Source organism: Electrophorus electricus, chromosome 2 (assembly GCF_013358815.1).
Source record: "Electrophorus electricus isolate fEleEle1 chromosome 2, fEleEle1.pri, whole genome shotgun sequence".
Classification (NCBI taxonomy): Eukaryota; Metazoa; Chordata; class Actinopteri; order Gymnotiformes; family Gymnotidae; genus Electrophorus; species Electrophorus electricus.
This window is the reverse complement of record NC_049536.1, coordinates 886,353-958,441: the sequence shown is the minus strand read 5'-3', so window position 1 is coordinate 958,441 and position 72,089 is coordinate 886,353. Positions and strand designations below refer to the sequence as shown.

The 72,089-nt window shown below is 40.2% G+C and overlaps 4 long non-coding RNA genes and 3 gene segments (V, D, J or C); 4 read left to right on the top strand and 3 right to left on the bottom strand.

The window, feature by feature from the left end:
* The window catches only part of LOC118240971, a 2,155-nt gene extending 226 nt beyond the window's left edge, over positions 1–1,929 (top strand). Inside the window, exons 2-3 of the long non-coding RNA XR_004775737.1 lie at positions 710–770; positions 1,431–1,929. This is a non-coding gene — a long non-coding RNA (uncharacterized LOC118240971). The remainder of the gene's footprint in view (positions 1–709; positions 771–1,430) is intronic.
* A 33,286-nt stretch (positions 1,930–35,215) lies between these two features.
* On the bottom strand, positions 35,216–62,816 carry LOC118240975. Its single transcript, XR_004775746.1, has 3 exons — positions 62,785–62,816; positions 61,176–61,180; positions 35,216–35,284 (listed from the first exon to the last, which is right to left on the bottom strand). It is a non-coding gene; the product is annotated as an uncharacterized LOC118240975 (long non-coding RNA).
* Positions 38,900–44,792, bottom strand: LOC118240970. The gene is made up of 2 exons (XR_004775736.1): positions 44,354–44,792; positions 38,900–39,066 (listed from the first exon to the last, which is right to left on the bottom strand). It is a non-coding gene; the product is annotated as an uncharacterized LOC118240970 (long non-coding RNA).
* Positions 42,201–44,345, bottom strand: LOC118240961. The segment is given in 2 exon segments: positions 42,201–42,520; positions 43,979–44,345. Coding segments are annotated over 2 exon segments (456 nt in total).
* LOC118240963 lies at positions 57,461–58,025 on the top strand. The segment is given in 2 exon segments: positions 57,461–57,551; positions 57,718–58,025. Coding segments are annotated over 2 exon segments (360 nt in total).
* On the top strand, positions 61,898–65,473 carry LOC118240967. The segment is given in 3 exon segments: positions 61,898–61,952; positions 62,082–62,441; positions 65,307–65,473. Coding segments are annotated over 3 exon segments (423 nt in total).
* Positions 65,474–67,258: 1,785 nt separating this feature from the next.
* LOC113583854 lies at positions 67,259–68,605 on the top strand. The gene is made up of 2 exons (XR_003411350.2): positions 67,259–68,159; positions 68,268–68,605. It is a non-coding gene; the product is annotated as an uncharacterized LOC113583854 (long non-coding RNA).
* Positions 68,606–72,089: the final 3,484 nt, after the last annotated feature.

Here is a 72,089-nt window from a genome sequence, read left to right as displayed (position 1 = left end):
TTATTATGTATGTGATCATTTTTTTAGAATCATTTGGGGAAATAATCCTGACTCAGACTCCAGGATCTCAGTCTCTTACAGCAGGACAGACTGTTACTATCAGCTGCAGGGCCAGTGAGAGTGTTAGCAATTATCTCCACTGGTACCTACAGAAACCTGGAGAAGCTCCTATACTCCTGATCTATTATGCATCAAACCGTCAGACTGGAGTTCCAGATCGATTCAGTGGTAGTGGATCTGGTACAGAATTTACTCTAAAAATCACTGGAGTCCAGGCTGAAGATGCAGGAGATTACTACTGTCAGCAGGGTTACACTCCATTCACACAGTGTTAGAATGCTGTACAAAAACCTCCCTCAGCTGTAGAGGAACTGCTCTGACTCAAACACAGACTGATCTGAGATCAGCTGAATAGCTGCTAAATCTGCACTCAACTCAAATCATCAACTCCAAAACACTACAGTACTGAACCGTTTGCTCTTTTAAATTGTCATCATTGTGTAATAGATACTTACATCACTACATATGTAGCAGATTAACATCTTTCCTTTAAACCAACCCCTGATAACGTCCTGCTTCCACACTCAGGTTCTGGACAAAGGCAGTAATATATGAACATCACTGTGGTGTATAAGGACAGGTGATCACTACCTAGTGAACTGGTCTGAGTTACTCTTGATTCTTTTAATCATTTTACTGCTGTTTTTAGCCTGGAGATCCTGGAAAAGCTGCTGAGGAAATACTGTGTTAAACTGTCCAGACAGCAACTGGTATGTGAAGTTAATTCTTCCCTCTTTTTAGAATAAAAGAGTTATTTTAAAGTCCTGCTATGTTAATTTCTGGATAATTTCAGGTGATGATGGGACAAAGGGTGACAATCTAGAATTACTGTGTAGTGTAGCTGAGTCCATCATCCTGGGAATTTCTCTCCAGGGAAAAAGTCACAATATTTACCATTTACACAAACTAAAGTTTTGCTATGCTAAGAAGGAAGGAACATAATTTCAACACAAATAATGTATTATTAGTTTCATATGATTAATATTTTACTGACGTTGAAATAAATAAATAAATTTTAGCCCAGGAGGACCAAAACACCAGCAGACAGGAAATCCTTCCTCCTAAAGAGTCCCCACATCTACCAGACAACTGGAGTGCTGTCTGTTCATGTGCTTCCACACATCCACTGATCTAAATCACCATTACAGAACAGAGAGTGAAGGGCTGCTTCTGAACTGTACTGGATACACCTGCACCTCCACACTGAGGGACACAAGATTATCACAAAATTTACATTTAACTCATTAAGATGTAAAAGTGGGGACAGTCACATTAATGCTCATGACCTGCAGGTGAAGAGCATGAGACAGTAGTTACGTCCTGTGTCCCCCTGTGTCATATGTATGTGTGTGAAGCTCTGTTCTCTCCAGTTCCAGTTACCCAAGACCCAGTCCAGAGTTCCTCTACAGATCTTCATACTCACTGTCCAGCCCTGAAACAAGGCCCTGCCTGGAGGAGGGATATAAGGAAGTGTTTTGGAGGAAGAAGAAAGAGAAAGATGATATTTTGGACATCTGGTTGTTCGAGTGATAGTTTTGATGTTTGATTCAGTGCTTGGCTTCTTTTCCCACTTGCTCTGATTCTGAGCTTGTTTGATCCCTCTAACTTGGCCACTGTTGTAAATTTGTATATAGTGTGTATGTATTTGTGTGTGCTCTGGAAAGCAGGGAAGGTCTGCCGTTGTGTTTGGGCCCTGGGTTATTTTCTCTGTGTTATCACTTAGGGAGTTAATGTAGTTTTATTTTAGTATAGGATATTGTCAGAGGATGGTTGTGATCCATCAACCTCTGGGTTATGGTCCCAGCACACTTCCACTGCACCACTCTGCTCTCCTGCTAATAGAGAAATAATAAAATACCTACAAACTCACTGAAATGGACAGAAGTGTTCTAGTATGTGACTGTTCATTCATTCATTCATTCATGTATTTGCTATCATGGCGTTGAGCAGGACGCACAGACTCCCTTGAAACATTTAATGACATGAAACATAAAGGACACGCGTGGCACTCACACATAATAACACTAATAGACAGGAACACACAAACAACAAAGACAACATAAAATGGTACAAACGTTGGGTTATACTAACAGCGGCTACACACTCATTGACACTAACATTACACTAACACTAACAATGACCAACCATGAGGCCCACACTGACAGGGCTTTAAATAAACAGACATACACTCAGCGTGAACCCCGTACAGGTGCGTGCCATCATGTAGGGGGCGTGACAACAAACGTAATTCCCCTGCATGAGGTGGGCCAAACCACGTGACTCATGGGGGGAGAAGCATTCCATTACATTTTTCAATACATTTTATATTCATTATCTAAACTTACTTACTAGAGAACATAATTTTTATTCAATCTTGATACTGTGTTATTGGTAATTATTTCCTTTTCCTGTGTATGTAATGTTCAGATATAAAATGAAGAACTGAAACTAGTCTCTAGTAATGTCAATACCAGTCAGAGTGAAAGAGAGCGAGAGCAGTGGGGTGAAACAGATTAATGTTTACAGCCCTGAGAAACCTGCTCCTTCCCAGAATAGAACAACACTTTTTGCAGATGTTCAGCTTTCATTAGCCCAACTTACTCAAGCGCAACACACTCCAGTGCAAAGAATCTTACAGTGCAGATAGTGAATAATAAAATAATACAAGAACAGACCAAGTTCAAAATGAAGCTTTATTGAAGTGAAAACAAAACTCAATAATTAAACCCACCCGAGTGGTGAATTAAGAAAAAAGAGCATTCTTCAGACTATAAGCTCCATTGTTCAGGGCTGTGTAAGTGTGTTACATCACATTACAGCTGACTGAGGTCATCATGGAAGATGGTAGAGCTCCTCCTCCTCTTCCCTAAATGCAGCACTAACAGTCAGTGAGCTGCTGTGGCTGTAACTGCAGTTCTGTTCTTCTACTCTGGTCAACACACTCTCTTAGACATCCACTGTGCAACTCACCAGCGCCCCTTGTGGAAAGTATGTAGACTGCAGGCACAACGGAGATCCTGTACAGAGGAGCGATTGAGAGCACTACACCACACACACTTTTAGAAATACTTACCTAAAATGTACTAGATACTTCTTATTTATCATTCTCTCTAAATCTGTTCATCAGCTCCAGTTATCCAATAATCAGCACACTGTAGCATAGTTTTATGACATTGTTCATACTGAATAGAAATATTATTTCTATTCATCTATATATTACATTGTATTATAAGGTTTATAGTTCTCTAGTATGGTTGGTTCTGTTAAATATGGTTATGTAAGAGGTATTCAGTGGAGGCATTACTTCAGAGAGAGACCACAGAGTATTTGGTAGACATGTATTAATACAGAGAGACCGCAGAGAGTATTTGGTAGACGTGTATTAATACAGAGAGACCGCAGAGAGTATTTGGTAGACGTGTATAAATACAGAGAGACCGCAGAGAGTATTTGGTAGAAGTGTATTAATGCAGAGAGACCGCAGAGAGTATTTGGTAGACGTGTATTAATACAGAGAGACCGCAGAGAGTATTTGGTAGACATGTATTAATACAGAGAGACGGCAGAGAGTATTTGGTAGACATGTATTAATACAGAGAGACCGCAGAGAGTATTTGGTAGACGTGTATTAATACAGAGAGGCCACAGAGAGTATTTGGTAGACGTGTATTAATACAGAGAGACCGCAGAGAGTATTTGGTAGACGTGTATTAATACAGAGAGACCGCAGAGAGTATTTGGTAGACGTGTATTAATACAGAGAGGCCACAGAGAGTATTTGGTAGACATGTATTAATACAGAGAGGTCACTTTGCATGTGCAGCACCTGCTTCAGTGCTCTGGGAGTGTTTATAGTCCTGTGAGTTTAACACTTCATGACTGAGAGCTGCCTGCCCCAGCAACTTCACCCACAGCAACCATGACTTTGATCCCCATCTTCATCTACACACTGGTCCTCTGGACTCAAGGTAAAAGATCAATTTATGCTTTGCTTTTGAGGTGAATAACCTAAAAAAAACAGATGTCTTGTTTAATAAAATATTCTAAACCTTCTATTAACAGATATAAGCAACATAAGAAATGGAAAATAACATATGACTTAAATTGGATTTGCTTTGTTTTTTTTTGTTTTATCCCCCAGAATCCATGTGTCAGGTGACTGTGACTCAGACTCCTGCAGTGAAATCTGCTCTTCCAGGAGACACAGTCACAATCAGCTGTAGAACAAACCCTGCAGTGTATTATGACAGTAGCTATGGTCATCGTTTAGCCTGGTACCTGCAGAAACCTGGAGAAGCTCCTAAACTCCTGATCTACTGGGCTACTAACTTACAGTCAGGAACTCCAGCTCGTTTCAGTGGCAGTGGATCTGGATCTGACTTCACTCTGACCATCAGAGGAGTCCAGACTGAAGATGCAGGAGATTATTACTGTCAGAGTGAACACAACATTGGTGGAAACTGGCTGTTCACACAGTGTTAGAGAGTCGTACAAAAACCTCCTTCAGTCAGACTGCACAGAGACTGCACTGCTGCAGCTGGGACCTACTGCAGGTGTTGAAGGGGAGGATGTGATACAGAACATTGACACACTCTGTGCAGGAGAGATGCCCCATCACACTCACTCACTACTGAACAACACACATCTATAGAAAATCATTCTTCTAGGAACCACAACACACTCACTCAAGTCAACAAAAAAATCTATAATGAATCACAAAGACACAATACAGACAACACTGTTGCACTTCTGTTAGAGGAGAGTTTTGTAGATCTATATGTCATTCTACTCCTGCTGTCTATGTGTTAGAAATGGAAGAAATGGAAGGTGTGAACATTAGTATGATCCATCAAGAAGAAACCCACCATTAAACACAATGCTAATGTTGCTGTTGACACTGACAGTGATAACAGCTCAGACTGAGCTGCATCACCAGAAACCTGGAGAAGGTCTTAAACTTCTCCTGTCTCTCTTTTCTTTGAGCAGATGATCTCTCTGTTTCTGCTGGAGCGGATGAAGACAAAACACTACAGTTATAACAATAATAACAACGCATGGAATTTATCTAGTGCTTACCCCACAGAGGCACATTTATACACTTCCAGTGCATGGAGCATCAGAAACCAGTCACAGCACTGCAGTACTGAGTCCTTTGGTCTCTTGGGACAGTTGTTCTTATAATAGAGCAGGTAGTTATTAATGGAGAGAAATCTCTACTAGTAGTATGACTGATAAATCAGTATCAGTCATCTTCAGGAGATTCTGTCCTGTTTAGAGGTGATGTAAGCACACACTAAAGCACTAATCACCATGTCTGTGCCTTCCTCTGATTATTCTCAGCTACTGTGAAACACTTCTACCAACACATACTTTTCATGTCCATTCTAAATCTTTATTAACAAGTAAAGGTGAAATATTTAAGATCTTTAGGGGGTAAAGTTAAATAACCTCACTATACTTGCTTAAATAAACTTACTACACAACAAGATGAAATAATGCCACCAACTGAAACAATTACTTTTTACTAAACTGTCTGAAAACTTAAAATAAAATTTAACTTTCAGTAAAATTCTCACACACACACACACACACACACACACACACACACACACACACACACACACACACACACACACACACACACACACAGAGTCAGGGTGGATATCATGTAAGTTGGGGTTTATGTATGTTAAACCTGTACAGGTAGGGCAGATTTCTTTTTCATGAAACATTTGTAAATGTTTAGTCTTTTTTGGATAGAACAACTTTCTGCCTTCATAAGTGACCCATGAGAGTGTTGTATTGAAACAGCTCATCTTGTGCTACAAAGTTATATAAAGCATGATGGGATTATTTTCTGGCAGAAATAAACTAAAAATGATGATATTGTGATATACTGAAAGGGCCAAAGATGGTTTGTCCTCCAGCCCCTGATGCTCCAAAAATACACCGACTTACTCATGTTACAGTTTCTACTGAATGAAACGTGGAAATATCTTATTTTTTATGATTAATGAAATGGCAGCTTTATCAAAGTTTAATCCTATACCTCATCACACATTAGCATTTCTGCTGTACAGAATTGTAGAACTTTAAAGGTATTTATAGTTATGAGTATTGTTGTGGGAAATTAAGAGACTACAATGTTTATTCAAAATTTTTATTCCATTTTGATCAAATAACCGAGGAACATTTGAGTAATAAACACAGACTATCTAAAAGGCAGCACATTAATCAGTGAGAGGAGAACACTTCAGTACACATGTGGGAGTTTCACGCCTCAGCACACTGCTCTCTACTCAGTGTCTGTGTGACAGGAGACTGGGAGTCCTTGGTGGCCTCACAGGTCACTGTCTTCTTCAGCCACTCCTCCTTCTGGAGGGTCAGGGTGCTGCTCCAGCTGTAGAGGCCGTCCTTTTGCAGAAGCCCGGAGCTCTGGCTCACCCCCGAGGTCCAGCTGATATCAGCCACCTTCCAGCTCAGCTTCCAGTCTGAGGGGAAGCCCTTGTTGGCCAGACACACGAGTGTGACCTTCTCCTGCTGCAGCTGTACACTGGAGGGGGGCAGGACCGTGAGGGTGGGCGGGCCGTCACCTAGGAGACACAACACGGTCTACAGCTCAGACAGGCAGGAACCGTTAGCAGGAAAATCAGTTGTGTTTCACTTCCTCTTCAGTGAGGAACAGAAGTCAGAAACATATTAGATCAACTTTTTTTTTATTTTCCCTGGACATTAGAACCCCAATATATTTAATTAATGAAACATTTAAGTAAATATAATGTATAGTCATACATAGATCAAAATGGAAGTATATTTAACAGACGGTGGTTCATCAGTATGCGAGTATTACGGTTAAAGTGCTTTGCATCAACAACCTCCAGTCAGGGACAAACACTTATACTAATGAAAATTAACCCAGTAGGCAGAATAAAGGTTTGCTGGCGGATATTGCTGAAACATTTATGCTTTTACCAAAAAAACGCTAATAATGTGGGCTGCAATAACACTGCAACGGTTAGGATAAATGCGCTAATAAAATCACCTTTAATGCGCTTTAATAAAGAGACCTTTATTACAAACAATACCTACTTAAAACTGTGATTTACTGGGAATAAAAAGTGAAGTTCTTCTTACGTCCAGTGTCCTCCACACTAACTTCGTTTAAGGTCCGTACATAAACCTGCTCTAAACACACTGCCGTCTCCTCTCTTTACAGCGCCGTAGTTTAGCTTCAGAATTAGTGAACGATACAACCCCAAAAATGCTAGTTTTTCTTTTCTTTTTGTGTAATGAAAGAAGTTATCAAAGATACTATATACATACAATATACAATTAGAAATAAAGATAAATAAAGATAGAAAAATAAAGACAGTAACTAAATTAATTTTGAATAAAGAGTGCAAGTTACTTAAATCCAAATGAGAGTTTTGTGCCGCTAAAAGTGTGCGTGTGTGTATGAACCTGTGTTTCGCAGAACTGAATTCGGTGATCCCTTTAAACTATTTCAGACTTATATCGTTAATGTTTATGCGTTAGATACATGTAGACTTTGTAGAATCATAGCAACTGATTATAAGAATTGTGTTTTTAGATATATTTATGTACACTAAAAACAATGTTTAATGCAATATCCAAATCAAGATAATTTATCTAATGACATAAATAAAGGTGTTCTAGATGTATAATTTAGGAATTTGAGTATTTGTAACAACGTTTTGATCCTGCAGTATGCGAATATTACAGTAAAAGTGAATTGCACCGATAAAGCTGCAGTCAGGTACCGATATTTCTGACTTTTAAAATAAACCTTGTTGAGAGATATTCCTGATACATGTATGTTTTTACTACTTAACGACACTTAAGAAACTCTCCATCGGTATAAATTAAAAGGTCTATAAGGACATATCAATGGTTATGATATAGGAAGATACTTAACAAAGTCACAATTAGTCTATAAAAGAGTACGGGTAGTTAACAAAAGCACCGTGCGTTCTGATGCAACGTTACCTAATGTGGATTAATAGTGTCACCTAATGTGGATTAAAAGTTAAAGTCTACTTATGTCTAACTGACATGTTTTGTTCCGCCACCGAAAGTCAACCACAGTGCTACAATCTCATTTCCAGGTATAAAAGGGTCCTGAAGACACTATTAGGAAGCTTTATGCTCAACCTTGTGTTTTCATTTGTGTGTTTGTTCTTTGCTGTTCTGAGTGTTCTGTGCTCTGATCCTGTTAGTCTACTTCCACAGTGAGATTCGCTTTGGCCTTCTGCTTGTTCTGTTGCCCTTATATCTAGTGTATATAGTGTATACAGTGTCTATATTCTAGTGCATATAGTTTGTGTTCACTTGTGTCACTTCACACCAGGTGTAGGGTGGGGTGCTGTTTGTTTTGCAGTTTTGGGTTTGTCTCTGTTTTGTGTCTGGTGAGGGAGATAAGAAAGTGTGTATGTGTTTTGGTTTTCTCATTTTGTTTTGTTAGGTTTTGTAGCCCCACTTATGGTCAGTGTCACAAAGGTCCACCCTCCTCACGTCCCTGATGTCATGGTTTACCTGTCTTCCTGCACTCCCTGGTTCCAAGCCTTAGTTTCATTTTATCCACACCCGTCTGTTCCTCTATTCCACTCCTTGTTTTAGTTTCCACTCTTCCCATGTTCACCTGTATCTGTTTAGTGTCTGCTTGTCTTGCTTATCTAAGCCCTGTGGTTTTGTCTTCTGGTTGTTTGTTATGGTGGTAAGTTATTTCTCTCTGTCAGGTTTGCCTTATGCCTGTTTTAATGTTGTCGTCATTGCTTTTCTGTGTATTCCAACCATGTGTTATTACCCTCAGCAGCCCTTAGCCTGTTTGTTTTACCCTTCGTGTCATGTTTCCTACATTTAATAAACCACCTCCTGCAATTGCATTCTACCTCTGCCTGTTCCTGTCGGAAACGTTAGTCAGTTTCTTTATTCTTGTTTGGTGATTTACCATTTTCAGTGTTGACCCATCTGAAATCTTTCTGGTGTGATTTGTGCATATTGTATTACACTATTATATAATTGATCATAATACAACAGTCACTGTTTCATCTCTGATTTGTTCCATTTTGTTTACTCACATATCCATCATTCATACTCACTTTCACTTGCCAATTAACCCCAATTCATCATTTACTAATTTCTGTCACAGACCCTACCTGGACTGGGTGATAACAGAAATTAGGGGCTCATCCATTTTTGGTTGTGTGCATTTGTTGGGCTTTTTTTTTTCCCTTTGGTGGGGAGTGTGAGATTGTTGCTGGCTGTTGGGTTAGGATGGTTCCTTTCAGAATACTGGATTTCTCACTCTGCCCTACTTTGGAGGTATTTGATAGGTGTTGTAAAGACGGTCTTCATGCTACAGCAGATTTCTTTGACATAATGATACATTGGCCTCAAGGTGGAGATGAAGGCCATTTTGTAGGAAGTCTTGGTATTGGAGAATATCCTCCCATGAAGAAACAAGGTCCCTGGGGTTCCGCCTCAACCTCTTGGGTTAATCCCAGAGGCCTACCAGCAGAACTTCAGGCAACTAGACAAACACCCCTCTAAACTTATGTAGAATTTGTACAGGAAATCTGTGTAATTTGATAAATGGTGTGCTGCCAGTCAGTCAGAGCTTTCATGAGCTAAAGGAACTCATGTTAGAAGAATTCAAAATCTACTCTCCCACACAGGTAGTGATGTGTTTAAATAAGCAGAAGTATCGACTCTCTCAGACAGCTATTGCTGCCAATGAATTCATGTTAATACGCAAAACTGTCTTTGCTTCTCTGCCTGTGCCAAAAAGAGAAACCCATCCTTCCAAGACTGTCCCATTACCTCACAGAAAAAGTTAAGTCCCTGCGAAACGGGTGTGTTTTTACTGTCACAAAAGAGGGCACTTGATAGCCGCTTGTCCAGCTTTGATGCATACAAAGACATGAAAGGTAAATGCGGTCGGTCAGTTTTGTCGGTCCATTTTTGTTTATTGTTTGTGTTAAATTCATTTAATAATTTCGGTCACTGCTCCTATCTAGACTGGGTCGTAACATCTGTTTCAGCAACATGGAACTCAATGTGTGTCAGAACCCTGGACAGCTCCCAGAACAGAGCTAATGAGACCCAGGTGAAGCTCATCAGAGAGACACTCCTGAACTCACCCAATCCACTGATCTCCAATCAGCCCAGAGCCAGATGAAGAGCCAGCTGTGCTGAGGGAGGAACTGCTGTTGTCTCACACATTGCTCATCTTCTTCTCAGAGGCAAAGAGCCAGTGATCCCCAAAAGTCGAGAGAACTGAATGAACATGCAGATTTACAAAACACATCAGATTCTTACCCACACCTGGCCAAATATAAAGAATTTTCCTGATATATTCTTCTGTGTTTCCTGTTTGTCCTACAATGTATTGAACAGAAATAGCACAGGTCACATTGCACAACAGAAACCAACAGAAATAAACAATAAATACCTTATTACAACAGCCTGCTGATCATGTAATTAAAACAAAGGTAAGCTTCTCTCCTTGCACTGTCTGGCTTATCATTCATGTTGCGTTCATTTTGTAATAAACTGCGGTTGGATTCTCACAGTGACTCTGGGTCAGTGTTGTTATAGAGATGTAACCTGCTATGGGTAGAGAAGATCTCACCATGGAAGAGCAGGTGAGTAACAGCCTGTGTAGAGTAGAGAGGCTCACTGTCTACTATGGACAGTCTTATAAAAAGAAAAAATGGCATTTTCCTTCACAAAGTTGAATAAGGAGAGTTTGATACGTGGAACTGACATACTGTGAACCTCAAACACTATTTACTCCTCTTTCAAATACAAATACCACATAAGCCAAACAAGGCAGTAAAATGAGCCAGTTCCAAAATCTTAGAATATTACACAGCAGTCTTGACTCATTAATATTTATGCTCCTAAAATTTGCATACACCAGCCCACATTCTAGCCCAGGTGACATTACCATCGACCTGCACAGTTAAAGCTTCAGCAGTTCTGCAGGTGTTGTGAAGAACAAAACAATGACAACAGACCAACAATGAAAATGGCAGATTACATACAAAAATGTACCATTCCAGGCTGTGAAGATGATGTCACACCCTTCTCAAGGAACCACACTGTTAATGGGCTTTCTTTGTATTAATATTTACAAGATTCCAGACAACTTTAATTCATATAAGATAGTTTACTCTGCAGATTTGACTCCAAAGAATTTTTCAAACACTTACATTTTACATTTAAATTTTTGGCATTTAGCAGGAGCTCTTATCTAGAGTGATTTACAAAAGTATTTTTGTCATCTTGTAATGTTCTGAGCACGTACAGAGATGGAGTCACTCACAGTAAGCCAGTTTCAGCTTTATTAGAGAACACATTTAGTTCACAAACAGAATCCAAAGTACATAAGCCAAGTTCATAATTCAGAAAAGCAATGCACAATGTAAACCAAAACAAATAGGGATCAGGCAAAGAGAGTAATCCAAAACACAGGCAGAGATTCAACAAACCAGAAGCAACACACAAAACAACAAACGTAACACGGTTTGACAAGACTTCACAAACACAAACACAAACAGCTTCACTCAGTGTTTGACACTTGTCATTTAAATCACTATGTAATAGATACTTACATCACTGGACTGCCACCTGTTTGGGCCTGGGTCTTTTTTCTATTGGGTATAATGGAGGTCAAATTTGAACATATCCAGTAAGATCAAATTTGGAGAATTGTATAAATGCATTTAGGTGTTGCTTTAAAATAAACATTATACTAGAAGAGTTGAATATTTAACTGGTCCTCATACTGTTTCAGCCTAACTTGTGCTTTCTCTGCATGATTATTGTTTTGTTTGTTCACCCTATTTTATTTTCTTCATCATGTCTGTCATTTCTTGCCGATCTGCCCGTCTCCATGTTTCATCCTGGAATGTTCTATCTGCCTTCCAAAAAGGCCATACAGTTCACTGACCTGCTGCCAGGGTAATGAGTACAGTTAAGAATCAGTTACAGGAGTTTTACAATAAGCTGGTTGAGGCACATATCAATCATCCTTACGCTACTGACATCAGTAGAGCGGCTGTAGTGGTAAAATCATTATAACTATTAGAGAGAGCACACAGACTGATACTCTGTAGTACTGAAGTACTGTAGTGCATCTGGAAAATCTGGCTCTTGTCTGCTTTAAAGCAGAGTGTCACCAAATCAGACCTGTGTTCTCTATGTAAAGTAAATAAAGATTTACATCATTGTGTTATATATTCAGTATATTCTCAGTTTGTGCTGCAATTAGTAATCTAGAGACACTTGCTGAAGTTATGGAGATATGTGGGTTTGGACCAACCCAGCCCTGATATGGTATAGGTAAAAGAAACCATGGAAAAATAAACCAGTCAGACCAGATAGAAACTTCTGTTTTAAGCACAATAATTTTGTTCTCATCAAAATTTCCTACTAAACATGAAATGGCTTAATATGCAAACCTGTATTCCTGCTTGGTTTATTGTAGAACAAAAACATGAAAGGCTTTATTGCCAGCGTGCACTATATAAAGGCTTGTGTGACTCAGCAGTTACCGCCAGTAGAGGTCACTTTTGAAATCTGATCATTTAATCCAACTAAATTCACGTCTATCAGTGGATAAGAATTTATTTCATGTTCTATTGTGTGAAACAACTGTTGATTAATAAAAGTATGGAACTATACTAGCTAAATGCTACAGTCTATACACAACTGCAAAAATACACTGCCTGGCTGCACTAGTATCAGGGAGACGTGCGGCATGGGGCACTATTTTCAGGGAGATGTGTGTAGTGTGGGGCACTAGTATCAGGGCAGCTTTTCTGATGCTGAGCAGCATGTGAGCTTCTGTGGGTGGAGCAGTGAGAGTGGGTGGGGACTGCTAGCGGGTCCTATTTCTCTGGCTGGGTCCTTTTGCTCCTGTAGCTGGATGGAGGTCAAGCCCCGGGTCGCGCACACCTCTAAACTGCTTCCAGTCTCCTGTGGCTGCCTTGTGGGCCTTCCTATGTTCTGTGCCTGGTCTTGTCCCAGTTCCTGTTGTGTCTTTTCCACTATCCTCATGTGGTCTTCTCAGAATGGCTTAAAGAAGGACTTTGTTGTCTCTTTGGAATTTTTCCTTATGTTATGGATCTAGAAGATTCTCTGGCATTCAACAGTCAGAGACTTAATGCTTGATGAGACCCATGGTTTATGGGTTGGATAGTCCTCTACTATTTGAGAAGAAGTTCTTCTTGCAGGAGTGTTACGACCCTATGACCTGCACCTTTGTGAGACAACAAGAAACAACTCAGAAAGTACCAAGGACATAACACCCCCTCCCATATCGAAAAGGAAAAGAGTCAAAGATCAGTGCGTTTGAGATAAAGCATCAGCCAAGGCATTCTCGGATCCTCTCTTGTGCTGTACATCCAAATCCAAATCATATTCCTGTAAGAACAGTGCCCTTCTCATAAGCCATTGATTTGTGTTGTACATATGGTTCAACATATGGATCATAGTCGTTTTATGATCTATAAAGACTATGGTTGTAAACTAGAACCAACATACACCTTGAAATGTTTCAACAAACAACAGAGGTTTCTTTTTAAATCGTGGAGTAATTTAACTGTCATCTAGAGATGTTTCTCGAGAAGTAACAGACCGGATGGTCTATTTCTGAAACATCCTCTTGTACCAACACAGCACCTGCGCCGATGTTACTAGCATCCACCTCTAATTTAAAAGGGCACTCAAAATTTGGAGCAGCAAACACAGGAGAGCAACAAAGCAATGCCTTTACAGACTCAAATGCATGTTGACATTTTGGAGACTAAACAAATTCAGAGAATTTCTGTAACAAATTTGTAAGGGGAGACACCAATGAAGCAAAATTGTGACAAAAACCTTGATAGTACCCAATCATACCTATAAATCAATGTCATTCTTGTCTAGTAGTGGGGACTGGAAACTTCACTATGACGACAATTTTGGCGTCAACAGGGCGTCCACATCCTAGTCCTACCTCCTTACCCAGATACACATCCATGGCTTTTCCAAACTGACACTTGGCTAAATTAAGTGTAAGAGAAGCAGTCTGCAAGTGAACAAAAAGAGTCTCAAATGTTCAGACCGGGTTGCCGAATGTACAATGACATCAACCAAATAAGCATCACACTTAGATATCCAGCTCAACACACGATTCATTAATTGCTGAAATGTAGCAGGTGCATTTTTCATGCCGAAAACCATAACATTGTGTTGGAGACAATAATCCGGTGTAACAAAAGCAGAAAAATCAGAAGCATGTGATGGCAAAGGGACCTGCCACTAACCCTTCAACATGTCTAATTTACTCACATACTGAGCTGAGCCTATATTGTCTATATAATCTTCTACTAGTGGCAAACGAAAAGCATCCGATCAAGTAACAGCATTTACTTTGCGGTAGTCCATGCAAAAACGTGATGTGCCATCAGGCATAAGTATAAGGATGCACTCCAAAGACTGGAGCTCGGAACAGCAAATCCATTGTCTACCAAGTATCGCTCTTCGGCCTGCATACATGCGCAGTTAACTGGATTAACTCGATATGCATGTTGCTTAATTGGGGGATGATCTCCCACATCCATATCATGAACGATCTCGGAGGTCTGAGTTGGTAGATCAGAAGACAAACCATGATATCGGGTAATTAAAGTCTTAACATCAGAACACTCTTTTGGCTCTAGATTTGATAAATAACCATCCAAGTCCTGTAGTATAGTGGAGTTGGGCAAACGCGCAGCCATCACTGGTGCAGAAGGAACTAACCCATCATCCTCATCCTTTATAGGTACCAACATAGCAACAGCAGAAGGAACAACATTAGGTTTTGAACGTGACAGTAGAATATACTGCTTTAATTTACTGATGTGGCAAACATGAGTTTTATGTTTTCGGTCCAGAGTTTGTATCACATAATCCGTCTCACTGATTTTATCCATGATAACATATGGTCCTGAAAATCTTGTTTAGAATGACATGAGGCAACAAAACCAACACCTCATCACCTGGCTAAAACGAACAGACTGTAGCAATTTTATCGTATCTCCTCTTCATTTTTGATTGCACTGCAGCTAACTCCTTTTAACAAGTTAACAAGCAGATTCTAACGATTCTTTAAAATGACTCACATAATTTAGCAATCCTAAATGCGGCTCATCGCTTTTTAGCCATCAATCCTTCAAAAGTTTCACAGGTTCTCTAACCGTATGTCCAAACACTAATTGAGCAGGACTGAAACCAAGAGACTCCTGAACAGTCTGTCCAAGCGCAAATAAAACTAAAGGAATTCCAAAGCTCCTTGGGTCTCAGAGTGGTAAGTACTCGATACCCTATAGACAACTGTTCATAGACAACTGTTGTAAAACTTGGGCAAATATTTTGGATAGAAAATTGGATCCTTGGTCGGTCTGAATGTACTGTGGTAAACCAAAAATAGAACAAAAGTTAAATTATGGACTTAACTTTTATGTTGCGTAATGGAATAGCCTCTGGAAACCTTGTAATGGCACACATTCCTGAAAGAAGCCGATGTCCCGTTTTTGTTTTGAGCAGTGGGCCTACGCAGTCTAAAAGAAGTGTATCAAAAGGAACACCCACCACAGGTATAGGCCGAAACAGGGCAGGCGGCATCTTTTGCTTTGGTTTGCCAGTTAGCTGACAGGTGTGACAAGACCGACAATAGTCCCTCACGTCAGACTAACACTGGCCAAAAGAAATGCTGTAAGATGCTGTAAGGACGAAGAAGGGCACAACATAAAAAGAAACACGGAGACACACTCTGTACGGGGTTTTCAGTCAGTGATGTTTGTTTTTTTTATTTTATATGAAAACAAAAACACATTCTCTCTCTCTCTCTCTCTCTCTCGCTCGCTCTCTCTCTCTCTCTCTCTCTCTCTCTCTCTCTCTCTCTCTCTCTCTCTCTCTCTCTATATATATATATATATATATATATATATATATATATATATATATATATATATATATATATATATATATATATAGTGTTTCTTCAGGGTGGGCTTTACAACAAAACAACAAACAAAAAATCTACTAAAGTGAATTCAATCACTAACCCCCCTAAAACAAAAGAAAATAAAATACAAATCACTCTTACCTCAACTCCTTAATCACAAAAACAGAAATACAACAACAAAGCAAAAAGAGCACAGCATCCATCCCTACAACTCCAAACAATAAGAAAAGAACAACACTTAATGTTTCTGAAAATCAAATATCTGTATATGACTGTATATGACAGATAGAAGGTTAATTATCCCTTTAACCAATCAGGTTGTCCGTTGTTTTGACCGTGTTATTTCTACAGCTCACTGGTTATTAGTGTGCCCTCATGCGGGTAACCTGAAAAACAAATTTTAACACCACAGCACGAGGAAACAACTCAGAAAATCACAAGGACATAACAAGGAGTTACAGAAAAAAAGATATTAGCCTTGGAAGTTTTTGAATATTTCAGCATGAGATTGTGAGGTCATCCACATGTTAAACACTAAAGGTCTGACCATGTGGTGTGGAGGTGGGGGTCAAACACAACCTGTGTTAGTTCATGTCTATGATGAGATAAGATAAGAAAAGACTTTATTATCATTGTACTTGTACAACAAAACTTAGCTCACAGAGGGACCAGCAGCAATAACAATAATAAATAATATAAGAGATATAGAATGGAAATAGAAATATTAGCAGTGCTACATATGTATACATCAGACTTAGATGTGCAAACAATGAAGTGTAAACAGGAAGTGTGAACAGTGAAGTGAGTGTAGGAAAATGGACTGTGTTGTTATGGGGCATAAACATGTTCTCTTTCCTAAGAATGAGGCCTTTTGTTTTTCTTATTTAGTTCATTTAATCAGGGTAATGATACACTCACCACCACAAGAGGAATGAATGTTAGGTGGTGTTGGTGTAGCTGCAGGAAGAGTGAGCCACCAACCTGGACAGCAGGGGGCGACATAGTCCACCTCAGCAGGACTTTCACCAGATGTTCTGCTCTGTTCAGATAAGCTCACTCAGGCACAAGAAACTGTCTGATAACATTAATAAAGATGTTTATCTCTTATAAAAGAGCAGACAATGTCCAAAATGAAGCTTTATTTCAGTGGAAGTAACAGAAATGCCAGGACACAGAACAGAATACAGACAGAGCTGCTGCATTCTGCTCTCCTGCACTGGTCAGAACTCCCTCCTTCACCTCTGAGCCGCCCAGTCCATCTGACCACTCACACTGAGTTTAGTGCCTCATCTACAAGTCAACCATAGTGATACATTCTGATGAAGCTGTCATCCAAAAACCTCTTTCACATTATAGTGACCACACACACACACACATGCACACACACACACACACACACACACACACACACACACACACACACACACACACACACACACATGCACAACCCTAAGATTCATATTTCAGAAATGGATCAGTTTTTAAATCTTCAATTACTTTTCCCATCTTTACCCAAAATAAAATTTACATTGTATGGAATTTAGCTGACACTTTTATCTAAAGCAGCTTACAATTTTGAATGAATACAATTTGAGCAACTGAGGATTAAGGGCCTTGTGTAGTCTGTCTAACGTGAGTGTGGACTGTGATGATGGTGTGTAGTCTGTCTAACATGAGTGTATGGACTGTGGTGATGGTGTGTAGTCTGTTTAACGTAAGTGTGGACTGTGATGGTGGTGTGTAGTCTGTCTAACATGAGTGTGTGAACTGTGTTCTTGTAAGGACCCAGGTTGCCATGGCAATGAAGGACTCCATTCTGTGTGATTACAGCCACATTGTGATGTTACCACCACGTTGGCCCTGGACATTCAAAATATCTCTGTGGCCAGTGATGCCTCTCCCTCTTCTTACTTTTGTCAGGTCCATACAACATTGTGCAGAACTACTACAAACGTACATGTAAAAAAGTTGTGTGCAGCAAACGATACTGAAGTGCAGACATCACATGAACACATTACATACCTCCATATATTTATGTCACATAAAGACAGATAAACTCACCTGTTGCATTTTATAGTGCTTATGCCTCAAGGGTGAGTTCACAATTAATCATCCACGTGATCATCCCAATTAATCATCCCAAGTACATTTGACACCTGTGTTTGATCAGTTGGATCACAGGTGAGAGGTTTTGAAAGGCAAAGAAATGACATCATGTTAGGTTTCTCTGTCTAATGTAGAGAAGTGTGTTTAGTAGGAGTGACGTCATGTTAGATTTCTGTATCTAATGTAGAGACTGTGTTTAGTAGAAGTGATGTCATGTTATATTCTGTGTCTAATGAAGAGAAGTGTGTTGAGTAGACATGTCATGTTAAATTTCTGTGTATAATATAGAGAAGTGTGTTGAGTAGAAGTGGTGTACGTGTGTAGTGATTTGAGGCTGAAAATGTGCTTATAGATGTTCAGATCTGGACTGAGGTTTTGCTTCTTGAGTGTCAGATCTCACTAAATTTGAGTTATTTTTAATTATAGTGTGTAATGAATCATGAAAAACTAATATAGAGACACCACAGAGAGTATTTGGTAGACATGAATTAATACAGAGAGGTCACACACAGTATTTGGTAGATGTGTATTAATACAGAGAGGCCACAGAGAGTATTTGGTAGAAGTGTATTAATACAGAGAGGCCACAGAGAGTATTTGGTAGACGTGTATTAATACAGGGAGGTCACTTTGCATGTGCAGCACCTGCTTCAGTGCTCTGGGAGTGTTTATAGTCTTGTGAGTTTAACACTTCATGACTGAGAGCTGCCTGTCCCAGCAACTTCTGCCACAACAATGATGACTTTGATCCCCATCTTCATCTGCACACTGCTCCTCTGGACTCAAGGTAACTCACTGCTTTACCTCTTTGGTGAACTATCCATGTGACACAGGTCTACTACTCTTATTTAAAATTCAATATTCACAATGTTAATACTACTAAATAAAAGCATATGTACAGTTAATTGTTAACTTTTTTGTGTTTTGTATTCATTCTTTAGGATCCAGAGGTCAGGTAACAGTGACTCAGGATTCAGTGAAATCTGCTCTTCCAGGAGACACAGTCACCATCAACTGTAGAACAAACCCTGCGGTGTATACTAATAATAATCTCGCCTGGTACCTGCAGAAACCTGGAGAAGCTCCTAAACTCCTGATCTACTATGCTACTAGCTTACAGTCAGGAATTCCAGCTCGTTTCAGTGGTAGTGGATCTGGATCTGACTTCACTCTGACCATCAGAGGAGTCCAGACTGAAGATGCAGGAGATTATTACTGTCAGAGTAGACACAACATTGGTGGTAACTGGCCGTTCACACAGTGTTAGAGAGTCGTACAAAAACCTCCCTCAGTCAGACTGCACATAGACTGCACTGCTGCAGCTGGGACCTACTGCAGGTGTTGAGGGGGAGGATGTGATACAGCGCAAGACAAGTTTATTTATGTAGCACTTTATACACAATGATAATTTAAAATGCTTCACAAAAGATTATTACATAACAACTTTATTACATCCTTAGATCTATCGTGTTAGGAAGGCTTATGTAAAAAAAAAAAAAACTACACAGATAAATAAAATTACTGATGTAAGGGGAAAATATAATACAATGATAAAGTGGTTATTAATTACAACAAACTTCAAATGGAAGGTGCCAAGAAGAAAGCTCTAAATACACTAGGATTTACCAAATGTAGGTAAAAAATTAAAAAACAGAAAACTGACCACTTTAAAAGACATAAAAGTGAATTCCAGTGCTAAAATTAAAAGTGAAAAGTTAAATGTGAAGGATGTTAAAAATCTCTCTAGGCGTGACTAGTTCACTGCTTGCTGATGATCTCAGAGGCTTGTTGGCTTTATACTGCACAAATAGATCACAGATGTATTTCTTTAATGCACCAATCAGTACAATGACACACTCTGTGGAGGACAGGAACCATACCACACTCACTCACTACTGAATACACACATCTGTAAATAACTATAAAGCCAAAATGCACACAGCACTGCAGGTCCACTTCTGTGTTCCTGCCAGGACATGCCCATGGCACCAGAGCACCCCTTGTGGTGATAAATAAAAATGTCAGATATCAAATCAAAAAGGCAATAAAGGTCTGACCCAACCAGTGTCCTTCCTGTTACATCCCAGCCATTTCACACTAAGAGAGAACTTTCCTACTCCCATTAACAAAATATTCTGGCAAAATAAATGGACATGAGGCCGTTATCAGTGAAGTCACAGAACCTCTCCTTTAGTGACGTCACAGAGTATAACTGTGGGAACTGTGGGTCATCCCATCAGAATGAAGAAGATTCCAGAATACCAGATGATCTTCCAGACTGAATTATCTTCTGTTTATTTTGAAGGTACATAGATGTGTGCGTGATGTGTATCAGTTTGGTTGAATATTTATTTTGTGTTCTACATGTAGTCATAAGAATACAAATTGCATAATCAGATCATACACAGAAAACAGGCATATTGGCTCCCTGCATTTTATTCAGTTTTTGACAGGCTAAGAAATCTTTACTCACACTATCCCTGAGCTCCTGTCTGTTAAATAGTGTAATACATCTGAAGATATCTTCTGGGATAATAATACAAAATAATAATCAAACATCACTACCACTACAACAGACAACATTCAACTCCCTCAAAACAAGAAGGCTATGTCTCATGGTTTTACTGAGTCTTAAGGCAAGATTTTTGTGCTTAAAGTGCATTTTCAGATAAGATTTGAATATTCCATATATAATATGGGGTCCGTGTGCTGGATTAAGGCTGGTCTGCAGCGTTTTCAGTATGGGGTTATGTGCTGGATTAAAATTGGCCCAAGGATGTATGGGCCATCTTACTACAGTGTAAGTTAGTAGGGAGATGTGTGTTCCTCCCTAATGCTTGAGCAGAGCCTACATTACCACCTTGTGAAAGCAGCTGTTCTCTGAGCATATGAACCAGTGCAGGAAGCAAACAGACAGAATTTTAGATGCTAAAAGAATAACCCCAGCCAGACAATTGTGGAATTTTTCAGAGAAATGTTTTATTAGAGAAGTGGTGTGCTGCTTAACTACCACATCTGACCAAATTAAAGAGCTCATACTGGTTGAAGAATTCAAGAATTGTCTTCCTGATAACATTGTAATGTATTTAAATTTTTTTTAAAAAGTGTAATCTATCTGCTGCTTCGATGCTTGCAGATGAATTAGTGCTGACTCACAGAAATGTTTTCAATGCACCTGTTTCCCATAGTGAAGCTCCCAGTCTTTCAACTCGCTCAAGGACTCCTGTGAGCTTCCCGAAATCGGATGCCCCCTTTTGTCTGTTTCTGTGGAAACACGAAAGTGCTTCTACTGCCATGGGCGTGGACACATTATAGCTAATTGTCCTGCGCTTAAGCGCAAGAATGCATTAACAGAAATGGTAAGTGCAGTAAGCACTGTATCTACAGATAAGCCTACACTTCTTCCCATAGATGCTGGGTTTCAGCCTTTTCTTTCTGAGGGATCTGGTTCTCTTTTCAAAGCAGATGAAGACAAACAGCCCATCAGAGGTTTACGTGATTCGGCTGCTGCTGTGTCTCTTATCTTGGATACTGTGTTGTCTTTTTCAAATCAGTATTATTGTGGTAGTGACAGGTTAGTGGAGTACTCAAGTTTCAAGTTTCAAGTTTGGTTTATTTGTCACATACATAGTCATACACAGTATAACTTGCAGTGAAATGGTTGAGAGTGCTCTGTCCAAACTGAGGAAAAAAAGAAAAATAGGGAAAAACAGGGAAAAACGGGTGCATACTCCGGCTCCCACTGCAAGACATTTTCCTAAGAACTGACAGAATCACAGGCATGGTTAGAGTAGCTTTTCCAGTGAATTGGGTGTCCTTTATATTAGGAAATGACATTGCTAATGGAATTGTATTCCCCTAACCTGAAGTAGTTCGAAACTACTTCAGGTTAGGGGAATCCAACTCCACTAGCAATGCCCTGTTGAAGATGGTCTTGTTGCCATTAAACAGGCAGTATTTCCTGCTTGTGTATTAAAGTGTGCTCAAGAACACAAATTGTGGAATACTCTGTCGTTGGCTGACACATTTATGAGTGATCCCTCTGTCCTTAAGTCTGCTCTTTCAACATCCGACAATGTGTGTGCTGCTATTGATAAGCCTGTTCTCTCTAGCTCCATTTCAACAGAGCCTATAGATTGAGCTGTGTTGATGTCTGCATAAAGGACAGACCAATCCCTTACAAACTGCTTTGAGTTGGCTGAAGGAAAAACAGGTACCCTCACTCAGCAACAGCGCTACTCCATTCAAGATGGTGTGTTAATGAAGACCTGGTCTCTGTCTACTGTAAGTGAAGGGTGGGAGGCTGTCCACCAAATAGTCCTCCTGACACCATTTAGGTCTCATGTTTTGTATTTGGATTATGAACATCCACTTTCTGGACATGTAGGAGTTAGGAAAACTGTTCAGTGCATTTTGTCACATTTCTTTTGGCCCTCTGTAAATGGCAACATAGCCCATTACTGTCGTTCTTGTCACACTTGTCAAATGGTTGGAAAACTTAACCAAGTGATCCCTTCTGTTCTGCTTTGCCCCATACTAGTTGTTGGTGAGCCTTTTCGAGTGATTGTTAGTAGATTATGTTGGGCCCTTGCCCAAGACCTGCTCTGGAAATAGTGATCTTCTTACACTTAATTGTGCTGCTTCTTCTCAATAAAAACCATGTTACAGATGTGTAATAAGGTCTGTTAAATTACATTTGGGGATAAGTTTTATTTTGTGTGTGTGTGTGTGTGTGTGTGTGTGTGTGTGTGTGTGTGTGTGTGTGTGTGTGTGTGTGTGTGTGTGAGTGGATGAATTTGTGTAGAGAGATGTCACTTTGCATGTGCAGCACCTGCTTCAGTGCTGTGGGAGTGTTTATAGTCCTGTAAGTTTAACACTTCATGACTGAGAGCTGCCTGTCCCAGCAACTTCACCCACAGCAACCATGACTTTGATCCCCATCTTCATCTGCACACTGGTCCTCTGGACTCGAGATAACTCACTGCTTTACCTCTGTGGTGAACTATCCATGTGACACAGGTCTACTACTCTTATTTAAAATGCACTATTCACTGATTTAGAGTAACTAAACAAAAGTATCTGTACAGGTAAATGTTACCTTTTTATAATTTTATTTATTTCTTCCCCAGGATCCAGAGGTCAGGTAACAGTGACTCAGGATTCAGTGAAATTTGCTCTTCCAGGAAACACAGTCACCATCAGCTGTAGAACCAACCCTGCAGTGTATTATCACAGCAGCTATGGACATTATCTATACTGGTACCTGCAGAAACCTGGAGAAGCTCCTAAACTCCTGATCTACTATGCTACTAGCTTACAATCAGGAACTCCAGCTCGTTTCAGTGGTAGTGGATCTGGATCTGACTTCACTCTGACCATCAGAGGAGTCCAGACTGAAGATGCAGGAGATTACTACTGTCAGAGTGCACATTACATTAGTAGTAGCTGGGTGTTCACACAGTGTTAGAGAGTCGTACAAAAACCTCCCTCAGTCAGACTGCACAGAGACTGCACTGCTGCAGCTGGGACCTACTGCAGGTGCTGAGGGGGAGGATGTGATACAGCACAATGACACACTCTGTGGAGGAGAGATGCCCCATCACACTCACTCACTACTGAACAACACACATCTATAGAAAATCACTCTTCTAGGAACCACAACACACTGACTCACAACAGTACAATGTTAGAATTGACTTTTATTTTGTGTGTTTGGTATTACATCTGAAAAACTGTACAAGCTGTATGTAGAGGGTTAAACATATTATCTATGCCCATGAGCTGATCCAGGATCAGTGTATCTGGTTCCTCTTCAGGCCTTCAAGCTCTGACTGAGTCTTTAATCCCTTCAGACAGCTGCAGCTGAAAAAAATTATACCCCATTGTTATTATTCCTCTGGAGAAGTCATCAATCTGCTGATGGAGCTCCTTCCAGTTTCCTCTGTTGTGTCCAGTTTACCCCTGTGTCTCTCCAGTTTACCCCTGTGTCTCTCTCCAGTTTACCCCTGTGTCTCTCCAGTTTACCCCTGTGTCTCTCTCCAGTTTACCCCTGTGTCTCTCTCCAGTTTACCCCTGTGTCTCTCTCCAGTTTACCCCTGTGTCTCTCCAGTTTACCCCTGTGTCTCTCTCCAGTTTACCCCTGTGTCTCTCCAGTTTACCCCTGTGTCTCTCTCCAGTTTACCCCTGTGTCTCTCCAGTTTACCCCTGTGTCTCTCTCCAGTTTACCCCTGTGTCTCTCCAGTTTACCCCTGTGTCTCTCTCCAGTTTACCCCTGTGTCTCTCTCCAGTTTACCCCTGTGTCTCTCTCCAGTTTACCCCTCCTCTCTCCAGTTTACCCCTGCCTCTACCTAGTTTATTCCTGCCTACCCCCAGTTTATAACTCAATAATTGACTATACTAACATTAGTAACACCTATTTTCATGAATCCTATAGAAACATACAACAGAACTAATAATTAGACTGTAATCTTCTGGATGGAGATCTCAAATGTTGTTCCTGGGATCTGCTGGAGCCGTTCTCCCAGTATGGGGCTCACAGCCCGTAGTGCTCTGCTTACTAAGGGACACAGTTCCCACTGCTCCTGCTATTTAATGGCCCCTCCCACAAGGGAGGAAGGGAAGAGGGAAGAGACACAGTTTTGTTGGTTTGTTTGGCTTTTGGTTGCAATTTTGTATGACTTGTGTATGACCTTGTTTTCCCCATTTTTGGACTTTGTGCTTTGGCTTCGCCTCTTCTGCTTCAGTAGCTGTTGCACATATACCTGTAGATATTGGACAGAGAGTGTAAATATTGTTTTGTTTGGTGCTTTGGTGTTGGATACTGGTGGTAGGGAGTGACTGCCATTTTTGTTGGGTGTGGGTTTTGCTTCTGTTTATCTGTCAGGTAGGAAAGTCTGTTGTATGTTTCTTTTGTTTGTTGGGATTATTTAGTGTGTATTTTTCTTCCATTAGTGTGGATTTTGTTTATTGTTTTGGCCTGGGTCACTGCTGAAGACATTGCAGCAGTAAGATTGTTTGTAAATAATATCCTCTGTGAAATACACCAAAATAAGACTTCCATTTGTGCTTTTGTTTGTTTTATTGCTATTCACTTTTTACAGCTTACATTCTGTTAGCAATTTATATTTCGTTTTCCTTGTTACGGCCTCACAGCCTGGACGTGGTTGTAACAAATGCCTTAATTCTTCTGAGGAGATCTTCATACTCCACACGCACTCCAGTTGCATTGGATAAAAGTCCAATTACGCATTCTGACATTGAAGTCATAGCAGAGAACTTTTTTTTGCTGGTCTTGCAAAAAGTGAGTGATGGTGATTCCTGCACTGATGAGGACATCTGCAAAATCCTTGATTTATATAAAAAGGAGATGCAGCCTGCTAAGTCCAGTTCATCTGAAATATGTCAGGCAAGCCAGACTGTGAGTTTGCATTCAAGGGTTCGGAGTGATGAGGTCAGCAGCTGCACCTCCTTCCCAGTACTCAGAGTCTGAAATCAGCACAGCAACAATGAACTCTGGGAGATCCCTTACCACAGACAGTCAGGTAGTGAGTGACGTCCTTCCCACAAATGCATCACTGCAGATGGCACGAGGTACAGCCACCCAAACTGATTTGAACCTTAGCACAGGACAAAGCTCTCCATCAGTGTCATCAACAGACTTGAAGTGTGCTGCTGCTAATATTACAGTTGTTGATTCTTTGGATAAGATTGTTGAATCAAGTGTGATAGGGAGTGACACTGACTCTACTACAATATTTAGTGCTCTTGATTCATTTTCTTGGGTTTCATCCACATGTAGCCTAAGTGGATCTGATATTTCAGAAGTTCCAACAAACTGTGGCTTGTTTAACAGGGTACGTAGGTATCTTCAGGCCATATTCATGAGTTATTTTAAAGAGCAGTCCTCTATCAAATGCGAGAGCCAGCCAACCTCCCACCACTCTGCTTTGCAGCTCTCCAATGACCATGGTGTTTCCCTGGTTGATCTTATTGTAACATACACAAACAATATAATCAATGAGATTATAAATGTTTATTACTCAGAAATATAATCTGAGTTTTAAGAACCTGTGAGACCTAAAGGTTCAAAAGAGATTCTAGTCTCCCACCATGAAGCGCATGGTATAATGGAGAGTTTGGAAAAACTCGCAAGTAGCAGAGCTTCATCCAGGAGCAGTGTGAAGAACTGAGATCTAGGAGGAAGGAAGGACATTTCATTCTCTAAGATGGACATGGTTTTTAATAAGATATTCCTGTAGGCTGCTCATCAAATCAGGTTGAGGGATTTTTCAGCAAGGAGTTCCAAAGTAAAATAACACAGGTTGTCACTAATTTTCTCCTGAGAACATGAGAGAAATTTTCTGGCTCTGTCTCCAAACAGTGTTCCAAGGTTTCCAGCCCAGCTGTGAGTGGGGTACGTATTTATTCCACAATAAAGGACCCAGTAACTGACAGCTGTTTCATGGATCCAATCTGTGTGGTGCTGAAAAGGAACTATGGGTTCCATTTCAGTATTCCAAAGAAAGTTACTAATATCAACGTTCACTGGAAGGTAGGTATAACTTTTTATATACCTCACACCAGTCATGTGAAATTACATTATACACTGCTGTTCCACAGCTCACTGGAACAATGGATTATTCTGAAGGAGCACTTTTGGCAACTTTTGTGAATGCTGATTGTTCAATTTGCTTTGTTTAATTCTTGCTCTTCAAGAAGTCAAATAAAGTGAACCCTGTTGGCCTGGTAGCTGATGACCACAAGCCCAGCCCCTCCTCTGGACATCTTCAGGACTATAAGTCTATCAGGCAGAATGCTTGTGTTTCATTTTATTATGGTGACTGATGCTGCAGTTCTGATTAATCTTATCTTTTGCAGCTTCACACATAGAACAAAATGCTTTTGCGTCCTCTAGAAAAAAAGGCTGTAAACTTCTGCCTCGAAAGTGTTCAGCGATCTCCAAAATCATGCGAGCCTCATTCAGATGCATGGCTAAACCATCATAAACACTGGTTCATTGATATTGATGAATAAAGGCTTTCTGTAGCTCAATCCTGGATTAGTATTTATTTAATAATATGTGGATTCTTCTTAGTTAGGGTGTTGTTGGGAGCAAAACACTTGAAACCTGATATTCCATGTCCCTCAGAAATTTCAAACTTTTTTTTTTTAGGTTTGATTGTGTTTTAAATGTTTTAATATACCATCCAAATAATTCTGTGATTATTTGTATTTGTCTATGTCATGTAAATGCTTGAGGCCCTAGGCTACAAAATACAAGACTCAGGCCACTCCCACTGTCCTGCTTGGAAATAGAGACCAAGATAAAAGACAGCTCAGAAGTAAGTAAAATTTTCAAAGCTCCAGAAGGGCATAAAGATCAAATCTGGACTCTGGATTCATAAGAGATACAATGGGGAGCTCATAATTGAAGCTATACAGTCTGCTAAACAAATGTTAACAGCAATGGCATCAAAACTGCAGACATACAAAAGAAGCAACAGCCAAAAGAGTAAATGCTTCTTCAGCAATGAACCAACCAAAGTGTACTTTCAGTAGCAGTGCATCATAACCCTCACTGTGTATCCACCCAGAGATAAAACAACAGCACAGAAAGAATATATGGGAGAATGACTCATCACAGAACACCAGTGCTCAGTGGTTAGAAGATCTCAAAGCAGAGCACCACAATCTCCCAGAGCAGGAAATGGTCAGCTTTACAAAAGCAGGTATCCAAAAGTGGGTCAGAAACATGAAGAACGTGGCGGCCCATGGCCCTGATATGATCCATGCCTACAGGCTAAAAAATATATAGCTCTGCATGGCTGACTAGCAGAACAAATGAACTACCTGCTCCCATCTGGGCTGACTAACAGAAGAACCCCCACTAGGGCCAAACACCATCCATCTACAGATCAGTAACCTGCCTGTCCACAACATGGAAGATCCTATCAGGAATATTAGCCACCAAGCTGAATGATGATATATGTAATGTTATGTCTGCCTGTGTGTCCGTCTTCCCTGAATTCCAGGTTTTGCCTCTGCCTCTCCGGTATCCCTCATCCCAATCCACACCAGGTTTCCTGGTGAGCAGAGCACCATATAAAAGGAAGAGGAAGAGACAAGGGCTCAGCTTAGGATTTGTTGGAGAAATGATTGTTGTTGATAGTGTTGCTGCATTTTGATCTTGTTAGTTTTGCTTTGTGTGTATGACTTTGGATTCGCCACTTGATATACGGTTTTCTTGGTCCCTTTTGGTTTGATTGCTGTATAATGTATGTTATTTTGTATCTTGTATATATGTCTTGTCCTGTACATAATTATACACTGGTTGTAGGGAGTGGCTGCCATTTTGTTTGGGTGTGGGTTTATCTTTGTTTATAACAATGTATTCATTGTATATTTCTTTTTGTTAGCTTAGTCAGTCTTCTTTTTGTTTCTAGTGTGGTTTTGTTTGTTGTGTAGGCCTTGGTCACTCATGACGCAATTGCACCTGTTTATTGTCCTTAAAGACCAAAACTTGTAAATACACTAGATCGTTGCTGTCAACTTTGTCTAGTTATTCATTCCATTACTAATTTCTACTGCTGTAGAAAGAAAGAGACAATGACTGGGTAGGTGATGCACCTACCCAGGACCTTCAGCAAGAATCATGTCATTTCAACTGGAAAGGTGTGGTTGGCTAATAGTACAAATAGAAAATGTCTTCAGACCTGGAGGACACCTACTAATACCTTGAAGAATCCCTATCACACGGGAATCATTAGGCAGCAATGAGATGGATGGCAAAATTCAAGTACCTCTGTAGGGTAAGGCAAGTCCTCAAGACTCAGTTGACTGGGAGCAATAAGATCATGAGCATAACACGTATGCCATGCCAGTGATCAGCTATCCAGCAGGCATGATAAGTTGGCAAAGAGAAGAACTGCAAGCTGCCAACATCGAGACTAGGAAACAATGTATGGGACACTCCACCCAAAAGCTGCAAACACCAAAAGGAATGAGGGTGAAATTGACTAACCAGTTGACTAAACACCATCTACCTGTAACTCCATTAAAAACAGCATCTATGCATACCTCCATCAAAAACATCATCTATCTATACATTGTGGTGGAATTTTGGATATACAAAAAGTCAGACGTGATTAAAAGAGTAATTTAATAAGGAAAATAGGACATACAGAACACAGCTGTGTGAGAACTAATGCTCTGAAGCAAAAGCTCTAAAGGGGTAGACTGGCTCTGCTCCTTATACCTAAACTTCACCCCCAGAGAGGGATGCTCTGTATCCCTGTTTACCCATTCCCTGCTCCTTATACCTAGACTTCACCCCCAGAGAGGGGTGCTCTGTAATCTGTTTACCCATTCCCTGCTCCTTATACCTAAACTTCACCCCCAGAGAGGGGTGCTCTGTAATCCTGTTTACCCATTCCCTGCTCCTTATACCTAAACTTCACCCCCAGAGAGGGGTGCTCTGTAATCCTGTTTACCCATTCCCTGCTCCTTATGCCTAGACTTCACCCCCAGAGAGGGGTGCTCTGTAATCCTGTTTACCCATTCCCTGCTCCTTATACCTAGACTTCACCCCCAGAGAGGGGTGCTCTGTAATCTGTTTACCCATTCCCTGCTCCTTATGGCGATGAACATTCCTGCAGTACCAGAGCACTCACCAGGACAGACACAGTTTGCAAGATAAGCCTAAGCCTAATTCCTCTTTTACGACACATGCGAGGTCACGACACATGCAGGTCATAAGGCAACATTGCCACAGTCGTTTTGTTCACACAATATACAGAGACAGAGTGTGCAGACTGAACTATTCATATGGGATTATATGATGAAAGGATTAACATGATTATATATGAATCATTACATACGAATCACACGATAATACATGATCGAATAATATTTTCCATCACAACATCCATCAAAAACACCATGTACCTGTACCTCCATTAAAAAAACATTTACCTGTACCTCCATTAAACACCATCTACCTGTACCTCCATCAAAAACACCACCTACCCGTACTTCCATCAAAAACACCACCTACCCGTACTTCCATCAAAAACACTACCTACTTGTACCTCCAACAAAGACACATTAAACTTACATTACTTAGCTGATGCGTTGTTCTAAGGTAACTTACAACTATGACTGATTACAACTTGAGTGTTAAGAGCTTTACTCAAGGGCCTAACAGTGACAGGCCTTGAACCCACAAGCTTCTGAACACAAATCAAGTAGCATAACCAGTAAGCTACCACCACCCCACCATCTACCCCTACCTACATCAAAAACACCATCTATCTGTACCTCCTTCAACATCTTGGTCTAGGGAAAAGGAATATACCAGTATTTTGTCAAGGTAAACAACGATGGATATACCCAGATCTAATTAATCTTCTGAAGTCTCAGGGCATTTTCTCTGTTTTTGCATACTTTCTTAAATTCACTTTAAAGGTTCTTATAGTATGATACCCATATGTTTTACATGAAAATGTTTAGACAAATCTCAGCTCTATTCCTAATGAGGTACCATTTGACCTAGAGTACTGCATAAAGAAATATCAACTGTTTGAAATAAGTTTACCAAACTGTTTGGGTCACAAATGTAGTGAAATAAAGTAGTATAGAAATATGTAATAAATGTAATAAATGTTTAAAATGAAAATTGTACAATCATTTATGGATTAAAAGTGTGGTCTGTCACATTACTTTCACCAAATCATAGCAGGACTGACATAAAATATGACTGAACAATGACTTTAAATTAGATATTAAGCCTTGCAGAATATCAAAATATAAACCTTCATGTGTACAAATGAAAAATGAGCAATATAACTATAACCAAAATATGCCAAAAAACAGAAAAGTCTCATCTGCACAGAACAGTATTCAGCATAGACAAAACATGTCAGTCCATCCATATACTAAACTACCTTTTACACTAAAACTTCTACAAAGTAAACTTTTGCTATTTGATGGTCAGTTTTCTTAAACAAAAGTCATGACTATTGTATTACAAATCAATTTCACGAATTATGCACAAAAGCAGCAATGAGGATATTTCACCAGGAGGGCATTAGGAACTCTGTGGTCCCAGCAAGGCTTCAGCCTGCTGTCCTTCTATACGTAGAAGACACTGAGGTGGAGGTGGAGGGGTAAATGTACTCCTGCTCTAAGTCCTGCTGAATATACTGCTCCATCACTCGGTTTTCCTACTGAGATAAAGGGTAAACCTTACACTGAGGAGGGCAGGTGTTATCCAGTAGTTTGACGGAGCAGTCGGTTTTTCTGTGTGGGGGAAGCTGTGTGGCCTTTACTGGGCTGAATACCTCAGTGAGGTCTTGATAGAGAGCTGGGATGGAGATGTCAGACTCAGCGCTGGACTCTTGATGGAGGTGAACTGGGATGGCAGGACCACTGAGGTGAGGCAGTGATGTGGCAATGGGGTGAACATTCAAGAATGTTGTTGCTCTGCAAGGAAATGAGGGGGTGGTGAGTGTGTAACCAGGGTAGTCCTCAACTGATGGGATGAGAGGTGTGTAGTGTGTAGTGTAGTGTAGTGTAGTGTGTAGTGTAGTGTAGTGCAGTGTAGTGTGTAGTGTAGTGTAGTGTGTAGTGTAATGTAGTGTAGTGTAGTGTGTAGTGTAGTGTAGTGTAGTGTGTAGTGTAATGTAGTGTAGTGTAGTGTAGTGTGTAGTGTAGTGTAGTGTAGTGTAGTGTGTAGTGTAATGTAGTGTAGTGTGTAGAGTGTAGTGTAGTAGAGTGTAGTGTAGTGTAGTGTAGTGTAGTGTGTAGTGTGTAGTGTGTAGTGTAGTGTAGTGTGTAGTGTGTAGTGTAGTGTAGTGTGTAGTGTGGTGTGGTGTAGTGTAGTGTGGTGTGTAGTATAGTGTAGTGTAGTGTGGTGTGTAGTATAGTGTAGTGTAATGTGGTGTGTAGTGTAGTGTAGTGTGGTGTAGTGTAGTGTGTAGTGTAGTGTGTAGTGTAGTGTAGGTTGTAGTGTGGTGTGTAGTATACTGTAGTGTAGTGTAGTGTATTGTAGTGTAGTGTATTGTAGTGTAGTGTAGTCTAGTGTAGTGTGTAGTGTAGTGTAGTGTAGTGTAGTGTGGTGTAGTGTACTGTAGTAGTGTGTAGTGTGGTGTTGTGTAGTGTAGTGCGGTCCTGGGCAGGAGTAGGTGTGTCCCTCCTGCTGGATGACCAGCCTACCGTGACAAGAGGGGGAATCAATAACTAATAAAGAAACGTGTTCTGTATGGAGGGTACTGGTCTATGATATGATAAGATCAGAAAAGACTTTATTATCATTGTACTTGTACAACAAAACAGGTAGCTCACAGCATCATTAAAAATAATAAAAAAATGTAATAGAAATAGAATGGCAATTTAAAAATAAACATTTGCAGGGCTTCATATGTATACAGCAGACATGGAAAGTGCAAAAATGATGTGTGAACAAGAAGTGTAAACAGTGAGGTGAGTGTAGGAATATGGAGGGTGTTGTTAAACATGTTCTCTTTACTAAGAATAAGGTTTTTCTTATTTAGTTCATTTAATCAGGCTAATGATACACTCACCACCACAAGAGGAATGAATGTTAGGTGGTGTTGGTGTAGCTGCAGGGAGAGTGAGCCACCAACCTGGACAGCAGGGGGCGACATAATCCACCTCAGCAGGCCTAGAGAGAGAGAGAGAGAGAGAGAGAGAGAGAGAGAGAGAGAGAGAGCACTGGGGTGTCACTCAGATTTGCATTACCATGGCTGGGTGATTCTCTTTCTCCCAGAATAGAGCCACACTTTCACCAGATGTTCGATCTCTTCAGATAAGCTCAGGCACAAGAAACTGCCTGGTAACATTAATAAAGATCTTAATTTCTTATAAAAGAGCAGACAATGTCCAAAATGAAGCTTTATTTCAGTGGAAGTAACAGAAATGCCAGGACACAGAACAGAATACAGACAGAGCTGCTGCATTCTGCTCTCCTACACTGGTCAGAACTCCCTCCTTCACCTCTGAGACATCCACAGTCCAGCTTACCACTCACTGAGTTTAGTGCCTCATCCATAGTGATACATTCTAATGAAGCTGTCATTCAAAAACCTCTTTGACTTTATAGCAACTAGATACACAACCCTAAGCTTCATATTTCAGAAATGGATCATTTTTAAATATTTAATTACTTTTCCCATCTTTACCCAAACTATTTACATTTTATGGCATTTAGTTGACACTTTTATTCAAAGCAACTTACAGTTATGAGTGAACACAATTTGAGGGTTAAGGGTCTTGCTCAGTTGCCCAACAGTGGGGACTTGAACTGGTGACCTTTTGATGAGTAGACAAGTACCTTAACCACTGAGCTACCATACATAATATAACACACACCCCATGACACTGTCCTAATATTTAATGAATATTAATAATCTAGTTTAGTTTGTATTGCCATGACAGCTAAGAGAGGAGGAATTTGGTATAATTTTTTATACAGTTGCTTAAGCTTCATTTTGAAAACAGGGCTCATTTTGTCAGATCACTACACACATTTCACATAGCAACATAAACGTAGCAGAACACCTCAGTTCATTTGCAAAATAATTTATACAATAACATGACAATTTGATGATGTTGTGTAATCTGTTTAACGTGAGTGTGTGGACTGTGATGATGGTGTGTAGTCTGTCAAATGTGAGTGTGGAGACTGTGATCATGGTGTGTAGTCTGTCTAAAGTGAGTGTCTAGACTGTGTTGCTGTAAGGACCCAGGTTGCCATGGCAATGGACTCCATTCTGTGTGATTGTAGCCACATTGTGATGTTACCACCACGCTGGCCCTGGACATTCAAAATAGCTCTGTGGCCAGTGATGTTTTTCACTCTCCTTACGTTTGTCAGGTTAAGTCCAGACAACATTGTGTTGACCTGATAGAAACGTACTTGTAAAAAGGTTGTGTGCAGCAAACAATACTGAGGTGAACACATCACATGAATACATTACATACTTCCATATATTTATACTGCAGGTCTTTTACTTAAAGACAGATAAACTAGTAGAAGTGACATCATGTTAGATTTCTGTGTCTAATGTAGAGAAGTGTGTTTAGTAGAAGTGGTTTGTGTGTGTGTAGTGGTTTGATTAAAGTCTGAGGCTGAGACGTTTGCTTATAGTTCTGCTTTGCTTTCTGAGTGTCAGGTTTCACTAACTGTAAGTTATTTTTAATCATAGTGTGTAATGAAACATAAAAAACTAATACAGAGACGCCACAGAGAGTATTTGGTAGATGTGTAATAATACAGAGAGACCACAGAGAGTATTTGGTAGACGTGTATTAATACAGAGACGCCACAGAGAGTATTTGGTAGACGTGTAATAATACAGAGAGGCCACAGAGAGTATTTGGTAGATGTGTATTAATACAGGGAGGTAACTTTGCATGTACAGAACCTGCAGTGCTCTGGGAGTGTTTATAGTCCTGTGAGTTTAACACTTCATGACTGAGAGCTGCCTGCCCCAGCAACTTCACCCACAGCAACCATGACTTTGATCCCCATCTTCATCTGCACGCTGGTCCTCTGGACTCAAGGTAGGATTTAAATAAGTTGAACGAATTAAATCAGATAAAATCACTTAAAGTCAGTGAATGATTAAATATTTTAATCGTAGATGGACATATTCCCTTTCTTATTCCTGCATTTTCTTTCATCCTGAATCCAAATGTCAGGTCATTGTAATTCTCTCATGTTCTGTCATGATTCATAATGACTTCATATTCATTGTTTTTTTTACAGAATCCATGTGTCAGGTGACTGTGACTCAGACTCCTGCAGTGAAATCTGCTCTTCCAGGAGACACAGTCACCATCAGCTGTAGAACAAACCCTGCAGTGTATGGTGATGCCTGTCTAGCCTGGTACCTGCAGAAACCTGGAGAAGCTCCTAAACTCCTGATCTACCTTGCAGATCAGGTAGAATCAGGAACTCCAGCTCGTTTCAGTGGTAGTGGATATGGATCTGACTTCACTCTGACCATCAGAGGAGTCCAGACTGAAGATGCAGGAGATTATTACTGTCAGAGTTACCATGAGATCAGTAGTACAGATCTGCTCACACAGTGTTAGAGAGTCATACAAAAACCTCCCTCAGTCAGACTGCACAGAGACTGCACTGCTGCAGGTGTTGAGGGGAAGGATGTGATACAGCACAATGACACACTCTATGGAGGAGAGGAACCACAACACACTTTCAACTAAACACACAAACTGACAAATGAAGATAGAATGTACCCAGTGTTATGCGAAGACTAATTACATGGCGCTGAATCTCACCGCTGTGCTACTGCCCATGTGTTAGCGGCACATTTGCTGAACTGGAGACTGGTGCAGTCTGTTAAACATATTATGGGTAAATATTCTCTATTGTAGAACCCAAAAGTATTTACCATCTTTTCACAAAACCTTTTCATGACATATTTTATGTTGATATCACCTCTAAGAATGATGCACATATCAGGATTCATGGAGACACACAGAACCACAGCAACAGTGTCTCTGGTCCTGCCAGTGTCTCTCAGTCTCCTGGTTAAACTCCTGATAACAGGAGCAGGTAACAGTTAACCAGCTGGAGATTTGCTAAAAGGACATTACTGATGCAGCAGCTTCACTCTCACAACTACAGGAAGCACAGGAGTGTGTGTGTGTGTGTGTGTGTGTGTGTGTGTGTGTGTGTGTGTGTGTGTGTGAGAGAGAGAGAGAGAGAGAGAGAGAGCAGTGGGGTGAAGCAGATTTGCATTAACAGGCTTGAGTAGTTAGTTCCTTCCTAAAATAAAACAAAACTTTACCAGATGTTCAGCTTTTATTAGCCAAACTCACTCAAGCACAACAAACTGCAGATCAGTGTTTCCTTATAAGAGGTGTAATGAATTTATACATTGTAAAGTCATTGTAACAAAATGACGATGAAAACTCCATATAGACTGTTGACTTAATTTATGTAACAACCTTGAGAGAGAACATGTGAGAACCCCCAGTCAAGTCTTACAGATACGTGCTATATCTGGACACAGGCAGACTCCTGCATGCTGATTGGTCCAGCCACCAAAACTCTTGCAGCTATGATAGCGCATGGCAGACAAACAGGACATTTATTCAAATGATCTACTTACGTTATTCATACAGTTTTTTCACTTAAAGCCACCAACTGATTTTGAGATCGTACAGCTCCACTCCTCCTCCACTTCTTCTCAGGATTCTTTGCTAAGGGCGAGGGTGCTGCTGTGACCATCATAGCAGGTCTTGTCTTCTTCTACACTGATAGGAGCCTCAAAGCGCTTTGATGGCTTATTCTTATCTAGAATATGTACTGCACAGTTTAACAGAATAAGTGTCAATGCAACTGCTGCAGTCAACTACAGAATAATGGTACTGTAGCCATAGACTCTAAATATGTATGATTTCCCATTGATAAAACAACATAAAAATCATGTTTCACATTAAAATCTATGATACATTTTACCAATACAGGTAAACAGCACTATAAAAGAAATACTTTAGTTACTTTACCAGAATTACATTTACATTTAGGTAAATTGCATTTACTTAAAACATCACTCGGATTTTCACTATCTGGTCAGTGTGTCAAGTGTCTGGGTCAGGGATAAAAACTTTAAAAATGTGCACATTCACTATATGTTAGATTCAAATTCATTAAGGTGCATTTAAATGTCATGCACTTTCTGGTAAATTCCAAACTGCATTTCATTGTACTGTAATTACATTTCTGCTCTTATCCAGAGCGACTTACAAAAGTATTTTTTCATCTATTCAGAAAGTGCAACCTAACCAGTACAGTAGGTTATAGTCAAAGGTACCATAAACTAAGATATCGCTAGATACAGTCAATGCTGAAACCTTGAGAGAGTTACAGGATGAGCACAAGTACTATACTGATTATTAACATTAAGTGCAATAAACTATGTGCTAGAACAATTATTACGTTTACTGTGTACAATGACAATAAATGTCTATCTATCTATCTATCTATCTATCTATCTATCTATCTATCTATGAGAATAATGTAATTAATGCATTGAATTTCAGAATAATTATTTGACAATGTTTAATATTAAAAGTCCTCTACAGCGATTCCAATAAAGTCACTGCACATAAACCTCTGTCATGCTACAGTAATTGTACATAACACACAGGCTCACAATTCTAACTGCATTAAAATTAGTAAGTTTGTTCTGCACGTCTGATGGTCAGATATAGAGTACCCGTGTCTGATCTTTTCTCAGTATGACAGTGGGTGCTTCTGATTTGTATGCAACGTAACAATAATAAAACAATCCCTCTGAGAATTTCAAAAATACCAAACCCACAAATAAAAATTAGTTTACTGTTATTGTAATGCTGAGCGGTAGTGAAGCGGACACCAGTGCGGGGAAGAGCGAGATTTATTAAGGGCAAACCTAAAATCAGAGTCGTTGTAGTAGTCCAGGGTCATAGAGTCAACACGGAGAGCATGAGAATACATGACAAAACAAACACACACAAAGGCAAACAGGGGAAGCAGGCTAGAACAGAGGCTAGGAAACACGAAGGCTAGGATTAACACAATGAACCTAAACGCGAACACAATAAACAGCCAAGACACAAGGAACACGACAGGGTTTAAATACATGAATTTAAGAAGGTAGAACCGAGGGACAGGTGTGAGCAATCAAATGAAGGGCAGAGAAAACTAAACTATGGCATGGTACTAAAATACAAAAGACAGGGAAAACAGAACATGGAAGCTGGGAGGGACTGATCGTGACAGTTATCTTTATGGTTTGAATTGTAAAATCAAATTGAGAATTTTGCTAGAGGCACTTGATAGAGTCATGACACTTTGCATGTGCAGCACCTGCTTCAGTGCTCTGGGAGTGTTTATAGTCCTGTGAGTTTAACACTTCATGACAGAGAGCTGCCTGCCCCAGCAACTTCACCCACAGCAACCATGACTTTGATCCCCATCTTCATCTACACACTGGTCCTCTGGACTCAAGGTAACACAGCTTTATATTTTACATGGCATCTGGATAAGAAGAAACCAACCACAGAAAACACAACATATCAGGTATATGTGGATGAGGTATATATTTATCTGATTAAATTAGTGATTGTTTTTTTCAGACTGCCGTGGTCAGGTTACTGTGACTCAGACTCCTGCAGTGAAATCTGCTCTTCCAGGAGACACAGTCACCATCAGCTGTAGAACAAACCCTGCAGTGTATTATCACAGCAGCAATGGACATTATCTACACTGGTCAATGCAGAAACCTGGAGAAGCTCCTAAACTCCTGATTACATATGTGAAAACATTACAGTCAGGAACTCCAGCTCGTTTCAGTGGTAGTGGATCTGGATCTGACTTTACTCTGACCATCAGAGGAGTCCAGACTGAAGATGCAGGAGATTATTACTGTCAGAGTTACCATAGTGGTGGTGTGTTCACACAGTGTTAGAGAGTCGTACAAAAACCTCCCTCAGTCAGACTGCACAGAGACTGCACTGCTGCAGCTGGGTCCTACTGCAGGTGTTGAGGGGGAGGATGTGATACAGAACAATGACACACTCTGAGGAGGAGAGATGCCCCATCACACTCACTCACTACTGAACAACACACATCTAAAGAAAATCATTCTTCTAGGAACCACAACACACTGACTCACAACAATACAATGTTAGAATTGACTTTTATTTTGTATGTGTTTGGTATTACATCTGAAAAACTGTACAAACTGTATGTGGATGGTTAAACATATTATCTATGCCCATGAGCTGATCCAGGATCAGTGTATCTGGTTCCTCTTCACTGAGTCCCTAATCCCTTCAGACAGCTGCATCTGAAAAAAATGACACCCCATTTTTATTATTCCTCTGGAGAAGTCATCAATCTGCTGATGGAGCTCCTTCCAGTTTCCTCTGTTGTGTCCAGTTTACCCCTGTCTCTCTCCAGTTTACCCCTGTATCTAGTTTATTCCTGCCTACCACCAGTTTATAACTCAATAATTTGCTATACTAACATTAGTAAGACCTATTGTCATGAATCCTATAGAAACATACAACAGTACTAATAATTAGACTGTGATCTTCTGGATGGAGATCTCAGAGGTTGTTCCTGGGATCTGCTGGAGCCGTTCTCCCAGTATGGGGGTCACAGCCCGTAGTGCTCTGCTTACTAGGGGACACAGTTCCCACATCCTTTGCATAGAGTCTCTCTCACTGGGGTTGCCTGTGTAGTAGCATTCCAACAGTCCTCTGTTCTCCTTTCTTGTCCATGAGTGTCCTGTAGTTGTTCCAGTACCCAGATTGTCTTGGTCCCCCAACATCTGACACGGACCTTGTTGACCCGGGCAACGTCCAAGCTGGTGTGACTCTCTTGTTTCGTTCTCTCATTCTCTCATTATTAGTGAGGTCGTCAGGTAGCATTAATGACCTTACCTAAGGGACCACACTAGAGACACCCCGTACTGATGTCAGTGTTGTAACCCACTGACTTCCAAGTGTCATAATGTACCCAAACATCTGCATGATAGTGATAGCTGTGCTCAGAAACCTCCTCCAGCTGTAGACTCAGAAACTGATCTGCTAATTAGCTGTTAATAGCTGCTATATAGCTGCTAATTCTGCACTCAGCTCAATTCATCAACTACAAACCATTACAGTACTGGGCAGGTTTCTCTTTTTGTTTAATATCCCCTTTGTTTAATTTCATCAAAAGATGAAAAATATCATATTAGTAGGATGTTTGGGTTTAGGCAGCAAACGTCACTATTATTAACACAAACACAAACAGATGAAAACTGCGCAGGTGCACAGTTTTCCCACGATGAATCTCACCTCTTTGGCATAATAATAATAATAATAATAATAATAATAATAATAATAATAATAATAATAATAATACTTTTTCCTGTGTAATTAAATAACAGAATAATGCAGTAAGAAATGTCTCAGCAAACATGCAGATCTCCATAGTCATGCTAAAACCTACTGAAATGCAAATCAAGGGAAAATATAGTTGCCCAATATAACACACACACACACACACGCACACACACGCACACACACACACACACACACACACACACGCACACCTGCTCCAGTCTGTACTGTTAGTCAGATTTACATGGGCAGGGTGGCCTTCCAGAATAGAGCAGCACTGTGTCCAGATGTTCAGCATCCTCAGGGTGTGTGCCAATGACTTTGTCATCTGTTTATTTCTGTTATTATTTAGTGTGAATGTCCTTGGTTTCTTAAATAAAAGTGATTTCAGTTATTGCTTTTTATATTTTTAGTTTTTAAATAAATTCTTTAAAGATATATTATAAAAATAATGGAAACATGTCAATCTGAAAATCATTAACCCAAAATGAAAATTCTGCCTTCAAAATGTCCCTGTTGTTCCATGAACTATCACTAATCTCTTCATATGGGGAAAATAACTGAAAAGACAATATTATATTCCAAATCTATAAAAATAATTTATATATATAATCAATAAGTTGCATTATTTATATAGTAAAAAAGTTTATTTATGTAATCAACTAATTTAGCTTAAAGGACAGTCATTTAGAAAATGTTCAGTGGCTGTAACTTTGGACTTTTGGGGCTGAATCTCACTCTTTTCTGCTTAATTGTATAGTTTGAAAAGGACAAATTTTCCTCTGTTTTTTTTCCCCCAGCCTTATTTTAATTCTTAACAAACTTAACAAATTCTCCCCCACATTCTGTGGCTACTCTTTCTGACTAGTAATGTTTTTCAACATTTAAAACATTTTGGACTTTTATTCATCTTCAGGAGATTCTGTCCTGTTTAGAGGTGATGTAAGCACACACTAAAGCACTAATCACCATGTCTGTGCCTTCATCTGATTATTCTCAGCCATTGTGCAACATTTCTACCAACACATACTTTGCATGTCCATTCTAAATCTTTATTAACAAGTAAAGGTAAAAAGTGAAGATCTTTAGGGGGTGAAGTTAAATAACCTCAATGCACTTACTTAAATAAACTTACTACACAACAAGATGACTTAATGCCACCAACTGAAACAATGACTTTTTGAAAAACTGACTGAAATCTTTCAGTAAAATTCTCTCTCACACACAAACGCATGGCCCGCTCTACGCCCTCTGCCGCCCCCACAACACACACACACACACACACACACACACACACACACACACACACACACACACACACACTGAGTTGGGCTGTGTATAAGGTGAGTGGGGTGTATGTATGTTAAACCTGTACAGGCAATGCAGATTTCTGACACCCAGAACTGAGCAGCACTGTGTCCAGGTTTCCAGTGTCTTAGAGCAGCAAACCTTTAGCTCAGTAACACACACACACGCGCACACACACACACAGAGTCGGGGTGGATATCAGGTGAGTGGGGTGTATGTATGTTAAACCTGTACTGGGTAACTTAGAGCAATACACATTTAGTTCAGTAACACTGTGTGATAAACCAGGCTGTGTCATAATAGCACTGTGTGACTCAATTAATAAAAAAAAACATGTACCAAATATTAAGCAGTTCTTTGTTATTACACTTAATACATTGTGATATAGTGATAGGGCTACAGATGGTTTGTCCCCCAGCCCCTGATGTTCCTAAAATATACCAACTTACTCGTGTTACAGTTTCTAGTGAATGAAACATGTTGAAATGTCTTATTTTTTGCTTCATTCTTTACCGTGATTAATGAAATGGCAGCTGTATCAAAGTTTAATCCTATACCTCATCACACATTAGTATTTCTGCAGAACAGAAATTTAGGACTAAAGGTATTTATTCTTATGAGTAATCTTGTGAGAAATGTTTTAAATAAGAGACTATAATATTTATTCAAATTTTTTTTATTTCATTTTGACCAATAAACAGAGGAACATTTGAGTAATAAACACAGACTAAACACAGCACATTAATGAGTGAGAGGAGCACACTTCAGTACACATGTGGGAGTTTCACGCCTCAGCACACTGCTCTCTACTCAGTGTCTGTGTGACAGGAGACTGGGAGTCCTTGGTGGCCTCACAGGTCACTGTCTTCTTCAGCCACTCCTCCTTCTGGAGGGTCAGGGTGCTGCTCCAGCTGTAGAGGCCGTCCTTCTGCAGAAGCCCGGAGCTCTGGCTCACCCCCGAGCTCCAGCTGCTACCAGCCACCTTCCAGCTCAGCTTCCAGTCTGAGGGGAAGCCCTTGTTGGCCAGACACACGAGTGTGACCTTCTCCTGCTGCAGCTGTACACTGGAGGGGGGCAGGACCGTGAGGGTGGGCGGGGCGTCACCTAGGAGACACAACACAGTCTACAGTTCAGACAGGCAGGAACCGTTAGCAGGAAAATCAGTTGTGTTTCACTTCCTCTTTTTGTGGAACTGAAATCACAAATATATTATATAATGTTCAATGGGCATTAAAACCCTGGACAGTATATTTAATTTATGAACCATTTAAATCAATATAATGTATAGTCATACATAGATTAAAATGGAAGTATATTTAACAGGCGGTGATTGTTCAGTATGCGAGTATGACGGTTAAAGTGCTTTGCATCAACAACCTCCAGTCAGGGACAAACACTTATACTAATGAAAATTAACCCAGTAGGCAGAATAAAGGATTGCTGGCGGATATTGCTGAAACATTTATGCTTTTACTAAAAAAACGCTAATAATGTGGGTCGATTTACACTAAAAGCTCGCAACACCACTGTTACGGTTAGGATAAATGCGCTAATAAAATCACCTTTAATGCGCTTTAATAAAGAGACCTTTATTACAAACAATACCTACTTAAAACTGTGATTTACTGGGAATAAAAAGTGAAGTTCTTCTTACGTCCAGTGTCCTACATACTAACTTCGTTTAAGGTCCGTACATAAACCTGCTCTAAACACACTGCCGTCTCCTCTCTTTACAGCGCGTAGTTTAGCTTCAGAGTTAGTGAACGATACAACCCCAAAGACGCTTGTTTTTCTTTTCTTTTTTGTAATGAAAGAAGTTATTAAAGATACTACATACATGCAATATACAATTAGAAATAAAGATAGAAAAACAAAGACAGAAACTAAATTAATTTTGAGTAAGGAGTGAAAGTAACTTAAATCCAAGAGTTTTGTCCCTCTAAAACTGTGTGTATGAAACTGAATTCGGTGCTCCCTTTAAACTATTTCAGACTTATATCGTTATTGTTCATGCGTTAGATATATGTAGACTCTGTAGAATCACAGCAATTGATTACAAAAATTGTGTTTTTAGAGATATTTTTCATATTCTTGTACGCTAATAACAACGTTTAAGGCAACATCCAGGTCAAGATAATTTATCTAAAGACATACATTATTGTGTTCTAGATGTATATTATAAGAACTTGAGTATTTGTAACAGCTAACGTTTTGATCTTCAGTATGCGAGTATTACGGTATAAGTGAACTGCACCGATAAAATCCAGTCATGCACCGTTATTACTACCTTTTAAAATGAACCCAGCATGCAGATGAAGGCTTGTTGAGAGACAGTTCTGAAACATGTATGTTTTTACTACTGAACGACACTTAAGAAACTTTCCATCGGTATAAATTAAAAAGTCGATATTGCTAACGACATAGCAACGGTTATTATATATGAAGATACTTAAAAAAGTCACAATTAGTCTATAAAAGATTACGGGTGGTTTACAGAACCACGTTTATTGACGTGCTTAGACAACGTGGATTAATTGTGAAGAAAACTTAAAGTCTACTTACGTCCAACTGATAGTTTTGTTCCGCCACCGAAAGTCCACCACAGAGCTACAATCTCGTTTACTGTCCGTACAAAAACCTCCTGATCTAAACACGCCGCTCTCTCCACTATATACCGCCTAATATGGAGCTTTGACATTAATGCTTTAGAAAACTCATAAACTTACCCAAACGCTTTTCAGATTTTTTAAATAGTTAAACAAACTACAAACATACATTATATTATTAGATAAATTACCTCGTAATAGCTGTTGCACCGTAAACCACAAGAAATGCAACCGCAACATGTTTTAAGTCTCCATCATTATCAAACATCAAACATATCGGTTATAATTTCAGAAAATACCAACTTTTGGATAAGCAGTGAAAGTTACTTACGTCCAACTGAGAGCTTTGTGCCGCCACCAAAAGTCCTCCACAGTGATACAAGCTCGCTCAGTGGTCGTACAAAAACCTCCTGCTGTAAAGAAGCCGCTCACTCTGACCTTTAGAAAGCCTTTTACAAAACAATAATGAACTGCTACAATTTTTAATTGTTAAAATATGCAGGGAAATATCTAGGCATTAAAAAGACTAAAAATAAATGAATTTCTTGCAGCCCATATATTTTTCCTTTGGTTCGTTTTTCGAATGTTAAAATTAGTCTTAATTTGTATTATCAAAATATCTGTTCACTAAAATATTAAAAAATATTTTATTGTAAAATAACGTTTTGAGAGTTCATTTCTGGACGTGTTAATATAACTTTACAAAACCAATAATCAATGCTGAGATAAGTGAAGATTCTATCTGAAGGGCCCTGTTAACTTTACTGTGAAATTCAACTATATAACCAAATAATGATCCAATAAATTATTTATTTATTTATTGCCTTGATTTTGTTTGGCAGCATCTTCAATACAAACAAATATGAAACCAAAGAATCATCAAAAACCACAGTCACAGAGAGTGACACTGTAAACAAACAAAATTTAAGATGCATTGAACAATGTGAGGCTGCCCTCCACTGGTTCTTGAGAAAGCACTACAATAATCTGAAAGTCCAGATTGCAGTAATTGTACTAGGAACTTGATAAGTAAGCATATCATAAATTGAAAAGACTACATTTTTGTTCAGAAATAACTAAATGTAATTATAATTAAGAACCTTTAAACTGAATTTAAGAAAATATGCAAAAACAGAGACAATGCCCTAAGGCTTCAGTGGATTAAACAGATTATCCATGTACATGATCTGATCCAGGATCAGTGTATCTGATTCCTCCCCACTGAGACCTTCCGGTTCCTCACTGAGTCCTCAATCCTCTCAGACAGCTGAAGACCCTGACGTCCACATACCTGGCGATGACGACACCCACGTGCCACATCTTCCCTTCCTACGGGTATAAAAGGGTCCTGAAGACTGTATTAGGAAGTTTCATGCTCAATCTTGTGTTTTCATTTGTGTGTTTGTTCTTTGCTGTTCTGAGTGTTCTGTGCTCTGACCCTGTTAGTCTACTCCCACAGTGAGATTCGCTTTGGCCTTCTGCTTGTTCTGTTGCCCTTATATCTAGTGTATATAGTGTATACAGTGTCTATATTCTCGTGCATATAGTTTGTGTTCACTTATGTCACTTCACATCAGGTGTAGGATGGGGTGCTGTTTGTTTTGCAGTTTGGGGTTTGTCTCTGTTTTGTGTCTGGTGAGGGAGATAGGAAAGTGTGTATGTGTTTTGGTTTTCTCATCTTGTTTTCGTTAGGTTATGCAGTTCCACTTTGGTCAGTCAGTTTCTTTATTTTTGTTTGCTGATTTACCATTTTCATTGTTGACCCACCTGAAGTCTGTCTGGTGTTATTTGTGCCTATTGTATTACACTCTTATATCATTTACATTTACATTTACATTTACGGCATTTAGCAGACGCTCTTATCCAGAGCGACTTACAAAAGTGCTTTGTCATTTACTCATAGAATATATCCAAGTACAGTACAGTAGGTTAGAGTCCAATATACCAATGAACTAGAATACTGTAGAATACAGGGATCAATGCTGATACCTAGAAGTGCAAAATACGAGTAAACTAAATGGAACAAATCATTATATCATGTATTAAACTACAACAGTCACTGTTTCATCTCTGATTTGCTCCATTTAGTTTACTCACATATCCATCATTCACACTCAGTTGCATTTGCCATTTAAGCCCAACTCATCATTTGCTCATCTCTGTCACAGACCCTACCTGGACTGGGTCGTAACATAAATTAAGGGCTCATCCCTTTTTTGTTTGTGTGCTTTGTCTGGCATTTTTTCACTTTGTCCGGGGGGTGTGAGTTTATTGTTGGCTGTTGTGTTAGGATGGATACTTTCACAATAGTAGACTTCTCACTTTGCACTAATTTGGAGGTGTTTGATAGGTGTTGTTAAGACGGTCTTCACGCTACAGAGGATTTCTTTGATGTGGCGATACCTCAAGGTGGAGGTGAAGGCTGTTTTTTAGGAAGTCTTGGTAGTGGAGGGTATCCTGCCATAAAGAAATGAGGTCCCTGGGTTCCAGCTCAACCAGTGACATCTCCACCTTCAGCAGAGGCTAGTGGTGGGGATGAACCACAGTCAGAGTTGGGCGTAGAATCAGAGGAGTCTCCATCCAAACTGGAAGACCCTCACTTACTGATATGGCTGCGTGAGTTAGAGCTGCAAATGAAGAGGCAGGAGTATAACACAGTTGTTGCAGTCTTTGCTTCTCTGCCTGTGCCAAAAAGAGAAACCCATCCTTGCAAGACCATCCCATTACCCCACAGAAAAAGTGAAGTCCCTGGGAAACGGGAGTGTTTTTACTGTCACAGAAGAGGCCACTTGATAGCCGCTTGTTCAGATTTGATGCATAAAAACACATGAAAAATAAATGCGGTTGGTCTGTTTTGTCTGTCTGTTTTTGTTTATTGTTTGTTTGTTACAATTTAAAACCCAATTCATCATTTAATCATTTCTGTCACTGACCCTACCTAAACTGGGTCATAACATCTGTTTCAGCAACATGGATCTCTAGGTGCTTCAGGACACTGGACAGCTCCTAGAACAGAGCTAATCAGACCCAGGTGAAGCTCATCAGAGTGACACTCCTGAAATCACCCAATCCACTGATCTCCAATCAGCCCAGAGCCAGATGAAGAGCCAGCTGTACTGAGGGAGGAACTGCAGTTGTTTCACACATTGCTCATTTTCTTCTCAGAGGCAGACAGCCAGTGATCTCCAAATGTGCAGAGAACTGAATGAAGACGCAGATTTACAAAACACATCAGACTCTTACCCACACTTGCTCAATAATAAAGAGTTTTTCTGATATATTTGTCTGTGTTTACTATTTATTCTACAAAGTTTTGTATGGAAATAGCAAAGGTCACACTGCACAACTGAAATCAATAAGAAGAAACAATAAATGCCTCATTAGAAAAGCCGACTGATCATGTAATTAAAAGAGCTAAGCTTCTCAGTGTTTAGTTTTAAGTTAGCAATGACAAATACATATTTATTTTGTTCATTGAAGATCAGCCTGTGATAGACAGTGGAATATAATTTCTTTAAATAAGTGTGTTCTCTATTATCTGAGGTCTGTGCATTGGGAGAATCAAACATTTATAGATTACTAATATTTTGAAAGTCATAGCTTGTTAGGCTGTAATAGACATAATTTAATAATAAATGGGATTTGCTAGGTTCATTTCAGTTTATTCAATTGTGCTTGAACATTGTTTTTGATCATTGTTCCAGCTGGCAAACCCATGACATCACAGGGTCTGTCCAACAGAACACATCAAACTGAGCTAAGCTCAGCTTCATCTTAGCATAGAGCAGTTTTGTCTCAAAGCTGAAGTTGGTAGAGTAACTAAGCAGGACTTAATATCATCTTCTTTTGTGGAACCAAAAATGTCCAAAATGAGCTGGGAGGGTCTCAATAAGCCTGGATTATGGAGGTAGTGTCATGCAGCCCTCATGCTTCTTGCACAGTTTGCCTAATCATTCATGTAGGGCTCGTTTTATAATAAACAGCAGCTGGATCTTCACAGTGACTCTGGGTCAATGTTGTTACAGGGATGTAACCTGCTATGGGCAGAGAAGATCTCACCATGGAAGAGCAGGTGAGTAGCAGCCTGTGTAGAGTAGAGAGACTTGCTGTCTACTATGCACAGTCTTATACAATGGAAAAAGTCATTTATCTTGGCAAAGTTGAATAAGGAGAGTTTGGTACGTGGAACTGACATACTGTGAACCTCAAACACTGTTTACTCCTCTTTGAAATATAGATCCCACATAAGCCAATGTGGGCGGTAAAATGAGCCAGTTCCAATATCCTAGAATATTACACAACAGTCTTGACTCATTAATATTTATGCTCCTGAAATTTGCATACACCAGCCCGCATTCTAGCCCAGGTGACATTACCATCGACCTGCACAGTTAAAGCTTCAGCAGTTCTGCAGGTGTTGTGAAGAACAAAACAATGACAACAGACCAACAATGAAAATGGCAGATTACATACAGAAATGTACCACTCCAGGCTGTGAAGATGATGTCACACCCTTCCCAAGGAACCACACTGTTAATGGGCTTTGTTGTTTTCATATTTAACAGGATTCCATACAACTTTAATTCAAATTTGTTTGTTTACTCTGCAGATTTTACTCCAGAGAATTTTCCAAGCATTTATGTATTATATTTACATTTTTGGCATTCAAAAATATAAATGTGTGAGTGAATTACAAAAGTGTCAGTACAAAATGCAGCAGCGTCACTCGGTGTCTGACACTGAAGAGAGAGGCAGTTCCAGTTTTATTGGCATCATGATCTCAAGCACAACCTGTGAGCAGCCAGCCCTGCTGTGTGATTCTTTTACACATTTTGTTGCTTTAAGTCAGATCATCTTAAATAGACAGTTTCATAGTGAGCTGACAACTTTAATTACTTCATGTTGTTGTCGAGCTCAAAAGTGAGTAGCTAATATTAGTAATGTTAAAATAGTAAAAAATAGCAGTTAAATAGTAATGTCCATCTATCTTATTTACACAGAGGTTCAATTTATTTTCCTGCCATTTAAAGCTGTCATTTAAACCCACAATAGAAGATGATTCCTTGTCAATTCCTGTCAGGTAAATTTTAATTCATATTTCATCAACAAGACAACTCAGAAGATAACTAATTTGGTTGTTAAAAATATCAACTCTGTAGCTAACTACAGCTAATCAGAGCTCTTTAAAATATTCACGAGGCCATCAGTAAAGGGAAAACAGACTGTTTCATTCTTGGGCCACAGTGTGAGAGGGGGCACTTAGAGCTGTAATGTTCATCCTGGGAGGGAGGGGAGAGGAAACTTTGCATGTACAGCACCTGCTTCAGTGCTCTGGGAGTGTTTATAGTCCTGTGAGTTTAACACTTCATGACTGAGAGCTGCCTGCCCCAGAAACTTCACCCACAGCAACCATGACTTTGATCCCCATCTTCATCTGCACACTGCTCCTCTGGACTCAAGGTAACTCATTGCTTTACCTCTGTGGTGAACTATCACTGTGACACAGATCTACTATTCTTATTTAAAAAACTATTCACAGGGTTAGTACTACTATATAATAGCATATGTACAGTTAATTGTTAACTTTTTTGTGTTTTGTATTCATTTTTTAGGATCCAGAGGTCAGGTAACAGTGACTCAGGATTCAGTGAAATCTGCTCTTCCAGGAGACACAGTCACCATCAACTGTAGAACCAACCCTGCAGTGTATTATCACAGCAGCTACGGACATTATCTACACTGGTATCTGCAGAAATCTGGAGAAGCTCCTAAACTCCTGATCTACTTGGCTACTAGCTTACAATCAGGAACTCCAGCTCGTTTCAGTGGTAGTGGATCTGGATCTGACTTCACTCTGACCATCAGAGGAGTCCAGACTGAAGATGCAGGAGATTATTACTGTCAGAGTTTACACAGCATTGGTGGTAACTGGCTGTTCACACAGCATTACAGAGGCGTACAAAAACCTCCCTCAGTCAGACTGCACAGAGACTGCACTACTGCAGCTGGGACCTACTGCAGGTGTTGAGGCGGCGGATGTGATACAGCACAATAACACACTCTGCGGAGGAGAGGAACCAAACTGCATTAAATCACTACTGAACAACACAGTTCTATAGAGTACCTCATTTATACTGCAACCTACTCTCAACTGCTCAACTCACACTGTAATCTCAAACCACTCACCACCATGCCATTTATGTCACCTGTAAATTATATTGTAAAAATCAATTGTGGAAGACCATTCTGCCATCCATAAAAAATTGTAGTTTTATATTTTGCTGTATTTTTGTATATTTTTGTAACGGCCAGAGTGCCGCAAGGCGAGGAGTAGCACACACAAGCTCTCCTGATGAAGACAGATGTTAAGTAAGATGTAACGAAATGTCAAGACACAGGTAGGTGAGGATCCAAATGCAAGAGTTTATTGAAACACAGGCAGGAAGGAGTCACGAGGTGGGTTGGTAGAGCAGTTGTGAGTGAAAGGGGGATTGTGAAGAGGAGAAAGGGGGGTCTAGTTCAAAGTCAAAACCAGCAGGCAGAATCCGAAGTAATCCAAAGGGCTGAGAGTGAGGTGTCATCTAGGGGGGAAGCAGAGGTCAATATCCAGGAGAAGCAACAAGAACAAGGAATGCTCTGTATGCATAAGAATAATACAGTACTTCACGAGTAGGGTAGGGAAACCGGGAGGTTATAAAGGAACATGAAATAGGAGACAAGTGTCACCTATCAGTACACATGCGAGGGTGATCTAGGTCTGGGCAGGGAAAGGCTAGTGGGTTGGACCGATACTGTCACATAAGCACACACGAATAACTAACATATTGGCATTCACATGAAACAGGTGAGCTCAGGCAACAGGTTCCAAACATAATTTGCAACACTAACGTGAAAATAAACAGAAAAAAAGACTGACAACGATGTACATGCCCACAGCGGTTTAAATACATACAGACATTACTTGATAAACCACGTGTAGGTGTGGGCAAACATGGGCGTGGTTACAAAGGAGATGAAGAACTCCCACAGAACGCGGTGGGCTGTACCATGTGAACAGTGGGAAGGAGAGCATTCTGTGACATATAATTGATGCCGCAGGGTTGCACAAATCTCTGGAGAAAGTTTGGGCAATTGTTGAGGTGCTAACCCCATCCAACCTGACCCAATTAAAATAATTTTTAGGTTTAATTATAGCTGATTCATTCACAACCTGGATACCATCTTGAATCCATTGAATGCCCTGTTGTGTAAGGGTGCACAGTGGCATCGGTCTACAGATTGTGGATCTGTGTTCAGGAGGGTAAAGGAACAGTTTGTGTCACACAATGTACTGACACATTATGAGCATCAAAACAGCATGTGATGCATCACCCTACAGTATTGGTGCAGCCATCTCTCGTGTGCTTCCCAATGGTGAAGAGAGGCCAATAGTTTTTGCATCAGGGACACTCAGCAAGACAGCACAGAATAATGCACAAACTGAACGTGAGGCCTTGGCAATGATTTGGAGTAAACAAGTTCCACCAATATCACTACGCACATGGCAGCAGCATGCATGCAGAGGTGGGCTTTACTCCTGTTAGTGCACAATTACTCCACTGAATACAAGAAAGCATCATCCCAAACGTTGAAGGTCTCTGTGCAGCTGCTGTTACAAGTGGAAGACAAAGAGAAGGTGGACACTGGTGATGTCTACTTGAGACAAATGGAATCACTACCAGTGAGCTCCAGTGGTATTGGTTATGAGACACAGGCAGACCCTTATCAGGGTACCATACTGAAACCTTATCAGCAGTCCTGACGCTGAACTGTCTGTGCAGTAAGGGTGCTTAATGTGGGCCATGAGAGTAGAGTCACTGTCCCTCATAAACTGAGCTCCAGAATCCTTAAAGAGTTGCACACTGGCCATCCTGGGGTGGTCAGAATGAAGGCTAAAGCCTGTAGCTGTGTGTGGTGGCCTGGTCCTGATGCTCACATTGAGCTCCAAGCAAAAAATTGTCAGTCCTGCCAACAGATTCAGAAAATGCTGTGCCATGCTCCTCTCCACTCGAGGGTTTAGCCCAGTATCCATGGCAACATACACACATAGACTTTGCAGGCCCAAGTGAAGACCATACGTTCATGGTCATTGTGGAAGCCCATTCTGGACATGCACAACCACTTCTAAAGCAGGTGAGAATCTGGCCAGCAGGAGCCATCTCTGTCCTTCAGGACTGTTTTGAGCAGATGACATGGATCACGTTCAAGGAGGCTGCTACTAATAGTGACGCTGTTAACCTGGAGGAATATACAGCATCAGTGACTGGCTACATCAGCAAGTGCATTGATGATGTTACTGTCTCCAAGACCATCATGACACGCCCCCACCAGGAGCCGTGGATGACTGCTGAGGTGCGCATGCTACTGAGGACCCGCGACTCAGCCATCAGAGCAGGTGACAAGGAGGCTCTTAGAAAAGCGAGAGTCAAATTGTCACATGCAATCAAGGAAGCAAAGCATGCTCACACACAGAGGATCCATGGACACTTCAGAGACACTGGTGAGACGGCATTCAGGAAAACATCACCTACAGGAAAACATCACCTTCCTGTGATGGTGATGCCTCCCTCCCAGATGCACTGAATGACTTCTATGCACTATTTGATGCAGAGAACAATGTTGCAGAGGAATAGTCTATCCCTCTGCAAAATGACCAGGTGGTATGCCTGACTGTGGCTGATGTGAGGCGAACTCTGTGTGGCGTTAACCCATGGAAAGCTTCTGGACCAGACAACATCCCAGGTCGTTTGCTCACAGAATGTGCTGACCAGCTTGCAGATGTCCTAACAAACCACCTATGTGACAATGCTGTTCTTAGATTTCAGTTCAGTATTCAACATCATCGTTCCTCAGCATCTGATTGGAAAGTTGAGTTTACTGGACTTGAACACCTCCCTTTGCAACTGGATCCTGGATTTCTTGACTGGTAGACCTAAGTCAGTCCAGATCGGGTGCAGCACTTCCAACACCACCACACTGAGTGTTGGTGCTCCCCAGGGCAGCGTACTCAGCCCTTTGCTGTTCATACTGCTGAGTCAAGAGTGTGCAGCAATGCACAGCTCGAACCACATCATCAAGTTCGCTGACGACACGACCGTAGTGGGTCTCAACAACAAGGACGACGAGTCAGTATACAGAGAGGAGGTGCGAGAACTGGTGAGCTGATGCAAAGTCAACAACCTATATCTGAATATTGACAAAACAAAAGAGATGGTTGTTGACTTCAGTAGAGCAAGGCGAGATCACTCCCAGCTTACCATCAATGGCTTCTCAGTGGGAATCATCAAGAACACCAAGTTCCTTGGTGTTCACTTAGCGGATAACCTCACCTGGACCCTGAACACCAGTTCCATTACCAAGAGAGCCCAGCAACATCTTTACTTCCTTTGGAAGCTGAGAAAAGCCCATCTCCCACACCCATCCTCACTACCTTCTATAGAGGTACTATAGAGAACATCCTGAGCAGCTGCATCACTATCTGGTATGAGAACTGCACCGTCTTTGACCGCAAGAACCTTCAGAGAATAGTGGGAACAGCTGAGAAGATCATTGGGGTCTTTCTTCCCCCCATCACGGACATCTACACAACACGATGCCTCTGTAAAGCCACCAGCATTGTGGGAGAACCCACACACCCCTCACACAAACTGTTCACCCTTTTACCATCTGGAAAAAGTTACCACAGCATCTGGTCCCTCACCTTTAGACTGTGCAACAGCTTCTTCCCAGAAGCCATTAGACTCCTGAACTCTGGCTAATTCCAATTCCAATTCCAGCAAACGGATACTACACACACACATACACACATGCTTATACACTGTCATGAATGTGCGCACACACACACTCACACATATATACATACATACACACATATCCATACACACACACATTGTTTTTGTATCAGAGTAGTTGCTGAAGTCAAACTTCACACACTCCTGTTGCAGTCTTGCACATTATTCCTACTTGCTGCTAGAATACTGTACTAAATAAGCACTGGACTCTGAACTGTTCTGGCTGCTACCGGAGACTGCTATGTTCAGTATAGCATGTCACTGACTCCTAGGCACAACCCACTTTCCATATCCCCAGTACTGCATACTGGTCAAAATTAATGCACTGTCTGTTCTTTGTGTATTGGTCCTGTCCTGTATTTATTTATTGTATGACATTATTGCACTGTATTGTATTGTTCGCACTCGTGTAGAGTGTTGTCTGTTAGACTTGTTTTGTTTTATGTTACACCATGGTCCAGGTGGAACATTGTTTTGTTTTTGTTGTGTACATTTATATAGCTGAAATGACAATAAAAGCCTTTTGAACCTTTGAACCATTCAAAGTGGCCTAAAGTGGAGCTCATGGACTCCACATCCATAGACAGGACCATGTGAGTACTGAAGAATCTATTCAGCTGTGATGGAATACCTGAGGTCCTTGTCAGTGATAATAGACCACAATGCATTGCACAGGAGTTCGCTGCATTCCTAAAGGCCAACCATGTCAAGCACATTCAGCCACGACTCGGAGAAGCAGAGGAGGTTGCAGTCCCGAATGTCCCTCTGGAACTTTATCCTGGCCCAGAGGTCGTCAAGCTTGTTGTCCAGAGACTGGACATTGGCTAGCAGGATGCTAGGAAAGGGAGCTCAGTGTGCCTGAGCCCTCAGCCTGTTCCTGACGCCGACTAGCTTTCCTAGAGGGATGCTGCACTTATCGTGGTTTGGGATTTCAACAGCACTAACTTCAAACGTGCAGTGCCCAACCTTTATCAGCACATGACCTTCCCCACCAGGGGAAATAGGACACTCAACCACTGCTACACCCCATACAAGGACAGCTTTGAGGCACTAACTCATCCACTGTTTGGTAAGTCGGACCACGCTGCCATCTTCCTCATACCAAAATATAAACAAAGGCTGAAACGGGAAGCTCCAGTTCAGAGGGAGGTCGCGTGCTGGACATACCAATCGGTGGCCGCTCTGCAGGATGCTCTGGATGATGCAGACTGGGACATGTTCTGACACAGCACTAATGTTGTCAGCGAGTTTACGGAGGCAGTAGTAGGGTTTCTTGGGAAACTGGTGGACGATATGATTCCAAGAGCCACCATTATAAAGTTTCCCAACCAGAAGCCCCGGGTGGACAAAACCATCCACGAGGCTCTGAACTCTCGCACTGCTGCCTACAATGCAGGGATCATCAGTGGGAACATGGACTAGTACAAGTCCGCGAGGAGAGTGTTTAAAAGAGTGAATGCCAGGAAGGCGGCAGGACCAGACAGTATCTGCAGGAGAGTCCTCAAAGCCTGCGCAGACCAGCTAGCCCCTGTATTCACCAACATCTTCAATATCGGTACTGTCCCATCCAGCTTCAAGCGATCCCCGTCCCAAAGAAACCTTGACCCTCCAGCCTCAATGACTATCGCCCTGTTGCCCTCACATCAGTCATGATGAAGTGCTTTGAAAAGCTAGTCAGAGACTTCATCACATCTTCACTGCCAGCCTCCATGGACCCAATGCAGTTTGCATACTGCCACAACCGCTCCACTGATGACGCAATTGCACATCTGCTCCACACCACAATTACCCACCTGGAGGGGTAATTATGTTAAAATGTTGTTTGTCGACTACAGTTCAGCATTTAACACTATGATCCCCTCCCTACTCACTACTAAGTTGGGGGATCTAGGACTGCATACATCCCTGTGTGACTGGATCGCCAACTTCCTAATAGACAGACCACAATCAGTACGGGTGGGCAACTGTGTCTCATCCACCCTCACCCTCAGCACTGGAGCTCCTCAGGGTTGTGTCCTAAGCCCCTGCTCTACTCACTGTACACCTAAGACTGCGCAGCCACTTCCAGCTCCACCATCATTGTCAAGTTTGCTGACGATACCGTCGTTATGGGCCTGACCTTGGACAACGATGAGAGGGCCTACCTGGAGGAGATTAAACACCTGGAAAACTGTTGCCAGGGAAATAATCTCCTCCTAAATGTCAGCAAGACAAAGGAGCTGATTGTGGACTGCAGCAAGGAGCAGGAGCGGCACTATCAACCTGTGAGGATCAATGGAACCACGGTGGAGAGAGTAGACAGTTTCAGGTACCTTGGTGTTCACATCTCGCAGGACCTGTCCTGGTCCCGCCACACCAACTCCCTGGCAAAGAAGGCTTGTCAGCGTCTTCACCACCTCAGATGCCTAAGAGACTTCAGACTGCCCTCCAAGGTACTGTGGAACTTCTACACCTGCACTATCGAGAGCATCCTCACGGGGAACATCGCAGTTTGAGAACAGCACCAAGCAGGACAGACAAGCACTCCAGAGGGTGGTGCATTCAGCAGAGCGCATCACTCATACAGAACTTCCTGACCTGTAGACCATCTTTTACAAGCGGTGCCAGACCAAGGCCAGGAGTATTGTGAAGGACGCCACCCATCCCAACAACAGGCTCTTTTCTCTGTTGAGGTCAGGGAATATATATATTAAATATATATATATTTAATTGCCTTATGCACCCATTTCTTTCCTCAGTTTGGACAGAGCACTCACAAAACCATTTCACTGCGAGTTATAGTGTTTTTGACTATGTACGTGACAAATAAACCAAACTTGAAACTTGAAACATTCACTCAGCTGCAGACCATCCATCTGAAATGTTTGTGCGAGTTTGCACTGAGATCCTCCAAGTCTTCCTCCATCACTGTCCAGTAGAGGTTAGACACAGTTTTGCTGACCTACCGTAATACTCCAGATCAGGGCCAGCAGTTTTGTACTCGTCTTGATGCTCTGAGACCCAGAGTACTGTCTGCTGTAGGGGGCCTGTTCTGTTATGGGGCAGAATATTCCCCTAAACTGGTTCAGGGTCAGATGCCGTCTACCCTCTACCTCTAGAAAAAAAGATAGAGAATTGTAATTACTAAGACTTTCTTAGTAAGGTGGGAGGAAATGTGTATTGCTGCTGTCTATATTCACCACTAGGTGGCAGTGTTATTCACATAGCTTGGGTGAATGACCTAGTAAAAAGGAGAGTTCCAATTCCACTACCACATGTCCAAAGTGCTATTGAATGTAGACATTACATACTGTCTTTTCTAAATGTTCTACTGATGTAGACATAACACAGGTGTCATCAATACCAACATGATCTGCAATGTCAGGAAAACCAAGTGTAGAAAAATCATGACAGAATGTGAGAGTGCAGCACATAAGAGAGGATTACTGAGAGCTCTAAGAGGAGAGAGAGAAGAGAAGAGAAGAGAAGAGGAGTGATTCTATCATTTATTTGATAAAGTGAATCAGATGTACAAACTAGTGCTGTGAGGTGAAATGTCAGTTGTCTTGTTTGCATATGTGAGCTGCTTCACTGCTCCACACACTTTAAGAGCTGTAGTGGTGATCAGAGAGTGTTCAGTCCTTTAACACACACTGACACACAGCACAATGATGATGTCACTCATTCTACTGCTGGGAACCCTGGGACTCCTCACTCAGGGTGAGACAAACTGAAATAAGTTTAGTTTTCATTTTTACTTGGTTTTGGATGGTCATGTTTATTTGCTGCAATTTTAATTTTCAAAGTTACAATATGTTTAATTTGGATTTTATTTATTTAAAATTCTTCCAAATTTAAATGTTATTTTGTATGTGATTCTTTTTAGAATCCTTTGGGGAAATAATCCTGACTCAGACTCCAGGATCTCAGTCTTTTCAACCAGGACAGACTGTTACTATCAGCTGCAGGGCCAGTGAGAGTGTTAGCAGTTACCTCCACTGGTACCTACAAAAACCTGGAGAAGCTCCTAAACTCCTGATATATGATGCATCTATCCGTCAGTCTGGGATTCCAGATCGTTTCAGTGGTAGTGGATCTGGTACAGAATTCACTCTAAAAATCACTGGAGTCCAGGGTGAAGATGCAGGAGATTACTACTGTCAGCAGGGTTACACTCCATTCACACAGTGTTAGAGTGCTGTACAAAAACCTCCCTCAGCTGTAGAGGAACTGCTCTGACTCAAACACAGACTGATCTGAGATCAGCTGCAGAGCTGCTAAATCTGGAATCACATCAACTCCAAAATACTACAGTACTGAACTGTTTGATCTTTTAAATTGTCATCATTGTGTAATGGATACTTACATCTCTACATATGTAGCAGGTTAATGTCTTTCCTTTAAACCAACCCCTGATAACGTCCTGCTTCCACACTCAGGTTCTGGACAAAGGCAGTAATATATGAACATCACTGTGGTGTATAAGGACAGGTGAACACTACCTAGTGAACTGGTCTGAGTTACTCCTGATTCTTATAATCATTTTACTGCTGTTTTTATCCTGGAGATCCTGGAAAAGCTGCTGAGGAAATACTGTGTTAAACTGTCCAGACAGCAACTGGTATGTGGAGTTAATTCTTCCTTCTTTTTAGAATAAAAGAGTTATTTTAAAGTCCTGATAACTGAATTTCTGTATCATGTTAGGTGATGATGGGATAGACATGGTGAAAAAGTAGAATTACCGTTGAAGTGTAGCTGAATACATCATCCTGGGAATTTCACCACAGGGAAAAGTGAGTTTTTACCATTCACACACTAACTAAATTTTGGCAATGTTAAGAAGAAAGGAATATAATTCCAACTTTTATTTAGTCAGAATTATTGTCTGCCACAGGATAAGGAAACTTAAAAATGCAAGCCAGGATGCAATATTGAGGCTGACCATGTGGGGGCAGACTAATCACATTTCAGGACCACACATGCACATCCAGAACAGCAAACATCAAGCGATCTACAAGAGTGAAGGGATTCCACCATCCAGACTAGACTCAGCTTATACTGTAATGATGGACAGTAGTACAGTAGTACATTACAATAATTTATAGAAATAAGGTTGATGGTAATCACAGAAATGGATGAATTGATCACAGTATGCATCAGACCTCACCTGGAGTTATACAACATGTACAAGGATTGATGAAGCTAGTGGTCAAAACCTTGCTGTAACACACTGGAAATACAGTCAGTGATTCCAAAGGTAACAAGCAACGTAAATAAAGAAACATAAACAAACAACAAAAACCTTCAGTAGGAGAAATCCACAGTAACACCAAAAAGATTATAACCACAGCAAACATAAACTACACACAAAAGACATAAAGATTAAAACACAGGTTACATAGAAAAGGAGACAAAACACAAACTCCTTAAAGGAGACAAACACACTCAATACAGACAGAGTAAAAGAGACCAGACTGCTGGGAACCAAGAACCAGCAGAGTCAGTTTAATCAGCTGGTCTACACACACACACACACACACACACACACACACACACACACACACACACACACACACACACACACACATACACACACACACACACAAGTCCACCACTACTGGCATTAAAATAAGTGTTTTGAATCAAGTTGAGACTTTGTTAGACCAGCTATACAGAAGTATAGCTATACAGTCATATTCTAGTATTTAGCAGCTACGCTTATAGCATATATGAACACAGCAGTCACTGAGGTAGCAGCCAGTACAATAATGTAATGATACAATACTTGAAGAATTCAACACGATAATTGATAAATGCAGTACATGCAGAAAATATTTCTAAGGAATGTGAGAATGTGAGAACAGTGTGTGTATGTCTGTGTGTGTGTGTGTGTGTGTGTGTGTGTGTATTTCTGTGTGTGTGTGTGTGTGTGTGTGTGTGTGTGTGTGTGTGTGTGTGTGTGTGTGTGTATTTCTGTGTGTGTGTGTGTGTGTGTGTGTGTGTGTCTGGTGAATGATGATAATGTGATAATGAATGGGACACATATCTGAGCCTGAATACCTGCCACAGCTCAACCACACAAACCACAGAGAAGGAGGAAACCAGGGGGACCAGAACACCAGCAGACAGGAAGTCCTTCCTCCTAAAGAGTCCCCACATCAGGAAGTCCTTGCTCCTAAAGAGTGCTGTCTGCTCATGTGCTTCCACACATCCACTGATATAATTCACCATTAGAGAACAGAGAGTGAAGGGCTGCTTCTGAACTGCACTGACTGCACCTGCACCGCACCTACACACTGGCACACCTTGAAATACGATGATCTCCTCTGAGGTTTCTTCCATTTACATTCTTAACACAAAACTTTTGTTACAGCCTTAAGCCTAGATGAGGTCATAATATTTAAATAATAAAATACCCTGCAAACTCATTCATTCATTTATTTCTTTATTTGCTTTATTTCTTACATTTTTTATTCATTATCTAAATGTACTTAGTTGAGAACGTAATTTTTATTCAATCTTGATACTGTTTTATTGGTAATTATTTCCTTTGCCTGTGTATGTAATGTTCAGATAAAAATGAAGAACTGAAACTAGTCTCTAGTAAAGTCAATACCAGTCAGAGTGAGAGAGAACGAGAGCAGTGGGGTCAAACAGATTTGTGTTTACAGCCCTGAGAAACCTGCCCTTTCCCAGAATAGAACAACACTTTTTGCAGATGTTCAGCTTTCATTAGCCAAACTTATTCAAGCACAACACACTCCAGTGCAAAGAATCTTACAGTGCAGATAGTGAATAATAAAATAATACAAGAACAGAACAAGTTCAAAATGAAGCTTTACTGAACTGAAAACAAAACTCAATAATTAAAACCAGCTGAGTGGTGAATTAAGAAAAAAGAGCATTCTTCAGACTATAAGCTCCATTGATCAGGGCTGTGTAAGTGTGTTACATCACATTACAACTGACTGAGGTCATCATGGAAGATGGTAGAGCTCCTCCTCCTCTTCCCTAAATGCAGCACTAAGAGTCAGTGAGCTGCTGTGGCTGTAACAGCAGTTCTGTTCTTCTACTCTGGTCAACACACTCTCTTAGACATCCACTGTACAACTCACCAGCGCCCCTTGTGGAAAGTATGTAGACTGCAGGCACCACAAAGATCCTGTACAGAGCAGGGACTAGGCGCACTACACCACACACACGTTTAGAAATCTTTACATAACATTTACTAGATACTTCTTATTTATCATTCTCTCTTGATCTGATCTTTAGCTCCAGTTCTCCAATAATCAGCACACTGTACCATAGTTTTCTGACATTGTTTATATTAAATAGAAATACTACTTGACCTTTAAGAGCATCTATATATTACATTGTATTATAAAGTTTATAGTTATCTAGTATGTTTGTTCTGTTAAATACGGTTCTGTAAGAGGTATTCAGTGGGGTCAATACATCAGACAGAGGCCACAGAGAGTATTTGGTGTTTGGGTATTAATACAGAGAGGCCACAAAGAGTATTTGGTAGACATGTATTGATATAGCGAGGCCACAGAGAGTATTTGGTAGATGTGTATTAATACAGAGAGGCCACAGAGAGTATTTGGTAGACATGTATTAACACAGAGAGGCCACAGAGAGCATTTGGTAGATGTGTATTAATACAGAGAAGCCACAGAGAGTATTTGGTAGATGAGTATTAATACAGAGAGGCCACAAAGAGTATTTGGTAGACATGTATTGATATAGAGAGGTCACAGAGAGTATTTGGTAGATGTGTATTAATACAGAAAGGCCACAGAGAGTATTTGGTAGACATGTATTAACACAGAGAGGCCACAGAGAGTATTTGGTAGATGTGTATTAATACAGAGAAGCCACAGAGAGTATTTGGTAGATAAGTATTAATACAGAGAGGCCACGGAGAGCATTTGGTAGATGTGTATTAATACAGGGATGTAACTTTGCATGTGCAGCACCTGCTTCAGTGCTCTGGGAGTGTTTATAGTCCTGTGAGTTTAACACTTCATGACTGAGAGCTGCCTGCCCCAGCAACTTCACCCACAGCAACCATGACTTTGATCCCCATCTTCATCTACACACTGGTCCTCTGGACTCAAGGTAACACAACTTTATATTTTACATGGCATCTGGATAAGAAGAAACCAACCACAGAAAACACAACATATCAGGTATATGTGGATGAGGTATATATTTATCTGATTAAATTAGTGATTTTTTTTTTTTCAGACTGCCGTGGTCAGGTTACTGTAACTCAGACTCCTGCAGTGAAATCTGCTCTTCCAGGAGACACAGTCACCATCAGCTGTAGAACCAACCCTGCAGTGTATTATGACAGCAGCAATGGACATTATCTACACTGGTCAATGCAGAAACCTGGAGAAGCTCCTAAACTCCTGATTACATATGTGAACACATTACAGTCAGGAACTCCAGCTCGTTTCAGTGGTAGTGGATCTGGATCTGACTTTACTCTGACCATCAGAGGAGTCCAGACTGAAGATGCAGGAGATTATTACTGTCAGAGTTACCATAGTGGTGGTGTGTTCATGAGGACTTTTGGTAGCGGCACAAAACTCTCAGTTGGACGTAAGTAACTTTCACTGCTTATCCAAAAGTTGGTATTTTCTGAAATTATAACCGATATGTTTGATGTTTGATAATGATGGAGACTTAAAACATGTTGCGGTTGCATTTCTTGTGGTTTACGGTGCAACAGCTATTACGAGGTAATTTATCTAATAATATAATGTATGTTTGTAGTTTGTTTAACTATTTTAAAAATCTGAAAAGCGTTTGGGTAAGTTTATGAGTTTTCTAAAGCATTAATGTCAAAGCTCCATATTACGCGGTAAATAGTGGCGAGAGCGGCGTGTTTAGATCAGGAGGTTTTTGTACGGTCAGTAAACGAGATTGTAGCTCTGTGGTGGACTTTCGGTGGCGGAACAAAACTATCAGTTGGACGTAAGTAGACTTTAAGTTTTCTTCACAATTAATCCACGTTGTCTAAGCACGTCAATAAACGTGGTTCTGTAAACCACCCGTAATCTTTTATAGACTAATTGTGACTTTTTTAAGTATCTTCCTATATAATAACCGTTGCTATGTCGTTAGCAATATCGACTTTTTAATTTATACCGATGGAAAGTTTCTTAAGTGTCGTTCAGTAGTAAAAACATACATGTTTCAGAACTGTCTCTCAACAAGCCTTCATCTGCATGCTGGGTTCATTTTAAAAGGTAGTAATATCGGTGCATGACTGGATTTTATCGGTGCAGTTCCCTTATACCGTAATACTCGCATACTGAAGATCAAAACGTTAGCTGTTACAAATACTCAAGTTCTTATAATATACATCTAGAACACAATAATGTATGTCTTTAGATAAATTATCTTGACCTGGATGTTGCCTTAAATGTTGTTATTAGCGTACAAAAATATGAAAAATATCTCTAAAAACACAATTTTTGTAATCAATTGCTGTGATTCTACATAGTCTACATATATCTATCGCATGAACAATAACGATATAAGTCTGAAATAGTTTAAAGGGAGCACCGAATTCAGTTTCATACACACAGTTTTAGAGGCACAAAACTCTTAGATTTAAGTTACTTTCACTCCTTACTCAAAATTAATTTAGTTTCTGTCTTTGTTTTTCTATCTTTATTTCTAATTGTATATTGCATGTATGTAGTATCTTTAATAACTTCTTTCATTACAAAAAAGAAAAGAAAAACAAGCGTCTTTGGGGTTGTATCGTTCACTAACTCTGAAGCTAAACTACGGCGCTGTAAAGAGAGGAACAACAGGGACATTTTGAAGGCAGAATTTTCATTTTGGGTTAATGATTTTCAGATTTACATGTTTCCATTATTTTTATAATATATCTTTAAAGAATTTATTTAAAAACTAAAAATATAAAAAGCAATAACTGAAATCACTTTTATTTAGGAAACCAAGTACATAAACACTAAATAATAACAGTAATAAACAGATGACAAAGTCATTGGCACACACCCTGAGGATGCTGAACATCTGGACACAGTGCTGCTCTATTCTGGAAGGCCACCCTGCCCATGTAAATCTGACTAACAGTACAGACTGGAGCAGGTGTGCGTGTGTGTGTGTGTGTGTGTGTGTGTGTGTGTGTGTGTGTGTGTGTGTGTGCGTGTATGTGTGTGTGTGTGTGTGTGTGTGTGTGTGTGCGTGTATGTGTGTGTGTGTGTGTGTGTGTGTGTGTGTGTGTGTGTTATATTGGGCAACTATATTTTCCCTTGATTTGCATTTCAGTAGGTTTTAGCATGACTATGGAGATCTGCATGTTTGCTGAGACATTTTTTACTGCATTATTCTGTTATTTAATTACACAGGAAAAAGTATTATTATTATTATTATGCCAAAGAGGTGAGATTCATCATGGAAAAATTAGTTTTATGTTCACCTGTGCAGTTTTCATCTGTTTGTGTTTGTGTTAATAATAGTGACGTTTGCTGCCTAAACCCAAACATCCTACTAATATGATATTTTTCATCTTTTGATGAAATTAAACAAAGGGGATATTAAACAAAAAGAGAAACCTGCCCAGTACTGCAATGGTTTGTAGTTGATGAATTGAGCTGATTGCAGAATTAGCAGCTATATAGCAGCTATTAACAGCTAATTAGCAGATCAGTTTCTGAGTCTACAGCTGGAGGAGGTTTCTGAGCACAGCTATCACTATCATGCAGATGTTTGGGTACATTATGACACTTGGAAGTCAGTGGGTTACAACACTGACATCAGTACGGGGTGTCTCTAGTGTGGTCCCTTAGGTAAGGTCATTAATGCTACCTGACGACCTCACTAATAATGAGAGAATGAGAGAACGAAACAAGAGAGTCACACCAGCTTGGACGTTGCCCGAGTCAACAAGGTCCGTGTCAGATGTTGGGGGACCAAGACAATCTGGGTACTGGAACAACTACAGGACACTCATGGACAAGAAAGGAGAACAGAGGACTGTTGGAATGCTACTACACAGGCAACCCCAGTGAGAGAGACTCTATGCAAAGGATGTGGGAACTGTGTCCCCTAGTAAGCAGAGCACTACGGGCTGTGACCCCCATACTGGGAGAATGGCTCCAGCAGATCCCAGGAGCAACCTCTAAGATCTCCATCCAGAAGATCACAGTCTAATTATTAGTACTGTTGTATGTTTCTATAGGATTCATGACAATAGGTCTTACTAATGTTAGTATAGCAAATTATTGAGTTATAAACTGGGGGTAGGCAGGAATAAACTAGATACAGGGGTAAACTGGAGAGAGACAGGGGTAAACTGGAGAGACACAGGGGTAAACTGGAGTGACAGAGGGGTAAACTGGACACAACAGAGGAAACTGGAAGGAGCTCCATCAGCAGATTGATGACTTCTCCAGAGGAATAATAAAAATGGGGTGTCATTTTTTTCAGATGCAGCTGTCTGAAGGGATTAGGGACTCAGTGAAGAGGAACCAGATACACTGATCCTGGATCAGCTCATGGGCATAGATAATATGTTTAACCATCCACATACAGTTTGTACAGTTTTTCAGATGTAATACCAAACACATACAAAATAAAAGTCAATTCTAACATTGTATTGTTGTGAGTCAGTGTGTTGTGGTTCCTAGAAGAATGATTTTCTTTAGATGTGTGTTGTTCAGTAGTGAGTGAGTGTGATGGGGCATCTCTCCTCCTCAGAGTGTGTCATTGTTCTGTATCACATCCTCCCCCTCAACACCTGCAGTAGGTCCCAGCTGCAGCAGTGCAGTCTCTGTGCAGTCTGAATGAGGGAGGTTTTTGTATGACTCTATAACACTGTGCACAGTGATACAAGCTCGCTCAGTGGTCGTACAAAAACCTCCTGCTGTAAAGAAGCCGCTCACTCTGACCTTTAGAAAGCCTTTTACAAAACAATAATGAACTGCTACAATTTTTAATTGTTAAAATATGCAGGGAAATATCTAGGCATTAAAAAGACTAAAAATAAATGAATTTCTTGCAGCCCATATATTTTTCCTTTGGTTCGTTTTTCGAATGTTAAAATTAGTCTTAATTTGTATTATCAAAATATCTGTTCACTAAAATATTAAAAAATATTTTATTGTAAAATAACGTTTTGAGAGTTCATTTCTGGACGTGTTAATATAACTTTACAAAACCAATAATCAATGCTGAGATAAGTGAAGATTCTATCTGAAAGGCCCTGTTAACTTTACTGTGAAATTCAACTATATAACCAAATAATGATCCAATAAAATATTTATTTATTTATTGCCTTGATTTTGTTTGGCAGCATCTTCAATACAAACAAATATGAAACCAAAGAATCAACAAAAACAACAGTCACAGAGAGTGACACTGTAAACAAACAAAATTTAAGATGCATTGAACAATGTGAGGCTGCCCTCCACTGGTTCTTGAGAAAGCACTACAATAATCTGAAAGTCCAGATTGCAGTAATTGTACTAGGAACTTGATAAGTAAGCATATCATAAATTGAAAAGACTACATTTTTGTTCAGAAATAACTAAATGTAATTATAATTAAGAACCTTTAAACTGAATTTAAGAAAATATGCAAAAACAGAGACAATGCCCTAAGGCTTCAGTGGATTAAACAGATTATCCATGTACATGAGCTAATCCAGGATCAGTGTATCTGATTCCTCCCCACTGAGACCTTCCGGTTCCTCACTGAGTCCTTAATCCTCTCAGACAGCTGAAGACCCTGACGTCCACATACCTGGCGATGATGTCACCCACGTGCCACGTCTTCCCTTCCTACGGGTATAAAAGGGTCCTGAAGACTGTATTAGGAAGTTTCATGCTCAATCTTGTGCTTTCACTTGTGTGTTTGTTCTTTGCTGTTCTGAGTGTTCTGTGCTCTGACCCTGTTAGTCTACTTCCACAGTGAGATTCGCTTTAGCCTTCTGCTTGTTCTCTTGCCCTTATATCTAGTGTATATAGTGTATACAGTGTCTATATTCTAGTGCATATAGTTTGTGTTCACGTGTGTCACTTCACATCAGGTGTAGGGTGGGGTGCTGTTTGTTTTTCAGTTTTGGGTTTGTCTCTGTTTTGTGTCTGGTGAGGGAGATAGGAAAGTGTGTATGTGTTTTGGTTTTCTCATTTTGTTTTCGTTAGGTTATGCAGTTCCACTTTGGTCAGTCAGTTTCTTTATTTTTGTTTGCTGATTTACCATTTTCATTGTTGACCCACCTGAAGTCTGTCTGGTGTTATTTGTGCCTATTGTATTACACTCTTATATCATTTACATTTACATTTACATTTACGGCATTTAGCAGACGCTCTTATCCAGAGCGACTTACAAAAGTGCTTTGTCATTTACTCATAGAATATATCCAAGTACAGTACAGTAGGTTAGAGTCCAATATACCAATGAACTAGAATACTGTAGAATACAGGGATCAATGCTGATACCTAGAAGTGCAAAATACGAGTAAACTAAATGGAACAAATCATTATATCATGTATTAAACTACAACAGTCACTGTTTCATCTCTGATTTGCTCCATTTAGTTTACTCACATATCCATCATTCACACTCAGTTGCATTTGCCATTTAAGCCCAACTCATCATTTGCTCATCTCTGTCACAGACCCTACCTGGACTGGGTCGTAACATAAATTAAGGGCTCATCCCTTTTTTGTTTGTGTGCTTTGTCTGGCATTTTTTCACTTTGTCCGGGGGGTGTGAGTTTATTGTTGGCTGTTGTGTTAGGATGGATACTTTCACAATAGTAGACTTCTCACTTTGCACTAATTTGGAGGTGTTTGATAGGTGTTGTTAAGACTTCACGCTACAGAGGATTTCTTTGATGTGGCGATACCTCAAGGTGGAGGTGAAGGCTGTTTTTTAGGAAGTCTTGGTAGTGGAGGGTATCCTGCCATAAAGAAATGAGGTCCCTGGGTTCCAGCTCAACCAGTGACATCTCCACCTTCAGCAGAGGCTAGTGGTGGGGATGAACCACAGTCAGAGTTGGGCGTAGAATCAGAGGAGTCTCCATCCAAACTGGAAGACCCTCACTTACTGATATGGCTGCGTGAGTTAGAGCTGCAAATGAAGAGGCAGGAGTATAACACAGTTGTTGCAGTCTTTGCTTCTCTGCCTGGGCCAAAAAGAGAAACCCATCCTTGCAAGACCGTCCCATTACCCCACAGAAAAAGTGAAGTCCCTGGGAAACGGGAGTGTTTTTACTGTCACAGAAGAGGCCACTTGATAGCCGCTTGTCCAGATTTGATGCATAAAAACACATGAAAGGTAAATGCGGTTGGTCTGTTTTGTCTGTCTGTTTTTGTTTATTGTTTGTTTGTTACAATTTAAAACCCAATTCATCATTTAATCATTTCTGTCACTGACCCTACCTAGACTGGGTCATAACATCTGTTTCAGCAACATGGATCTCTAGGTGCTTCAGGACACTGGACACTTAGCTCCTAGAACAGAGCTAATCAGACCCAGGTGAAGCTCATCAGAGTGACACTCCTGAAATCACCCAATCCACTGATCTCCAATCAGCCCAGAGCCAGATGAAGAGCCAGCTGTACTGAGGGAGGAACTGCAGTTGTCTCACACATTGCTCATCTTCTTCTCAGAGGCAGACAGCCAGTGATCTCCAAATGTGCAGAGAACTGAATGAAGACACAAATTTACAAAACACATCAGACTCTTACTGACACCTGCCCAATAATAAAGAGTTTTCCTGATATATTTGTCTGAGTTTACTATTTGTTCTACAAGGTTTTGCATGGAAATAGCAAAGGTCACACTGCACAACTGAAATCAATAAGAAGAAACAATAAATACCTCATTAGAAAAGCCTACTGATCATGTAATTAAAAGAGCTAAGCTTCTCAGTGTTTAGTTTTAAGTGAGCAATGACAAATACATATTTATTTTGTCCATTGAAGATCAGCCTGTGATACACAGTAGAATATAATTTCTTTAAATAAGTGTGTTCTCTATTATCTGAGGTCTGTGCATTGGGAGAATCAAACATTTATAGATTACAAATATTTTGAAAGTCATAGCTTGTTAGGCTGTAATAGACATAATTTAATAATAAATGGGATTTGCTAGGTTCATTTCAGTTTATTCAACTGTGCTTGAACATTGTTTTTGATCATTGTTCCAGCTGGCAAACCCCCGAGGTCACAGGGTCTGTCCAACAGAACACATCAAACTGACCTAAGCTCAGCTTCATCTTAGCATAGAGCAGTTTTGTCTCAAAGCTAAAGTTGGTAGAGTAACTAAGGAGGACTTAATATCATCTTATTTGTGGAACCCAAAATGTCCAAAATGAGCTGGGAGGGTCTCAGTAAGCCTGGATTATGGAGGTACTGTCATGCAGCCCTCATGCTTCTTGCACAGTTTGCCTAATCATTCTTGTAGGTCTCGTTTTATAATAAACTGCAGTTGGATCTTCACAGTGACTCTGGGTCAATGTTGTTACAGGGATGTAACCTGCTATGGGCAGAGAAGATCTCACCATGGAAGAGCAGGTGAGTAACAGCCTGTGTAAAGTAGAGAGACTTGCTGTCTACTATGGACAGTCTTATAAAATGGAAAATGACATTTACCTTGGCAAAGTTGAATAAGGAGAGTTTGGTACGTAGAACTGACATACTGTGAACCTCAAACACTCAAAAATCTAGATTGATTTACAAAAGTGCTTTGTCATCTTGTAATGTTCTAAGCATGTGCAGAGACGTAGTCACTCACAGTAAGGTGTTTACAGTTTTATTAGAGAACACACTTAGTTCACAACTAGAATCCAAAGTATGTAAGACAAGGTGATAATCCTATAAAGCAGTGCAGGATGTAAACTAAAACAAACAGGGAATGGGCAAAGAGAGTAATCTAAAACACAGGTAAAGCTTCAACAAAGCAGAAGCAATAAACACAACAACAAACAGCTCAGAAACATAACACAGTTTGACAAAACTGCACAAAGACTGAACACAAATATGCGATTTAAATGCAGAGACAAATGGGGACTCACACGATTTAGGTGGGTACAATAACAGGTAGGTAATTAACTAGTTAGGGGATGGAACCAAAAGAAACCAAAACAAGGAAACACGAGGAAACCAAAACCAGGAAATAAATCAACAGGGGCATTGCTGTGGGAACTGCGACACCAGGGAGGCATGAACATGACACATCTACTCATACAACATATTATAGCCAGTACAATATGGAGCAGCTTCACTCAGTGTTTGACACTTTTAACATTTAAATCATTATGTAATACATTTCTCACGTCACTGGACCTCCACCTGTTTGGGCCTGGGTCTTTTTTCTATTGGGTATAATGGAGGTCAATTTGAACATATCCAGTAAGATTAAATTTGGAGAATTGTATAAATGAATTTAGGTGTTGCTTTAAAATAAACATTATACTGGCAGAATTAAAATTTTTACTTTTATGTGATCAGAAAACTTTACTAACTAATTAAATACATGTGTCACATTTGGCCCCTCCCTAGTGTCCTGGTTTCTGTGGTTTCTGTCTCATGTCTTTGCTTTGATTTACTTCCTTGATTTTGTTAAGTTCTCTGATCCTCTGTAGTTTCACCTGTGTTTTGTTTAGTTCTAGTTAACCTGAGAATTTAATCCCTGAATTTGCCTCAGTGTTTTGCTGGTCATTTTTGTTTGATGTCTGGTTCTGTTATACTGTTTCAGCCTAACTTGTGTTTTCTCTGCCTGATTATTGTTTCGTGTTTCTTGACTTGTTCTGTTTCTTTGTTCACCCTGTTTTATTTTCTTCATCATGTCACTGATTTCTTGTCGATCTGCCCGTCTCCATGTTTCAACCCTGGAATGATCGATTGTTCGAGCTGCCTTCCAAAAATGCCATACAGTTCATTGACCTGCTGCCAGGGTAATGAGTACAGTTAAGAATCAGTTACAGGAGTTTTACAATAAGCTGGTTGAGGCACATATCAATCATCCTTACGCTACTGACATCAGTAGAGCGGCTGTAGTGGTAAAATCATTATAACTATTAGAGAGAGCACACAGACTGATACTCTGTAGTACTGAAGTACTGTAGTGCATCTGGAAAATCTGGCTCTTGTCTGCTTTAAAGCAGAGTGTCACCAAATCAGACCTGTGTTCTCTATGTAAAGTAAATAAAGATTTACATCATTGTGTAAATAAAACATCTGCCTTTGTATTTATCTTTGTATTTAACAAAAATGCACAGGTTTCCACTGCCGCCTTTTATTTTGGTGTAAATGTCACATGACTTTCTTTTTCGCACGACTTTCTCTAAATGTATTCATTATTTAAAAAATGTTTATTAATGCTAATATATATAAGGCGCATCAACTAATACTCCACACAAAAATTACGTATAACAACACAAAAACCATTAATATCAGGGATGTACAAATGTTTAAAAAGAAAAGAAATAAAAATATATTTCTCATCCTTTGGAGATGAGTTTGAACAAACAATAACAGATCAGGTTGAAATGAGCAGATCATTTTTGCAAAATGAGCAGTCTGTATCAATATCAGGCTTGTGTTATTTAGAAAATCTTTAGTCAGATATAATTTGTCTTTATTATTCGAGATATAGCATCTGCGTTGAGTGAGTTTATGAGAGGCAAAGGATCTGTTTGTAGTTGGTAGTTGGGCTGGGATTTTAGTGACATCATAATTACAAAATAATAAAATCTTAGAAAATTTTAGAAAAAACTAAATCATTTGGAAAAAAAATCTATAATGATGATGAATTATTAAGGTTTTATGACAGTTTATTTAAAACCTTACAGGGTTGTTCAATCCAGCAAATGTACTCCCCACACTGATGTGTGTCAATCATTACTGGTTTCTTGATATGTTTTGTTTTTCCATGCAAAGTTAGAGATCATCATTTACTTCCAAACAGGTAGAACAGGCAAGCTGGGCCACGGCGCCCATTATGTGCATTGTGATTCTAGCAACATTTGGCCACCATGTAATAATACATAGAAATAAAATATACCACTAGCTCTTCATGTGGTTTAGATTCAGCCATGACAGTGAGGAACTGCAGCATTTCCTGGACTCAGAGAAGAGGAAGGAAAACATTTTGGGTCTCAGCGAGGATTCTGCAGACGAATGATGTCGAAGAAAACTTTTCAACAATATGCACTGAAAATTAACATGATGAATTTTTTTTTTTTTTCTTGGTTGGAATTGC